We start from the raw sequence: 72,089 nt of genomic DNA on the forward strand, positions 1-72,089 counted from the left end.
AGGGTCAAGTGCTAGTATCACAAAGGCAGGGCAAAGAGTAGATGTGGAACTGAGAGGCAATACATCAATAACTGCCACACATAGTATGTACTTTTTTTGGTGCCTTATTTCATTCCTAATTATGTGCAGACTGGATTTGATAGCTGGAGCTCCAGCAACTGCCTGGAACTATGAAGTGACTTTGAACATGGAAGCCATGTTCTAACACGGTAAACAGAATGATAAGAACCCGAGTTCCTATTGACAGCAATAGAGCATCCCTACAAGACCAGGACTTCTTAAATCTGAACTTTTTTTTTTTTTTAACATGAGAGGGAAATACTACTTTCTTTTGTTTAAGCCATGTGATTTTCCCCCATCAAATAGCAACTAATACGCTTGTTTCAGATTGTTCCTAATGTGGGTGAGATAGTCATATCAACAAAACCAGTATCTAAATGAGAAAGGTAAATGAAGGGATGAGTATTGAGTCTTTTGTCTCTTCCAGGTCCTGTGCTAGATACTTGTGTTACTGTGGAGATTCAGATATTCCTATCATTTGATTTTGTGCCCATTCATCATATCAGCCAGCACAGATTGATTTTGAATCTAGATTTTTTTTTTTTACTTCTAGTTCTCTGCTTTATTCTTTAATAACCCAAATGTCACCTGATTACACTTAAGAACTAAGATTTCCTAAGTATTTAGTTTTGCCCCTCCCTCCCCTACCAGAAGCCTAAAATTTTCCCTCAAATTTCTGTCAATTTAACAGTTGTGTGTGAGGATGGGGAAAGGTTGTTGTGTAATAGGTTTACGTTCTTACAGTTACCTCTGCCTTTGAACCACTTCTTCAGGTCGCAGATCAATTTTGTATATTATGCATATGCTAATATTCATACTGTGTCAACTCAGCTATGAAACTCAACATTTATCAGCTTCCACAGAAACGCTCACTTATACAACTCAATATCTAAGTGTGATAGTCCTTATTGAAAATATAACACAATAGTAGTCAGAAAAATCTCTATTTTTAAGTTTATATTTCTTTATGTCTTTTGAAAGGTAATATATTCAGATGGTTCAATATTAATGTCAGAAATTGTATATAAATGACCAAATTTTCTACTGGATCTTTTATCGATTGGTAGAAGCTCTTAATATGTTAAATGAATCTTTTGTAATAAGACTGCAATATATTTTCTGAATTTGTTTTCTTTTGATCTTTTCATAGTGATTTTTCCATGAATACTTATTTAAAATTTTTATATAGTCGACTTTTTCAATTTTTTTCTTTTGTTTTATGGCTTTAGGGTATTGTTTTTAAGTAGAAAGGTCTCCTACACTTTATGATTATAAATAATTCTTCAACTATTATTTTATTTTCCTGAGAATTTATTCTTATATAAAGTGCTGGTTTAGATCTAAGTTATATTTCTCTGCATGGCTAACCCAGTTACCCCAATATCATTTAATTCTTAATATTTTTCTCATAGATTTAAAATACCACTTTTATTTTCTATTAAATTACCGTTGGCATTTGTTTATATAAGTGGATTCTTTTCTTTTTTTTTTTATTATTATACTTTAAGTTCTAGGGTACATGTGCACAACGTGCAGGCTTGTTACATATGTATACATGTGCCATGGTGGTGTGCTGCACCCACCAACTCGTCATTTACATTAGGTATATCTCCTAATGCTATTCCTCCCCCTGCTCCCCTCCCCACAATAGGCCCCGGTGTGTGATGTTCCCCTTCCCATGTCCAAGTGATCTCATTGTTCAATTCCCACCTATGAATGAGAACATGTGGTGTTTGGTTTTCTGTTCTTGCAATAGTTTGCTGAGAATGATGGTTTCCAGCTGCATCCATGTCCCTACAAAGGACATGAACACATCTTTTTTATGGCTGCATAGTATTCCATGGTGTATATGTGCCACATTTTCTTAATCCAGTCTGTCACTGATGGACATTTGGGTTGATTCCAAGCCTTTGCTATTGTGAATAGTGCCGTAATAAACATACGTGTGCATGTGTCTTTATAGCAGCATGATTTATAATCCTTTGGGTATATCCCCAGTAATGGGATGGCTGGGTCAAATGGTATTTCTAGTTCTAGATACTTGAGGAATCTCTACACTATTTTCCACAATGGTTGAACTAGTTTACAGTCCCACAAACAGTGTAAAAAGTGTTCCTATTTCTCAACATCCTCTCCAGCACCGGTTGTTTCCTGATTTTTTAATGATTGCCATTCTAACTGGTGTGAGATGGTATCTCATTGTGGTTTTAATTTACATTTCTCTGATGGCCAGTGATGATGAGCATTTTTTCCTGTGTCATTGGCTGTATGAATGTCTTCTTTTGAGAAGTATCTGTTCATGTCTTTTGCCCACTTTTTGATGGGGTTGTTTGTTCTGTTCTTGTAAATTTGTTTGAGTTTTTTGAAGGTTCTGACTATTATCCCTTTGTGAGATGAGTAGATTGCACAAAATTTCTCCCATTCTGTAGGTTGCCTGTTCACTCTGATGGTGGTTTCTTTTGCTGTGCAGAAGCTCTTTAGTTTAATTAGATCCCATTTGTCAATTTTGGCTTTTGTTGCCATTGCTTTTGGTGTTTTAGACATGAAGTCTTTGCCCATGCCTATGTCCTGAATGGTATTACCTAGGTTTTCTTCTAAGGTTTTTACGTTTTAGGTCTAACATTTAAGTTTCTAATCCATCTTGAATTAATTTTCATATAAGGAGTAAGGAAAGGATCTAGTTTCAGCTTTCTACTTATGGCTACCCAATTTTCCTAGCACCATTTATTAAATAGGAAATCCTTTCCCCATTTCTTCTTTTTGTCAGGTTTGTCAAAGATCAGATGGCTGTAGATGTGTGGTATTATTTCTGAGGTCTCTGTTCTGTTCCATTGGTCTATATCACTGTTTTGGTACCAGTACCATGCTGTTTTGGTTACTGTAGCCTTGTGGTATAGTTTAAAGTCAGGTAGCATGATGCCTCCAGCTTTGTGCTTTTGGCTTAGGATTGTCTTGGCAATGCGGGCTCTTTTGTGGTTCCATACGAACTTTAAAGCCATTTTTTCCAATTATGTGAAGAAAGTCATTGGTAGCTTCATGGGGATGGCATTGAATCTATAAATTACCTTGGGCAGTATGGCCATTTTCACAATATTGATTCTTCCTAGCCATGAGCATGGTATGTTCTTCCATTTGTTTGTGTCCTCTTTGATTTCACTGAGCAGTGGTTTGTAGTTCTCCTTGAAGAGGTCCTTTACATCCCCTGTAAGTTGGATTCCTAGGTATTTTATTCTCTTTGAAGCAATTGTGAATGGAAGTTAATTCATGATTTGGCTCTCTGTTACTGGTGTATAAGAATGCTTGTGATTTTTGCACATTGATTTTGTATCCTGAGACTTTGCTGAAGTTGCTTATCAGCTTAAGGAGATTTGGGGCTGAGACGATGGGGTTTTCTAAATATACAATCATGTCATCTGCAAACAGGGACAATTTGACTTCTTCTTTTCCTAACTGAATACCCTTGATTTCTTTCTCTTGCCTGATTGCCCTGGCCAGAACTTCCAACACTATGTTGAATAGGAGTGGTGAGAGAGGGCATCCCTGTCTTGTGCCAGTTTTCAAAGGGAATGCTTCCAGTTTTTGTCCATTCAGTATGATATTGGCTGTGGGTTTGTCATAAATAGCTCTTATTATTTTGAGATACGTTCCATCAATACCGAAATTATTGAGAGTTTTTAGCATGAAGGGCTGTTGAATTTTGTCAAAGGCCTTTTCTGCATCTATTGGGATAATCACGTGGTTTTTGTCTTTGGTTCTGTTTACATGCTGGATTACATTCATTGATTTGTGTATGTTGAACCAGCCTTGCATCCCAGGGATGAAGCCCACTTGGTCCTGATGGATAAGGTTTTGATATGCTGTTGGATTTGTTTTGCCAGTAGTTTATTGAGGATTTTTGCATTGATGTTCATCAGGGATATTGGTCTAAAATTCTCTTTTTTTGTTGTGTCTCTGCCAGGCTTTGGTATCAGGATGATGTTGGCCTCATAAAATGAGTTAATGAGGAGTCCGTCTTTTTCTATTGTTTGGAATAGTTTCAGAAGGAATGGTAGCAGCTCTTCCTTGTACCTCTAGTAGAATTCGGCTGTGAATCTGTCTGGTCCTGGACTCTTTTTGGTTGGCAGGCTATTAATTATTGCTTAAATTTCAGAGCCTGCTATTGGTCTATTCCGGGATTCAACTTCTTCCTGGTTTAGTCTTGGGAGAGTGTAAGTGTCCAGGAAATTATCCATTTCTTCTAGGTTTTCTAGTTTATTTGCGTAGAGGTGTTTATCGTATTCTCTGATGGTAGTTTGTATTTCTGTGGGATTGGTGGTGATAATCCCCTTTAGCATTTTTTATTGTGTCTATTTGACTCTTCTCTCTTTTCTTCTTTATTAGTCTTGCTACTGGTCTGTCAATTTTGTTGATCTCAAAAACCAGCTCCTGGATTCATTGATTTTTTGTGTCTCTATCTCCTTCAGTTCTGCTCTGCTCTTAGTTATTTCTTGCCTTCTGCTAGCTTTTGAATGTGTTTGCTCTTGCTTCTCTAGTTCTTTTAATTGTGATGTAAGGGTGTCAATTTTAGATCTTTCCTGCTTTCTCTTGTGGGCATTTAGTGCTATAAATTTCCCTCTACACACTGCTTTAAATGTGTCCCAGAGATTCTGGTATGCTGTATCTTTGTTCTCATTGATTTCAAAGAAATCTTTCTTTCTGCCTTCATTTTGTTATGTACCCAGTAGTCATTCAGGAGCAGGTTGTTCAGTTTCCATGTGGTTGAGAGGTTTTGATTGAGTTTCTTAGTCCTGAGTTCTAGTTTGATTGCACTGTGGTCTGAGAGACAGTTTTTTATAAATTTCTGTTCTTGTACATTTGCTGAGGAGTGCTTTACTTCCAACGATGTGGTCAATTTTGTAATAAGTGTGATGTGGTGCTGAGAAGAATGTATATTCTGTTGATTTGGGGTGGAGTGTTCTGTAGATGTCTATTAGGTCCACTTGGTGCAGAGATGAGTTCAATTCCTGGATATCCTTGTTAACTTTCTGTCTCGTTGATCTGTCTAATGTTGACAGTGGGGTGTTAAAGTCTCCCGTTATTATTGTATGGGAGTCTAAGTCTCTTTGTAAGTCTCTAAGGACTTGCTTTAGGAATCTGGGTGCTCCTGTATTGGGTGCATGTATATTTAGGATAGTTAGCTCTTCTTGTTGTATTGATCCCTTTACCACTTTGTAATGGCCTTTTTTGTCTCTTTTGATCTTTGATGGTTTAAAGTCTGTTTTATCAGAGACTAGGATTGCAACCCATGCTTTTTTTTTGTTTTACATTTGCTTGGTAGATATTCCTCCATTCCTTTATTTTGAGCCTATGTGTGTCTCTGCATGTGAGATGGGTCTCCTGAATACAGCAGACTGATGGCTCTTGACTCTTTATCCAGTTTGCCAGTCTGTGTCTTTTAATTGAACCATTTAGTCCATTTAAGGTTAATATTGTTATGTGTGAACTTGATCCTGTTATGATATTAGCTAGTTATTTTGCCATTAGTTGATGCAGTTTCTTCCTAGCATTGATGGTCTTTATATTTTCACATGTTTTTGCAGTGGCTGCTACCGGTTGTTCCTTTCCATGTTTAGTACTTCCTTCAGGATCTCTTGCAGGGCAGGTCTGGTGGTGACAAAATCTCTAAGCAGTTGCTTGTCTGTAAAGGATTTTATTTCTCCTTCACTTATGAAACTTAGTTTGGCTGGATATGAATTTCTGGGTTGAAAATTCTTTTCTTTAAGAATGTTGAATATTGGCCACCATTCTCTTCTGACTTGGAGAGTTTCTGCCGAGAGATCTGCTGTTAGTCTGATGGGCTTCCCTTTGTGTGTAACCCGACCTTTCTCTCTGGCTGCCCTTAACATTTTTTCCTTCAACTTTGGTGAATCTGACAATTATGTGTCTTGGTGTTGCTCTTCTCGAGGAGTATCGTTGTGGCGTTCTCTGTATTTCCCGAATTTGAATGTTGGCCAGCCTTACTAGGTTGGGGAAGTTCTCCTGGATGATAACCTGCAGAGTGTTTTCCAACTTGGTTCCATTTTCCAGGCACACCAATCAGATGTTTATTTGGTCTTTTCACATAATCCCATATTTCTTGGAGGCTTTGTTCATTTCTTTTTAATCTTTTTTCTCTACACTTCTCTTCTCACTTCATTTCATTCATTTGATCTTCAATCACTGATACCCTTTCTTCCAGTTGATCGAGTCGGTTACTGAAGCTTGTGCATTTGTCATGTATTTCTCATGTCATGGTTTTCGTCTCTATCAGTTCTTTTATGGCCTTCCGTGCATTGAGTATTCTAGTTATCCATTCATCCATTCTTTTTTCAAGGTTTTTAGTTTCTTTGCGGTGGTTACGTAGTTCCTCCTTTAGCTCTGAGAAGTTTGATCGACTGAAGCCTTCTTCTCTCAACTCATCAAAGTCATTCTCTGTCCAGCTTTGTTCCGTTGCTGGTGATGAGCTGCGTTCCTTTGGAGGGGGAGATGCACTCTGATTTTTTGAATTTCCAGCTTTTCTGCTCTGTTTTTTCCCCATCTTTGTCATTTTATCTGCCTTTGGTCTTTGATGATGGTGACGTACTGATGGGGTTTTGGTGTGGGTGTCCTTTCTGTTTGTTAGTTTTCCTTCTAACAGTCAGGACCCTCAGCTGCAGGTCTGTTGGAGTTTTCTTGAGGTCCATTCTAGACCCTCTTTGCCTGGGTATCAGCAGTGGAGCCTGCAGAAGATAGAATATTGCTGAACAGCAAGTGTTGCTGTCTGATTCTTGCTCTGGAAGCTTCATCTCAGAGGTGTACCCCACTGTGTGAGGTGTCGGTCTGCACCTAGTGGGGGATGTCTCCCAGTTAGGCTACTCAGGGGTCAGGGACCTACTTTAGCAGGCAGTCTGTCCAGTCTCAGATCTCAACCGCTGTGCTGGGAGAACCACTGCTCTCTTCAAAGCTGTCAGATGGGGACTTTTACTTCTGCAGAGGTTTCTGCTGCTGTTTGTTTAGCTATGCCCTATCCCCAGAGGTTGAGTCTACAGAGGCAGACTGGCCTCCTTGAGCTGCGGTGGGCTCCTATATAAGTGGATTCTATTTTGTTACAGCATTGCCTCTTCTTGAGCCTGTATCACAATACTATAATTATTTAGGTTGTATAGTATGTTTTAGTATCTTACAGGGTTGGTTCTTCTTCATTACTCTTATTTTTCAGAATGTTTTTGAGTTTTCTTGACTTGTTCATATTTTCATATGAATTGATCATTACTTTGTCCAGGTGCAAGAATAAAATCCTATTGGTATTAATATTGAAATCATATTAGAGCTACTGATTGACTTTGGAGAATTTACATTCTTTTGAGTGTTTGCGATATTGTGTCTTCCCAGTCCATACTTTCCATCTTTGCATTTGTTCACGACTTCTTTGGTCCTTGAGGAGTGCATTATCGTTTTGTGCTCATAGACCTTATACATTTCTTGTTGTTCTGTTAATTCTCTTGATTAATTCATGGTATTTTATATTCTCTTCAATTATTGATAAATACCCTAAAATGTCAGCAGTTCTGAGCTTGAAGAAACCCCTGTACTACACTATACTCCCTTCCAGCTACCAGCCTTCTCTATGCTCTTAAAATATACCAAACTTCCCCCATTTTAGGACTTTTGCATGCTGTTTCCTCTCCCAGGAATGCTCTTTTCTCGAGATTTTTACCTAGCTGTCTCCTTGTCTTTCAGGTGTCAGCCTAAATATAACCTCTTTAGACAGTGCTTCCTCAACCAACAGCAAAGGAAGTTTCTTTACAGAACTTATCACTTCTGATACTTTACTTTAAAAATGGATTTGATGGTAGTGACTTTTTATGTTATGTACTACTAACTACTGAATCTCTAGTGTCTAGAAAAATTCAGTCTTCCTGACATCACATTTTACTTCTTTTTTTTTCTCTTTTGAGACAGTCTCACTCTGTCACCCAGGCTGTAGTGCAGTGGCACTATCTTGGCTCACTGCAAGCTCCGCCTCCCGGGTTCACGCCATTCTCTGCCTCAGCCTTCTGAGTAGCTGCGACTACAGGCACCCACCACCACGCCTGGCTAATTTTTTGTATTTTTTTTCTTTTAAGCAGAGACAGGGTTTCACCATGTTAGCCAGGATGGTCTCGATCTCCTGACCTCGTGATCCATCCGCCTCCGCCTCCCAAAGTGCTGGGATTATAGGTGTGAGCCACTGCGCCTGGCCAACATCACATTTTACTTCTGTCCATCAGCTCCTCGGTTTAGGAAAATCTTATCTTCCTAACAAATAGAAAACTCTTGTAGCTCAAACAAGAGGAAAAGATGAGGCCTAATGGTTAAAGCCCTGATGGAGTCCCTCCACTCCTCGTACCTGAAGTCTGAATGTTTGTCATCTCAGATTATCTACAACTAACGAGGGAACGTGACTTTTTCTTTGTCCCAGAGTGGACAGGTTATTCTCCCTCCCAAGACAAACCACCTTGAGGAAAAGATAAACCTTATTGGCATAAATGACTGGGATTGTTCTGAGGTTGTTCATAGGTTCAAAGAAATTGCTGCAGGGACTAGAACAAGTCCTCACACCACCAAGATTTTCCTCTCTTCTTCAAGCAGCCTTCTGCCTACCTGTCCTGCATTACCAAAAACCCAAAAGCAATGGCAATAAAAGCAAAGTAAATAGCTTGGACCTAATTAAACTAACGAGCTTTTGCACAGCAAAAGAAACAGTCAGGAGAGTAGAGAGACAACCCACAGAGTGGGAGAAAATCTTCTCAATCTATGCATCTGACAAAGGACTAATACCCAGAATCTACAACAAACTCAAACAAATCGGTACGAAAAACACAATCCCATCAAAAAGTGGGCTAAGGACACGAACAGGTAATTCTCAAATGAAGATATACAAATGACCAACAAACATATGAAAAATGCTCAACATCACTAATGATTAGGGAAATGCAAATCAAAACCACAGTGCAATACGACCTTCTTCCTGTAAGAATGGCCATAATCAAATAACCGAAAACAGTAGATGTTGGTATGGATGTGGTGATCAGGGAACACTTCTGCACTACTGGTGGGAATCTAAACTAGTATAGCCACTATGGAAAACAGTGTGGAGATGCCTTAAAGAACTATAAGTAGAACTACCATTTGATCCAGCAATCCCACTACTGGGTATCTACCCAGAGGAAATGAGGTCATTATACAAAAAAGATACTGGCACACGCATGTTTACAGCAGCACAATTCACAATAGCAAAGTCATGGAACCAACCCAAATGCCTATCAATCAACAAGTGGACAAAGAAACTGATATGTGTGTGTGTGCGTGTGTGTGTGTGTGTGTGTGTGTGTATATATATATATATATATATATATGATGAAATACTATTCAGCCATAAAAAGGAATGAATTCACAGCATTTGCAATGACCTGGATGAGATTAGAGACTATTATTCTAAGTGAAGTAAACTCAGGAATGGAAAACCAAACATCTTATGTTCTCACTGATATGTGGGAGCTAAGCTACGAGGATGCAAAAGCATGAGAATGATACAATGAACTTTAGGGAGTTGGGGGGAAAGGATAACAGATAAAAAATATGGTGCAATGTATACTGCTTAGGTGAGGGGTGCACCAGGTTCTTACAAATTTCCACTAAAGAACTTACTCACGTAACCAAATACCACCTGTACTCCAATAACTTATGGAAAAATAAAATGTTTTTGCAAATGATAGGATTTTTTTCTTTAATGGCCAAATAATATTCCGTTGTGTACATATACCCCCATTTTCTTTATCCATTCATTTGTCAGATCTATCCAAATGAATGGATCAACTTAAGCTGATTTGATATATTGGCTATTATAAATAATGTGGCAATGAACATGAGGTAGAGATATCTCTTTGACATACTAATTTCATTTTCTTGGGCTATGTGCCTAGAAGTGGGATTACTGGATCATATGACAGTTCTATTTTTAATTTTTTGAAGAATCTCCATACTATTTTCCACAATGGCTGTACTAATTTACATTTCCATCAATAGTGTGTAAGGATTCCCTTTTCTCCACATTTGTTGTCTCTTGTTATCACCAACACTTGTCATATCCTTTTTTTTTCCTTGATAATAGCCATTCTAGCAGGTGTGAGGTAGTATCTCATTGATGTTTTAATCTGCATTTCTCCTATGATTAGTTATGTTGCCAAAATATTAATCTAAAGGGAGAGATAGACTACAATACAACAATAGTAGGGGACTTCAACATCCCTCTTTTGACAATGGACTGATTGTCCAGACAGAAAATCAATATGGAAACATTTGACTTGAGCTACACATTTGACTAAATGTACTCAACAGACATATATAGAACATTTAATCTAACAACTGTAGAATACACTTCTCAAATACACACACAACATGTTCCAGGTTAGATCATATAGGCCACAAGGCCACAAAACAAGTCTTAACAACTTTAAGGAGATTGAAATCATATCAAGTATGTTATCTTGGCCACTGTGGTATGATACTGGAAATCAATAACAGGTGGAATTTTGGAAAAATCACAAATATGTGAAAACTCCACATTTCTTTGATTTAATTTTGGGGAAGGAAATAAATTTCTCAGAAAAGACAAAGAGGCTTAATGAAGAATGATTGATTAAGAGAGTCAGAAAAAAATACGGCTTTCTTATTCTGATTTCCTCTGCAACCTGCTAGGCAGATCGTCTCTCTGACTCTTACAAAGGAAGCCGAGCCTTGAATTTTATTACACTTCCAAGGATAAGATCAACAGAAATGAGAACAGACTCTAAAATGTATTTCGCACTTTCTGGAAACAGATGCTGATTAGGTATATTTAGTTGGTGGACCTGTTTATTGTGTTTCTTGTTAAATGCAATGTTATTGTTAATACCCCTCGTGAGTTTCAATACATGATACTGATTATGACACTTTATCTTGACTAATTACGTAAGAAAGAAGACTTAATGTGTTGTGTTGCTAAGGCAATACATTCTCATGGAGGTACTAAGGACCAGAATAAATAGCAAGGCATTTTTTTTCTCCCACTATTACATTCACATTTGCTATGTGGTACCTTGTTTTGTCTCATCTTACTTGCCCTATTTATTTACTGGTCATGGCATGAAATGTTAATTGTGGCGTAGCTGGCTGTCTCCATATCAAAGAAACATAAAAACAAGAACACAGGCAGTCATCCAGCAACTGCTCCTTAGGTGATGTTCACTAAGGCAGAGTGAAGGTGCCAAGCAATTATCTGGTAAGTAAGATCAATGTAGACAGCAATACCAGCTAATTCATTCCTCGCTCTGCAATCTTCTTTTACATTTTTAGACCAGAATTATGAGAGAAAGCTGCAAAATCTTCACTTAATGCTACTCCTGTAGGTTTGTGTTGACCAGGGTCAAGCACTAGGGCTCAAAGACCTGTTTCTGTTTTTCTTACCACACCACAGTACCTCTCAACATCAGAACTAAAGGATGTTTCTCCTTCTAGTCAGAGATAGCACAGCATTTTCATGATAAACTATTTAGGGCTTATCCAAATTATAATTCAGTATGTTTTTCAGTAAGGTCCGAAGCATATTCGTATATGTAACAGGATGTCCAGTGGAACACCAAATGTTATCCCAGAATTGTAGCTAAGGCCCAAAACTGAGGATAAAAACTACTACATGATCCTTTAGTGAGACTGACCAGTGAGACAGCAAAAATCACAGCCACCTCACAGTGCGTCAATACGGCAAGACACAGAGAAGGAGAGACAGCGTGTGATGGCGAGCACATGCTCACAGAGAAGCCGTTACTGCTACTGTGTGGAGAAGGAATCACAGGGAAGGGACGTTGAAAGAAATAACTCATAACAAGTTGAGTTGACTGAATGAACGGTAGACTGGCATCTATTTTCTGGCTGTATTCTTGTTGAGCTACCCAAAGTCCTGCACACACTTACACTGTCAGCTGAGTGCAAGCTGGTAAGAGAGCTCCAGGGAGTGTGTCCTGGGCCCCAGGAGCAGGGCTGCCACATGGTCAAACAGTTGTGTGGGCTCAAGGCCACAATTCTGGGTGCTCTGCTTGCATTGTAGACATTCAGCAGTGCAACACTTTGTCATGGCTCTTTTTCTTCCCTGCTGCGATGAAGAAGGGACCGGTTATATGTTCCCTGGAGTTTTCGGGGTATAGCAGACCACAGAAGGTTGAAATAAAGAAGGGGGCAAGTGTATCAAAAGACATACATTCTTTCATCTTTCTTTCATCCAAGCTTGTGTGTGTGTGTGTATCTCACATCTAAAAAGTACCTCCACAGCAACATCCAGACTAGTGTGTGAGCAAACAACTGGACACTATAGCCTAGCCAAGATGACACATAAGATTAGCCATCACTTTGTTATTTTAAAATAAGGTAATTATTATTTTGAATTTATATTTACAGACTAACATATTAACCTCCTTGATGAACTTGTTACGCATCTTAAATGAGAAGTAGGAGAAAAGCAAGAATAAAAAAATTGCAAAGTGTTGGCTCTCCTAAACAAAACTGTAATTCTGGCTTATAGGTGCATGGGGGTTGTATGTCTGCATATATGTAAAACAAAAAGTAGAAGCAAGAAGTATGTTTTTTGTTTCTTTTGACTGTTTTCTTCAGAGAGCTGACAAAGCTGTGCAAATACATAAAGGATCTTGTGTGTTCTAGGTTCCGTGTCACTGATTCACATTTGGATGTAGAATGGAGCACTGTGAGTGGATGCTACAGGTCACCACACACCTAGCAAATAACGAGGATAATGATGATTATGATAATTGAGAAACTAGGGAAAGAGGAGAATCCCTGCTTGAACTCAGATCATGTAGGGTTTCAATTATGAATAGAAACCAAGAACCAGTAATGTAATCAGACTTTTTATTTTAATGCTGAAAGAATAAGACTGAATTTTGATATTAAATCTTGTATAGATTGGCATAATCCAGGTACATTTCAAAGAAGGCAAAGTGTGTGCGTGTGTGTGTGTGTGTGTGTATGTATTCGTGAACACAAGATTAAACCTTATATGTTAGTCTCGATGGCTTTCCCAAGCTAGGAGCCTTATCTTCCTTGTGAATTTGGGATTGGGACGGTTTTTATGGCCACTCTTGTTTTTCTGAGACGTTGCTCTGTCGCTAGGCTGGAGTGCAGTGGCACAATCTCGGCTCACTGCAACCTCCACCTCGCCACTCTTGTTTGTCTCATGTCAAAGATTTCCTGCTATGTGTTGCCTATCTCTGTCATGTTCACTATCACGAGGGTCCAAGTGCAGTCTTACAAAGAACTCCCTAATTCCGTAGATCCCAGAGGCTAAATTCACAGAACTAGGTTAAACAAAACTTTTAAAGTTACTTGTCACATGAAAGAATGTCCACTTCCTTCCTCCAAAGCAGAGGATGCCTAGCAGAAAGACTGCATGTAATATTATTACCTTTTCTTGATTTATTTATACCAAAGAATTCTATTACCTAATTCAAGAAATTATTCTGAAAGTCCTGTTACAGAGCCAGAATAAACCCTTAATTAAATAGCAACAATATTATTTGAAGCTATGCTAAAGCAATTAGAATTCAATTAAAATAATGTATCCACAAATATACTATGTATCTAAAAACAAACCTTTCATAAGCATATCACCAGCAATGTTATCTGATTCCTTGGTATTTTTATTTAATTAGGTAGGTAATAGAGAGAATGTCAGGTCAGGTTTTGTTTTTCTAGAGAAAAGCCCAGATGGGGATTAATTGCAAATATCTATCGACTACTGATTAACTGTCAGCTCCTATGCTTGTCCCCGAGGAGAACTTGGGAGTAGAAAAAGCATGAAAGATCAAAAAATGGGATGAGACAAATAATTGCAAATCTTGTTTGAAATACATATTTCAGCACCCAACACATTTGTAATAATGTGATAAATAAGGAGATATGAACCATAGAAACTGTAGGAGTTTAAAGGGGGAGGTCAACAAAAGATAACATAAGTAGGAAAGATTTAATGAGAGAGGTGGTATTTGAACTGGGAAATGAGGAATGGCGCAAAATGAGAAAACTTTTCAAGGCATGGAGAAGGAGGAGGGCTAGAATATCAACAAAAGGTTAAGGACCACATACCCAAAGGTGAAACAGGGGACAAAGATGATGGGTTTGTAGTCAGAAGATTGTCTTGTCTAAAGTTGAGGCTTCTTGTTGGATCGGAGTAGAAAATAAGTTTGATGATGAGTTAGTCTGTTCTTGCATTACTATCAAGAAATACCTGAGACTGGGTAATTTATAAAGAAAAGAGGTTTAATTGGCTCATGGTTCTTCAGGCTGTATGGGAAGCATAGTGGTTTCTGTTTCTGGGGAAGCCTCAGGGAGCTTTTACTCATGGTGGAAGGCAATGCCAGGGCAGGCGCATCTCACATGGTGGGAGCGGGAGCAAGAGGCAGAGGGGAGGTGCCACACACTTTAAACAAGCAGATCTCAGGAGAACTCACTATCGCAATGGCTACACTAACGGGGATGGTGTTAAACTATGAGAAACCACCCGATAATCCAATCACCTCCCACTGGACCCTGCCTCCAACACTGGGGATTGCAATTTCACATGCTATTTGGGTAGGGACATAGATCCAAACTGTATCAGATGGCATGAAAGACTAAATATGTCAGACAATTAAGGAGAGGATTTTATTCCTGCTATTTCAATAAGAAGGACATTCATTAATGGGGTATGATTCAAAGATGAGAGAAAAAAAAACAGCCTAAGGTTTTATACAACAAAGGCATCAGTGAGGAAGAATAGAAGTGGGTCTTATTTCAGCATATGCAAGAACAGGGAATCTTTGCTGTTAGAACATAAAAGGGTGAGGCGGTTCCGTGATTGTTCCTGTTTCCAGGGAGCAGAAGGCCCAGGTAAAGTTTAATACTGTTAATAGTATGCAGGTAGCTATATCACGTAGGTCCTTAAGGCAGACTGAGAATGTGAGAGCTGAAAGGGAGGCTAACAGAGGACCCACATAGGCTATACTGTGAATGAAACAGTTTAAATAGAAAGGAAATGCATCCTATCCTGCATTTGGTTATGATGTGCGGGACACGGTAGGCTGGGCAGGTGAGGGACAGCACAGGTAGATTACACAAAAGATTGCTAGAAAATGTACATGTGAGGGATAAGGGGCTACAGAGAGGGCTGGCAGGCGGAGTTAAAATTGATAGGGGAGGGGTCAGTTCATAAGAAATGTATTTGGCAAAGAAAAAAAGATGGTAATTAGTTTTTGAAAATAATCAAAAGTCTATAAAAGAAGGAATTGAGCAAAAATACAGTTTGGTAGGATATTTTCAATCTACTTTGAGATTCTGATGCTATATAATGTTTAGTAGGAAATGATTGATGGTAATGGTGCTCATGTTATCAAAAATATGTAATCTAGTGAAATGCTCACCAGACTTAGAATCAGAAGACATGGACTTGTGTTTTGCTCACGTATTGTGTAATCCTGGGAAAACCACTTCACCTCTCTGAGTGAACTTCTGTCACAAGACAAAAGGGCTATTTTTTTTTTTTTTTGTCAATAAGAAGAAATAATGTTTTAAAGTAACCCGCACAACGCAACTGCTATGCAAATGTAAATATCTTATTTTACTTTACTTATTCACTTTTCACTTACTGCTAGAAAGAATTTAGGGCAACTTAGAAATATATAAAGAACAGAATGCTAAAATAAATACAATAATCATGGTATCCTCTAGTTCTTGAACATTCACTATATGCAAGTTCTACATGCTTTATATGCATTGCTTCCATAATAATCTTCAGGAGCAGGTACTATTTTTATCACAATTTCCCAGATAAGAAAAATGAGACTTAGAGAAGAAATGAAAAGGTCACACAGCAATAGTAAAGCCAGAGTATAACCCCGCATGTGTCCTGCGCCAAAAATTTAGCTCTTAAGAATATATTATATTGCCTTTCAGAAGTCAAATAGAAAAATCAAAGTAAGGCAGTCATTCAAAGCAACTGGTGCCAGGTATGAAGTTTCAGAAAATTTCACTCTATAGAGTCCTATATACTAGCTATCAGCCAGATCTAAACTAGGCTCTGAATTTTACATAGAAAGAAAAGTATGATCAGCAACACAATACACAGTGTCAAGACAAAGTCAAACACAAGTGCTACAGAAAAATACTTCTTCTAATAACACTTGGAAGAAATATCTCCCAAGGGTTCTTTCTTAGCAATGTCTTCAACTTGGATACAATGAGGCCTATCAGAGAATGTAATATTATTATCATTGTATATGTACCAGGATGTTAAAATTAGCTTTAACCAAGAAATACGGTAGCTGAGAATGTCCAAAGCTAGATGGCACATGCACACATATTCCACCACTTTGAAATATCAGCTGGATCAGTTATGTAGCTTGGCAGAATGAAGAACAGGAGGATTTGTGGAGTTGTGTCTTTGGAAGATCTGTGGTAATGCTGAGTCCCATCTCCATCCCAGGGTGGATAGGTGGGTTGCTGGCAGGTGTTAAGGGACTGTCATCTTCTTTAACTTAAGCCTAGTGAGAAGTTAGTATTTTGTGTAAACAGATACTTGTGTATCCAGTTTTGTTCTTTCTCCTGGCTTTTTTTTTTTTTTTTTTTTTTTTTTTGAGACAGAGTCTCGCTCTGCCGCCCAGGTTGGAGTGCAGTGGCGTGATCTTGGCTCACTGCAAGCTCCGCCTCCTGGGTTCACGCCATTCTCCTGCCTCAGCCTCCCGAGTAGCTGGGATTACAGGCGCCCGCCACCTCGCCCGGCTAGTGTTTTTGTATTTTTTAGTAGAGACGGGGTTTCACGGTGTTAGCCAGGATGGTCTCGATCTCCTGACCTCGTGATCCGCCCGTCTCGGCCTCCCAAAGTGCTGGGATTACAGGCTTGAGCCACCGCGCCCGGCCATGGCTTTTTTTTTTTTTTTTTTTTTTTTTTTGCCAAAGAGTCTCACTCTGTCGCCCAGGCTGGAGTGCAGTGGTGCAATCTCGGCTCACTGAAAGCTCCTCCTGCCCCAGCCCCCTGAATAGCTGGGACTACAGGTGCCCACCACCACGCCTGGCTACTTTTTAATATTTTTTAGTAGAGACGTGGTTTCACAGTGTTAGCCAGAATGGTCTCAATCTCCTGACCTTGTGATCCACCTGCCTCGACCTCCCAAAGTGCTGGGATTACAGGCATGAGCCACCATGCCCAGCCTGTCCTGGGTTTTTCCCTCTGGCAATTGGATCTGGAGCCTAGGGAAGGGGAATTGTTTTTGTTTTTGTTCCACTTCACTGACATGACAGTTTGAAACAGAGAAATGATAGTGAAAGAGGATCAGAATAAAACCAGTCACTTCAAGAGATGGCATCCTGGGATCCAAGGGCTCCAAAAGTCACCACCAGGAATTAAAGAGGAGAAGGCTACTGACATCTAACCACAGTAATGTAAGCAGTTCTTGACTTGAAGGTCTATCAGCCCATCGCCAAGACTCCAAGAACAGAAAGCTGTCACTGGTGATCAGGAGAACTAGCTCCCCTTCCTGGACCGTCTCTCTTAGAATTGGGTGTCTGCTTCTTCCTTTCCAGGTTGCAGAACCATGTTCTTCATTCTTCCTTCACTTACTCAAACTGGACATCTTCATTATTTTGACTTTTCTAATGTTTGGTAATTGAATTGGTTGGCTGGTCTATATTAAAGTCTGCCTTACGGCAGAACCTTCACATAGGGCCAAATGAGAACTAAGAGCTCTTATAAAGAAGTGCTTTAACAGTCATTAATTTTGTCTCTTAATTTTAAGTCTTCTGCTCTATTTGCTGAGTTAGAATAGCCTGCCATTTGTGGAAGGTGCTGACTCTCTATTATCCAGGGCCCTGGCTAGGTGTCATGACAGAGCTTATTGTTAAATCCTTCACTTTGACTTAATGGAGCTTTTGTGCATACAACATGTGCCTGATATTTCAAAGAAACTCCCGTTCTTTTTCTCGCTTAACCTAAAGATTTATCTGAATACTGAATATTCTGTCCACCTACTGATTTCTCTCTAGTCTTAATTTTTGCTGCTTATGAAAAACAAAGGCCATCATTGTTTAAATGGACCTACTCATTTCCTACAAGTCTTTGTTTCCTACAATTCACAGGACATTAACATTATTATGAAGGTAGATTTTCATTCCTACCCAGGGTCATCCACACATCAGCACTGAGGATTAACCTTCTATACCATTGTTCTCCCTGTCTGAACATCGAGAATCTTACTTTTTTTTTCTTCCCAGAATGGATGGCTGAGCTAAGCCATTGAAAGAGTTCTGATGTGGCTGAAAAAACCTCTCTGTAGGGCACCTGTGGGCAGCCCTCTGTTGCATGGTCGATGGGTTCTGGGTAGGTAGATTTTCTTATAGCTCAACCTGGGGCAGAAATTTCCAATTTTCTAACTTCTTAGTTTCTGTTTGTTCATACAAAGGCTTTGTTAAACATACCACTTATACAATGCTTTTAACTTTCCAAAAATGGCTAATTACACGATCATACGTTAGCATAATTCTTGTGGGATAGAAAGGAAAAACCATTGAGATTGGAAGAGTTAGACCACAGAAGACTGTCTTGCCTACATTTACACAACGTATAAAGAGAGTGCAGATAAGAATTGATTCTCTAGCCATCTGGCCCACCTGAGTTGATAACCCTATCTATCTCCAGCTGCAACCACAAAAAATAAAACATTTTTATAAGAAATAGGTTTTTCATTTTTGGTTCAGCAATGTGGGAAACATCAAAATAGTTAGTGATTTATCTTTTCTTAGATTTTAGTTGATAACTGAAAATGAAAAGATTTCTGTAGTTTTCCCTAGTAGTAGAAAAATATGTACATTTTCTGTGATTTATAAGAGGATAGAGGAAAGTGTGCATTCAGTAAGTCTGACATTTCAAGCAATAACAGCCTATAAATTCAATTTGCCATTTTCAAGCACAGATTTTAAGCGAGGTTCTTCTATATTCCTCATCTGTGCATTTCTGATTACCATTTGATTTTGCATTTTGTATTTGTTGTTTGGATATATGACATCTAATTCCTCCCTGCTTGCTTCTCTTATTTTAATATGGTCCTCTATCAAGATCTTTTTGACCAAAATGCTGTCATTTGATAGTAGCTGGTCAGTTTTCCAATTTGAGGCTTTAATAACTTAAACCTGGGGGTTGTGACCAATCCCGTTGTGGTAGCTGTTTATGGTTAGAGGGTCTAACACTAATTTAATGCATCTAATTCATCTATTTGTTCAAAGTTTTATGACAGAAAAATTTCTTAATTTCTATGATTTCACTCTAAGAATTCTTTGGGGATCAATGTCAAATACCGCCGTTTCTTTGTTCCTTGACCTTATGATGAGTGAACTAGTTTCCCTTTATTGACTCTCTTCACTACAATTAATTATTACTTTTATATCTGTTTCTTCTAAGTCTCTCCTAATATGGATCTGATTTAGGTTGGTATATAGCTAGAAACATATGGTTTGCTCACCTTATCCTTTTTGTAAATTGTGTTTGGAGGTTATTGCATATAACTATTAGTTATCAAAATAAAAACAAATAATCTCATCCTGAAAATAGATATTTCATCACACATTTAAAGAGGTACACAAATTAAAACAAGGGTTAAAAATGTAGACTATTTAGGTATAGTCTGATAATTTTTTGATTAATTTCCCACTGTTCTTATTAATTACTGCTAAATTTAACTTTAATCTTCCTTATGCTAACTTAAAGAGAACATTTACATTTCTTAAGTGATTAAAAATAAATGTTCATTGGAGTTCCCATGTGCTTGCTACCACATAGTTAGCTCAAGCCTATCTTACTTCAAAAAAGTGACACCCTCATCTTTAACTACCTGCTTTAAAATGATCAAAAAGAAAACACTAAGCTCCTTTTCAACACTCTCAATTAATTTCTTAAGACACCTACTTCCCATTTTGCCTCCTCTGCATCACTGTCAGCTCACCAAGAAAAATCCCTGCTCACTCTTCCGAGCTCCTCAACCTCAGTGTGCTCTCTCCTTGTAAGTGGTGGCGAACACAAACAGAGCTATGAAGACACGGGCTCTGGTTCTCTCTGGAATGAGACTCTGCTATGATGACATTTTCCCAATGTTGCTTCTCTTTGTTCTTGGGACTAAAGGTACACATTTATTATTTAGCCTGAATTATGTGATTGATCAGTGTAGACAAGAATCACCAAGGAGACTGATAAAGACCAAGATTAGATGGCTGACTCCCAGAAATATTGAGCTGGGAGCTCCTGCGTAAGAACCAAAAGTACCATTGTAAACAACCAGTCATATAATTCGTGTGCAGGTGTTTGGATGAATCATTTAGAAACACTGCTTTGTTGTTCCCAGTTTTACAGCCTGATTCTTATTTGCTACTGCTGTGGTTTGAATGTATGTGTCCCTCTAAAATTAATATGTTAGGACTTAATCCTTAAGGTGAAGGTATTAAGAGGTGGAGGCTTTGGAAGGTGATTAGGTAGAGAGGGCTCAGCCCTCACAAATTGAACTAATGCCCTTACCAAAGGGCTTAAGGAGCCTTTAACTTCTTTAGTCTTTTCTGCCATGTGAGAATACCGTGCAAAGACGCCCTCACCAGACACCAAACCTACTGGAATCATAATCTTGAACTTCCCCAAGCAACTATGAAAATTACATGTTTATTGTTGTTTATTTTTAAAACTTTTAGGCTCAGGGGTACATGTGCACGTTTGTTATATAGGTAAATTGTGTTTCATGGGGATTTGATGTACAGATGATTTCATCACCCAGGTGATAAGCATAGTACCTGATACATAGTTTTTTAGTCCTCACCCTCCTCCCTCCCTCCACCCTCAAGTAGGCCCCACTCTCTGTTGTTCCCTTCTTTGTGTCAATACGTTTTCAATGTTTAGCTCCCACTTATAAGTGAGAACATATGGTATTTGGTTTTCGGTTCCCATGTTAGTTTTTTTAGGATAATGGTCTCCAGCGTCATTCATGTTGCTGCAAGGGACATGATCTCATTGTTTTTTATAGTTGTGTAGTATTCCATGATATAAATGCCCCACATTTTCTTCATCCAGTCTACTGCTGATGGGCATTCAGGGTGATTCCATGTCTTTGCTATTGTGAAGAGTGCCGTGATGAACATATCAGTACATGTGTCTTTTGGGCAGAATGATTTCTATTTCTGTGGGTGTATACCCAATAATGAGACGCTGGGTCAAGCAATAGTTCTGAGTTCTTTAAGAAATCACCAAACTTCCTTCCACAATGGCTGAACTAATTTACATTCCCACTAGCAGTGTATAAGCATTTCCTTTTCTCTCCTCCAGCCTCACCAGCATCTGGTTTTTTTGTTTGTTTGTTTGTTGGTTTTTGTTTTGACTTTTTGATAAAAGCAATTCTGACTGGTGTGAGATGGTATCTCATTGTGGTTTTGATTTGCATTTCTCTAATGATTAGTGATGTGGAGCATTTTTTATATGCTTCTTGGCCACATGTGTGTCTTTTTTGAAAATGTCTATTGTTTATAAATGTTTTAAAAGATAATTCTGGCTGCTGTGTGGATTGAATAGAAGGTAGCAAGAAGGGGAAGTTAGACGATGTAAGATGAAGTCCGCTTGGACTTGGATGACAATGATGGAGTTGAAAGGTAGATGAATCCAGAATGTGTTGTGAAGGTAAAGCATAGGACTGGCCAGTAGAGTGGATATGTACTGTGACAGGACAGAGAAGAATATCATTTGCAGTGAATTATGGTGCCCTTTAGTGAGATGATATGAGTAGAGAAGTGCAGGCAGGAAGAGAAATATTTAAGAGTTCTTAAATGTGTTGTTTGAGCTTCCTATGAGGCATCCATATGCCAAGAAGGTAATTGGGTATATGAGTGTAGCATTTAGGGGAGAGCCCAATAGTAAGATTATAAATTTGGGAGTCTTCAACATATAAATTATATTTAAAATTATTGAACTGTATAAAAATCACCAAAGGAAAGAATGTAGATTAGAAGGAAATAAAAATTTTAAACACAAGTATTTAATTCATTGAAATTAAAAGAAACATTGTAAATCAGTGTTTCTTTAGAATGAACCTGAGAAAATAATTCTGATGGTATGAGTACTATAAATTCTCAAAATATTATACTAAGAAACATAAAATGGCGAATATTAACCTCCTGGGACCACAGGTGAGTACTCAACAAAGAGTACAATGAAAGACTAGATAAATGAGGAAGTTCTCTTTTACATTTAGTGAGATTCTGCCCTGCCTTTTATTTACTAAAGGTGAACAAGAAGCTTATAAAAATATCCAATTTCCCAGAAATCTGACCTTACAATATTACTCACAATAATGAATAATTGGGAAAATTATCCTAAAAACTACTGTACTTAGGAGAATAGATACATAAAATATGGTATATTTACACTACAGAAATGATGAAACTGTTGAAGAGACTGAGATATGCCTATATCTTGCCAACATGCACAGATCTGAAAAGTATCACTTCAAAGGAAAAAAATAAGATTTCAGAGAGACATTTTCATTGAGATGTCCATGGACTAATGTAATGTCATGAAGTTATTCTATTAAATGTATTACTATAAAATATGACATATTTTACTTACAAGAAAATGGACATGCAAGCCACAGAATAGGGAGGCAGAATGGCTAACAAACATCTGAAAAGACATTCAGCTTCATTTGTAATCAAGAAGGTACACATTAAAATGACATTTTGATACCTTATACCCATTAATTTGAAATGAATTTTAATTAAAAATGCTTATGCTGCTATTCACTAACAACCATGGGAAAAACACAACTAGCATATAGTGTTGGTGGGAGTAAATCTGGTATAACATTAGTGACAATGAATTAGCAGCATCCATTAAAGTTGAAAATGTGTGAACCCTACCATCCACCAATTCCACTTTTGGACACATCCCCTGAAGGAAATTTTACCCATATGCACAGGAGAAATACAAAAGGGTATTCAACGCAGCATTACTCACAATAATGAATAATAGGGAAAATTATCCTAAAAACTACTGTACTTAGGAGAATAGATACATAAAATATACTATATTCACACTACAGAAATGATGAAACTGTTGAAGAGATTGAGATATGCCTATATCTTACCAACATGCACAGATCTGAAAAATTTCACTTCGAATGAAAAAAATAAGATTTCAGAGAGACAGATATACAGTTTAACATTTATGTAATTTTTTGATACACTAAAAATCACTGTATTTCTTGTAGATATCCATATAAATGTAAAACTGTATAACATTGAATTTGGAAAGATTCACACCAGAGTTACCATAGTAGATACTTTTCTGTGAAGAAAGGGCACTTAAATTCATTTTATTCATTTACAGCATTAAAGAACATATATTAATTTACTAAAAATTGTACATGTAGGGATGTTAATTACATGTGTCTCTGATATACTGTGCTTGATACTTTTCTATATGTTTTGTTTCTTAAATACGCCACACAAACAAAACCATCCAAAGGAAAATGAGCATTTCTACTAGTAAGAACACAACAGGCAATTAAAATTGGGTTATTTTGGGGCCCCATGCTTAAGGAATAGAGTTCTAAAGTAAAATTAACTTTGTCAATTTCCCATTCCTATTTGTTTTACAATTCAAGGTCCCTCGAACCCAGCATGTATCTATTGAAAAGGGTTACCTGATTATAAAAAGGATTCCCTTTTATCTTAAAGTATTTAATATTTACTTTTCTTGTGGTTGAGAACATTGACCTATATAGTTTTGGCATTTATCAGATATATTAATACCAGAAAAAGGGAGAGAACCCAACCCAAGCTAGTAACTCTGGTACAAAGGAGTCATGAGATCCCAGATATTTCAAGATATTCTTTTGGTGCTTACAGAGGCTTTATGCAAAAAGTTTCCAAAAGTCCCCGGGAGGAAGATATAGTGATTAGATTAAATGCTTCCAAAGGCTGAATAAATTATGAGAGGCTTACATATGTTAAAAAATTTTCCATGTTATGTATCAATAGAAAAATATGAGGATCAATAAATTTAAACAGTCACTAAATAATTTACTTCTGTACGGGATTGTTTCATGTCCAAAAGTGAACAGCAAATCCAAATGACGTCTAACCTTCCATCCAGGTTTCCAGTTTGGGAAAGACCTTGCTTCAGCCTGCCCACCTCAATTGCCCTGATCTGAAGGCGCAAATAGATCATGTTGGTACCAACACCATCCATCAAAAAGCCAGTTGGCCTCTAGGGGAAATTACCCTGGTTTTATCCAGAAGTGTGTGTGTGTGTGTCACAGAGAAAAAGTATTGAAGAGGAAGAAATTGTCACATTTCTGATTACTGCCAACTATAAAGCCTAATTCAACTGTGGCTTGCCTGGCAGTCACGATTCTTGGATAATCACACGTGGCCATTTGTAAGATTAAAGGAAAAAGACATTTCCAACCATGAGACATGGCTTTCCATGCAGTTTGCTTGTTTGCACAAGCTGAAAGAACTGGTAGTTCCTCGGTTCTAACTAACTCATAACATTGATCAGGGAAAAGGATGTACAGCTTCCTTTTATCTAAATCTTTCTGTCTTCCAAGCACACCGGTGTGCTCCTCAAACACTACAAAACCAGGGCTTTCCAGATTGCCCATCTGAGTATAAAGTGGTTCTCAAACACGAGGGCTCTGAATTTCTTTTGTTTCCAAAACCACTGAAAAAGGGAAGGGTAAAATGTTGTCAGATCAAGTCCTCAAATTCATCATTGCAGAGTCACTATCACAATCATGTCTAGCTTTTTACCTTCCTTAGTTTGTAATGGTGAGAAAATTACCCAAGCAAATTTTCCCTATTCCCAACTCTTATCAGACTAATGAAAAGTCAGAACTGTGACTCACCCTTTGCCACTGCTGATAACCTGGCAGCCTTGTTTGTGTGTATATCAGTGAATACATGCATATGTACGTGTGTGTGTGTGAGATTTATGTTAGCATGTGTGTATGTGTGCACATGTTTGTGTATGCCAGTATGTACAGTTTTGCACATGTGTCTACGGGTAGATATGTTTGTGTGTTTGTGTGTATGTTTAAAGGGAAAGAGTTGCTAATGTGGAAGTGTAAAGTTGCAAGTATCTTCTTTTCTACTTTTCTGACATTGTGAGCTGAAGGCTCACAATTGATAGATGATAGTTGTGGCTGTCTTCCCATCACCACAAAGGCCTGCTGACAGAACATCTTTTACCACACTATCCTTGCTGAGGTGCTCTTGACTAGGGGAAATTGGTTTGTGTGCTGGCAAATGTAAAGAAGCCATAACTCAGGAAGCTAAATGCCAGAGAAATTGGAATCAGTGTTTGTGTAATGCTTTACAGTTCACCAAAGTCTTTCCATGTACATTAATCCATTTGCTCAGCAACAACTCTGTTCCTCCTTGTGGGAATAATTATAATACTCCTTTTATGTAAGACGAAACCAAGGTCCATAGAGAAGTTACCCATAGTGAGTTAGAGGCAGAGTGGAAGAACAAACTTTAGGTCAAGTAACATTCCAGCCCAGTGTGACATTCAAATAACATGCAAACCCCCCATGATGCCAGAGGGGCCACAGGATTGAAGTGATTCATTATCAACAGCCAACATCTTCCAAGTAGATCTTATATTGTGTGCATTTTTAGATATGGTGAAGACCTTATCACATAGTTCATTTAGAGATTTAGTTTTAAAATAAACACACAATAAAAATGTGTTGGGTGTTGGAAACTCAACACTCTCTCGAATTGTAGAAGGTGGGGTCTGGGCCTTCAAAAAAGGCAGGGTTTAAGAAGTACTTGGCCATGCAAGTTGAGCCATGTAGCAGAGCACAGAACAAATTTGGCTTTGGGACTTCAGGGATAGGAATGGATATATACTATAGTGGCGAACAACCTCAACATCCCAGTGGCTCCCCAAAACAAAGGATCATTTCTCATTCATGCTACATCTCCACCATGTTGGTTGTGGCACTGTTTCAGGTAATCCTTCATGTAACCCAAGCTCTGGGCAGCTATGGTCTGAAACATTATGGGTCTCACGCAGGAGGACTGAAGATGAGATTAGTCTGCTCTTACAGCTTCTTCCTAGAAATGACATATGGCACTTTTCTCACAGGTCCCTTGCCCAGGGGAAGGTATGCAGTGATTCCTACCATCAGAGGCATGAAATAAACCTTCCCCAGGAAAGAGCAGAGAATATTTATGAAAATAATACAAAGTTTTGCTATAGAATTATGTTTTTACAACACTTTCCTTCTCTTATCACTTACATTTACTTATATAGCAGTGTTTTTAAAGACCTTAAGAAGAGATGGAAAATCAACAGATGAAGAGCGTCCATTCATTTGCCCATGAGTAAGCCTTTCTTTTGGCAGAGCCATCTGCCAAGCAGTAGCCTTCCTGGGGTGGTGTCCTCCAAAGGAGTAAACACCCCCCAAATCGTTTTTTCCACTGAGGCTGAAAGGAGGCCTCAGCACATGTTTTATTTGAGGACTCAGACTAGAGACTACTGTTCCTGCCTGTGTGCCAACCAAGACTTTTCAGAGAGACAGAAACTAGCATTCATGGGATGCCTGTGGCCACCATGCTTCACTTGTTTTATGTTTATTTCATTTACTTCTCATACCAGCCAACAGGGGTAGCTCTTATTATCCTGTTTATATAGACAAGTCAAACATTTTATGCAACTTATTCAAGGCCACAAGGCAGTGAGTGCTAGAGCTATCATTTGAACTTAAGGTTACCAAAAGCAAAAGCCATGCTTTCTATATTACCCCACATTTTAACTTAAAATAACAATAGAAAATCTTTTCCCTACAAATATCGGTGTCAGAAAGGAGACCTTGCCTCTTCTTTGAATGACATTTCTGCCTACAGACCAAAAAGTATTCTTATCTCTAATCTAAAATAAGGCTCTTTTCTATTGCTCTCAGCTTAGCAAAAAAGAAGCACATTTTCTTATTACCTTCGATACAGTCCTCTGAGGATGCATTTAAAATTCTCTAAAAAGATAAGAAAACATATTTAGGGCCACAGTACTTAAAGCTAAAGGAAATGTAAATGATAGATTATGACACACATATAGACCTTACTATAAATGTGGCAACTTGTGGACCTTACTATAAATGTGGCAAAGAGGTGTCTAAAAGCTTCCCCCTGGCTCCCTGCCCCCCTCAGTCAAGGAAAATAAATTATTTTCTTCTAACCCTCCAAGCAGAATACTTCATTACACAGGCTTCCTAGCATTAACCATTGCCAGGGGGCCAAATACAGTAAATGGATCAATGGCCTGATGCTATTAAGCAGCTCCTACAAAGAAAAGAAATAGCCCACAGAGTCTCCTTGGCAATCAGACATCAATACCAGACACCCTCCAAGAAGGCCTCCTGAGCAGAGTGCCTGCACACAGTCCTGATCAATGAAGCACTAAACAAGAATGAGTGTATCCACTCAGCAAACAACGAACAGGCCTGAGTCATCCATACCAACGTCAAAGGAATCAAAGTAGAGAATGCTTTGTAAATGGAAGTTTTAATCAGCTTCAGTTAATCTTGCCACACCCTCATCCATGATTGACTGCTAGGCTGTGCTTCACAGTCAGCGAAGCTAGTACTGCAAACTAGGCAGTATGCAGTACCTACTTTGACAGCACTGAATAGTCATAGTAGTAATAAAAATGGTAATAACAATAGTAATAATTAATAATCATCATTTCTAAGCGCTGTATATGTATTAACTTGTTTAATTCTCACAACAACCCTATGGCATAGATACTATTATTATCTCTAAAGAAATAAATAGAGGCACAGAGATGTTAAGTAACTTGCCCAAGATCACATAGCTGGTCATAGTAGAGCCAGAAGTTGGGTCTAAAGTATGCCTTTACAAACACCCTACTTATATTGTCTCTGAAAAGGAGGTTGAGTTGCCCTTCCTGGGAGAAGGGAGGAAGCTTAGGCCAGTGGTTCTCTATCACTTGGCTACAGAATTTGGGTAGAAGTAGAAGTGGGGGGGCAAGTTCATGCAGAGATCTGCCGACAGTATATATGTCAGTCACCTTTTTTAGACAGATTAAAAAACCTCACACATCTATAACTTGTATTTTACACTATATGTAGATGCTGTTATTATTTCTAAAACAGAAATTTTTATTTCATTCAACTCATATTTTTGTCTGCAAACCTCTTGAAAGCAAAGACTATTCAGCATCTCGCCTATCACATAATAAGCACTTAATACATGCATGTGAAATATAAATTTTGGAGGATGAATGTCATTTTAAAAATGAAAGGTATAACTAAAAATAAAATTCCAATGTTCAGAAGAATTAATATTTAGTTTAAAAAGAGGTTCTAATAAGTCAAAAAAATTGTAAGACACCGACTTAGACATCTAACTTTTGTTGGGCTAAATCTTTCTCAATCATATGCAGCTAAATCAGATGACATTTGGTGTATCTACTGATGACGTGGTCCCAGTATTGCATGTGAAGTATAAGTGGAACAGCTCTTCATATGTTTGCAAGGCATAAATAGCCTTTTCTCTTTGTATAAAAGCCATAGAGCTCATGGTAAAATGTTAGATAACCAATGAACATAAGAAACTATTAATTGCTGACCTTGACTTTCCTGCTCCGTATAGTGCTGACATCAGTTTCTGCTAGAGCTGCCTTACTTGAAAAATGGAGATGCTATCCAGGTTTGAGTAGAAGTTTAAGTCATTTTTTTATGAGACAAGTTACACAATGAGCTGTGAATGGGGTACATGCACCTTTAGAATGAAATACGACTTTCAAGATCTATTTAACCAAGTAAGCTCAATCTCCAATATGTCAACTTGGAACAGACCCTAATGCAGACTCCTCAGCCTAAAACTTACAGAGTTTCTTCCCCCTGCCTTGTCTATTTTCTTCCTAAGTACAGTTATCACAGATGGGAATGACATCAGTATGAACTTGGCGTCCTCCTATTAAGTCAGCAAAGTGTTTAGGGAAAAACCACATACAACAGTATCAGTAAATAGATCAAAGAGGAAATATTTCAAGAATCTCCGTGTCAGGCAGTAAGTTATTACTTGAGTCAGAATTAGTTAAAACACTACAGTGCCTGCTTCTAATATACATTTGGTCACCTTCGGCTCAGGGTGCAAGTGCTCTGACACTCAGCTCAGAGGCAAGGAGACATGCCTGTGGATTCACACTGAACTGGGAACTGTCATTGGGAAAATGACAGTCAGCCTTCAGCAAGGAACTTGAACACAGTCCTTGTGTTAGAGTTCCTACAGTTTTCAGGCAAAACAGAGGAAATACAAGTCGACGGCTTTATTCCCTAGGTTGTTTTTTTGTTTTGTTTTGTTTTTCTAAATTTAAAAGTGGACCACCAGCTGGGCACGGTGGCTCACGCCTGCAATCCCAGCACTTTGGGAGGCCAAAGCAGGCAGATCACGAGGTCAGGAGTTTGAGACCAACCTGACCAACATGGTGAAATCCTGTCTCTACTAAAAATACAAAAATTAGCCAGGTGTAGTAGTGTGCACCTGTAATCCCAGCTACTCAGGAGGCTGAGGGAGGAGAATCGCTTGAACTCGGGAGGCAGAGGTTGCAGTGAGCCAAGATCGTTCCAGCCTGGGTGACAGAGCAAGACACCATCTCAAAAAAAAAAAAAAAAAAAAAAAAAGGACCAACACACTCCAAGAAATGTTAAGATGTGTAATATGTACTTACCACTAATAATATTTAGCAGTTTCAGGGGTAAGAGTTTTCCCTGAAGAAAATACTTATAAACACAATTTAAATTATAGGTATCCTTGAGTCTGCAGAGCAGATTTTTTCTTTCATTTTTAATGCTATGCTTATTTCAAAAAAGCCTAGATGAAATCACGATGAAAATTCACAGTCACTCGCTCTGTTTCGAAATTGGGGTTATTCCTTATCCTTTTACAAGAGAAGAGTATTTAATTTCAAAATTTCATTTTAAATTAAGAGAAAGTCATTATGGTAAAAAGTTACCTACAACACATATATAAGAAACAAGTCTACTTAATTAGTATTAAATAACTTACGTTGTAATTATGAAAGTAAGGCAATTGTCAAAAGGACCTTAACTCATCCACTGCCTCTAAGGATAGCAGTAACGTGCTCTCAAGGCAGAGAAACTCCTGCCAAAAGGTCATATTGATGCTTCCAAAGAAATAAGTAATAATACTGTCCTCTAAAACGTTTTTCTGGCTGTTTCTAAGATACTTCCCATTCACAGATTCCAAATTGCTTCTCCCAGTATCTCGAAATGCCAGCTACACTGTGGGAACACTATAGGGTACTTGGAGGACATTAATGTGTAAAATGAGGGCACAAATTGATAAAGAGTTTATAATTCAGATATTTTTAAGTAGCTATTTCCTAAAATAAAGGAAATAGCTATTTCCTAAAATAAAGGAAATAGCTATTTCCTAAAATAAAGGAAATAGCTATTTCCTAAAATAAAGGAAATAGCTACTTTACCTTGAAAGATTTAAGATATATCAAGACCTGTTTGGACAAGTATGGTCACTTGGTCCCTTCCTTGGTAAATGCAGTAACTGTGGAGCAAAGGAAAGAGAGGGAAGGAAGGAGGGAAAGGGAGAGGAGAGAGCGAGCTTGAGATTGAGATTAACCTCAACCTCCTTCAGGGCAACTAGAACTAACACATAAAACTTTAGATCCATGAACAGAGCCACTTTATACCACTGAGTCTGGGAAACACGAGGATTCATGCATGAGGATTAAAGCAGACATGTAGTAAGGAGCAGGGCTGAGAATGACAGTTTAGAGAATTTACTTGTTTTTCACAGTACTCTAGGCAGCGATTCTCCTCCTGAAGCCTAGCTGGGATGCCGTATGTACTTCCAAAAGTTTCCTTTTCCACTTAAGTTAGTTTGACTTTATTTTACTCTCAACAAGAGACATTAAGCAATGCAATCATCACCATCAGAATTGGAAGTGAAAGACACCAGGAAAGTATCTTGCTTCTAAATACCCAATGGCCAGAATAGATTCTCATCTCTCTCCTATTGTCCACTACTGCTTGGTCACCCTTGGTATTGTAAAGAAAAACAACTTTCTTCTTATTTTCAGCATTATTAGCGTCTCCCCACTATCTTAAGTAATCTCTGTCAATACAATTCTTTTTTTTTTTAACTTTTATTTTAGGTTCAGGAGTACAGGTTAAGGTTTATTATGTAGGCAAATTGTGTGTCACTGGGGTCTGGTGTACACATTATTTTGCCACCCAGGTAATAAGCATAGTAGTTGATAGGTAGTTTTTTGATCCTCACCCTCCTCCAGCCTCAAGTAGGTCCTGGGGTCTGTTGTTCCCTTCTTTGTGTCTATGTGTACTCAATGGTTAGCTCCCACTTTCTAATTTATCATTAGAAAATGATTGAGGAGGCCGGGCGCGGTGGCTCAAGCTTGTAATCCCAGCACTTTGGGAGGCCGAGACGGGCGGATCACAAGGTCAGGAGATCGAGACCATCCTGGCTAACATGGTGAAACCCCGTCTCTACTAAAAATACAAAAAAAAAAACAACTAGCCGGGCGAGGTGGCGGGCGCCTGTAGTCCCAGCTACTCCGGAGGCTGAGGCAGGAGAATGGTGTGAACCCGGGAGGCGGAGCTTGCAGTGAGCTGAGACCCGGCCACTGCACTCCAGCCTGGGCGACAGAGCGAGACTCCGTCTCAAAAAAAAAAAAAAAAAAAAAAAAAAAAGAAAATGATTGAGGAAGAAGTCTAATCCCTGAATAGACCAATAACAAGTTCTGAAATTGAGGCAGTAATTAATAGCCTACCAATCAAAGAAAGCCCAGGACAAGACAGATTCACAGCTGAATTCTAGGAGAGGTACAAAGAGGAGCTGGTACCATTCCTTCTGAAACTACTCCAAACAATTGAAAAGGAGGGAATCCTCCCTAACTCATTTTATGAAGCCAGCATCATCCTGATACCAAAACCTGGCAGAGACACACCAAAAAGAGAAAACTTTAGGCCAGTATATCTGATGAACAATGATGCAAAAAAAAAAAAAAAAAATTTCAGATAGCCAGGAGAATTCCAAGCAAAAAGAACAAAGCTGTAGGGATCATGTTACCTAACTTCAAACTGGACTACAAGGCTATAGTAACCAAAACAGCATGTACAAAAACAGACTCATAGACCTATGAAACGGCAAGCCCAGAAATAATGCCGCACACCTACAACCATCTGATCTTCAACGAAGTTGACTAAAACAAGCAATGGGGAAAGGGCTTTCTCTTCAGTAAATGGTGCTAGGATAATTGGCTAGCCATATGCGGAGGATTGAAACTGGACCCCTTCTTTACATCATGTACAAAAATCAACTCAAGATGGACTAGACTTAAATGTAAAGCATAAAACTTTGAAAACACTGAAAGATAACCTAGAAAATACCATTCTAGACCTAGGACCTGGCAAAGATTTCATGACAAAGACTCCAAAACAATTGCAACAAAAATAATGGACAAATGGTATCTAGTTAAATTAAATAGTTTTTGTAAACTATTTAGTAAAATAAACTATGAACAGAGTAAACAGACAACCTACAGAATGGGAGAAAACATTTACAAACTATGCATCTGACAAAGGTCTGATATCCAGAATCCATAAAAACTTAACACGCAAAAAACAACCCCACTAAAAAGTGGGCAAAGGACAGGAACAGACAGTTTACAAAAGAAGACATACATATGGGCAAAAAGCATATGAAACAATACTCAACATCACATCAGAAATCATTAGAGAAATGCAAATCAAACCACAATGGGATACTGTCTCACATCAGTCAGATTGGCTAGTATTAAAACATAAAAAAATAATAACACACAATGTGCAAAAATCACAAGCATTAGTTTACACCAATAGACAAGTAGAGAGCCAAAGCATGAATGAACTCCCATTCACAATTGCTACAAAGAGAATAAAATACTTAGAAGTACAGCTAACAAGGGATGTGAAAGACCTCTTCAAGGAGAACTACAAACCACTACTTAAGGACATAAGAGAGGATGCAAACAAATGGAAAAACATTTCATATTCATGGATAGGAAGAATCAATATTGTGAAAATTGCCATATTGCCCAAAGTAATTTATAGATTCAATGCTATTCACATCAAACTACCATTGACATTCTTCACAGAATTAGAAAAACATACTTTAAATTGCATATGGAATCAAAGAAGACCCCGTATAGCCAAGAGAATCCTGAGCAAAAAGAAAGCCAGAGGCATGACGCTACCTGACTTCAAACTATACTGCAAGGCTACAGTGACCAAAACACATGGTACTGGTGTGAAAATAGGCATATAGATCAATGGAACAGAACAGAAAACTCAGAAGTAACACCACACGTCTACAACCGTCTGATCTTTGAAAAACCTGACAAAAAACAAGCAATGGGGAAAGTATCTCCCATGCAAGTAAAAGGTGCTGGGAAAACTGGCTAGCCATATGCAGAAAACTGAAGCTGGACCCCTTACTTACACCTTATACAAAAATTAATTCGAGATGGATTAAAGGCGTAAAACCCAAAACCATTAAAAACCCTAGAAGAAAACCTAGGCAGTACTATTCAGGACATAGGCATGTGCAAAGACTTCTTCACGAAAATGCCAAAAATAATTGCAACAAAAGTCAAAATTGACAAATGGGATCTAATTAAAGAGCTTCTGCACAGCAAAAGAAACTATTAGGCAACCTACAGAATGGGAGAAAATTTTTGCAATCTATCCATCTGACAAATGTCTAGAATTTACAAGGAACTTAAAAAAGTTTACAAGAAAAAAGCAAACAACCCCATCAAAAAGTGGGCAAAGGATATGAACAGAGACTTCGCAAACTAAGACATTTACATGGCCAACAAACATAAGAAAAAAAGCTCAACATCAATGATCATTAGAGAAATGCAAATCAAAACCACAATGAGATGCCATCTCATGCCAGTCAGAATGGCAATTATTAAAAAGTCAAGAAATAATAGATGCTGGCGAGGCTGTGGAGAAATAGGAACTTTTTACACTTTTGGTGGGGGTGTAATTTAGTTCAACCATTGTGGAAGACAGTATGGCGATTCCTCAAGGATCTAGAACCAGAAATACCATCTGACCCATCAGTTCCATTATTGGGACCCAAAGGAATATAAATCATTCTACTATAAAGACACATGTACACATATGTTTACTGCAGCACTATTCACAATAGTAAAGTCATGGAACCAACCCAAATGCCCATCAATGATAGACTGGATAAAGAAAAGTGGTACATAGCATAGAATAGTATGCAGGCATAAAAATGAATGAGATCATGTTCTTCGCAGGGACATGGATGAAGCTGGAAACCATCATCCTCAGCAAACTAACACAGGAACAGAAAACCAAATACCACATGTTCTCACTCATAAGTGGGAGTTTAACAATGAGAACACACAGACATGGAGAGGGGAACAACACACACCAGGGCCAGTTTGGGGTAGGGGGCGAGGGGAGGGAACTTAGAGGACCAGTCAATAGGTGCAGCAAACCACCATGGCACACATATACCTATGTAACAAACCTGCACATTCTGCACATGTATCATAAAATAATATAAAATAAAATGTAAAAACAATTTTAAAGTTTTTTAAATTTTTAAATAGTTTTTTTAAATTCTGTGAAGAATGTTTTTGGTAGTTTGATGAGAATAGCATTAAATCTGTAAATTGCTTTGAGTAGTATGACCATTTTCACAATATTTATTTTTCCTATCTAGGAACGTGGAATGATTTTCCATTTTTCTGTGTCATCTCTGATTTCTTTGAGCAGTGTTTTGTAATTCTCATTGTAGAGCTCTTTCACCTCCCTGGTTAGCTGTATTCCCAGGTGTTCTATTCTTCTGTGGCTATTGTGAATGAGATTGCATTCCTGATTTGGCTCTCAGCTTGGATATTGTTGGTGTATAGGAATGCTACTGATTTTTGGACAATGATTTTGTATCCTGAAACTTTGCTGAGGTTGTGCATCAGATCAAGGAGATTTTGGGCCTAAAGTATGGGGTTTTCTAGGTATAGAAGAAAAGATTTCAAACTATTCCTGTTTAGTACAATTCTTTAACATGAAACACTTTGAAATTTTACTCAAAGACCTTCAGCTTTATATACTATTAAGTGAAACACGTAAAACCTATGATTGACTTAGTATAGGTAGTTATTAGAAGAGTGGAATTCAACATTTGGGTCTGAACATAAGAAAGAACAAATAATATACAAAATTTATTGAGGGTAATCCTTAAACCACGAAAACAAAGATACAACTGGGGTACCAATTCCTTCATTTTCTAACTTACCTTTCTTATTCATCGTATTTCCCTCATTTATCATACCCACTACCAAAACCTGGCCTTCCTCTCTCTGGGTGAATCATTCTCTTCCACCGATCATCTGGTCTGAAAGGAAGCACGTGGAAGAGTGAATGAAGAAGGGGTCACCTGAAGGGTCACCCAAATATAATCTCTGATGGATGGGGTGACAACTGTTACAGTCACATTGCTCTTACTTCCAACACTTTGTCATGCTGATGTTAGATATGTAAGAACAGCAGATTAATGGCTTGAAGTGGTTGTGGCTCAGAAACCTCCTTAGTATGATTGAGATGGAAGTTTTTGAAATCAAGATAGAAATATAGTAAGGGAAGAATAGGGCAAATCAATTTAAAGGTCATGAATATGAAAGCTGCAAATGATGTATCATATACTACTTCAATCACCACTGAATGTCGAGCCACAGGAAGCCAGGAGAAAAGGAAATAAGCCATTGCTTTGTGCCCCATCAAGTATAATGACAACTGGGTTAAAAATATGCTTCTCCTTCACTCTTTCCTATTGCCAGATTCCTAGATTAAGGCCTTTGGGAAAGTTAGGGGCACGTCTCCAGTCCACAAATTGTTCTTTGCTGCTATTACCACAACCACACTATTATTCTCAAAACATTATTTCATATTTTTCTGTATTCAACAATTCAAACCCAGCAAAATGGCTTTTTAAACTAAGGACAATAATACATTTACCACGTATCTTACTTGGCTCTATCAATGATTCCTAATTCTGGTATAGTATAAATTAATGTTCAAATATATGATTTACATTGAAGGGCTATCCAGTAGTTGGCATTTGGGTATTATAGATCATTTCCAAAGGTACTCCTGTAAGTATGACAGCATTTCTCAATGTTATTAGGCTTAATGAAATTCATGTTAAATATTCATGAGTCATCGAGCTGTCTCCTGGCCTCTTGATTAAATTTTTCCTTAGCTGGTCTAAACACCGAGATGTCTGTTAAGTATGTTTATCTTCTCTTTATTTAAGCCAGTGTTTCTCACAGTAAAATATTACATTTGGAATGTTTCTTTGACCCTCCAGTCTTTTCTTTAAGTTACAAACAAGCTTCTAAGGTTGGCTGGAAAAAATTAATTGGAAGGTGAAAGAGGCATTCTTAAATTAAACAATATGAGAGTTCTACATTGTTTATTCATCTGAAAAAGGGGAATTCCATTAAAATAAGACCAGCTGGAAATCAAATTTAACCTCAGAACTTTTGTTCTTTAGACTTCAAGAATCTTGAATCAGTCATCACCAGTTGATTAAAATCAACTAACTAATGGTTGGTCTTTGTTCACTAAATGTTCTGGGCTAGACAACAAGACACCAAAATGAATAAACCTTTGTTGTTGTTTTTTACATAAGAAGCTCATAATCTAGTGGGAAAAATAGGAACATAGGTAATTATCACATGTTAAATTATGATAAATATTAAACAAAGGCATATTAAACAAAGGCATATGCACCAAGCCATGGGACTCAAAGGGAACAGAAAGCAATTCTGATTGGAAAACTCAGGGATAAAAAGAATTGGTAGAAAATGTAAACTGTAACTTCCTGAACGATAAGTAGGAATACTGCACAAGTGGAGAATGGGAGTGGAGAGGATACCCTAGCAAAGGCATGGCAGGAGCAAAGCCTCTGAGATCTGAAAGTGTAAGAATGTTTGGGAGAGGGCACAGTTTGGGGTAAAGAGAAGAAGGTGTTGTTGAGGACAAAGTTTGAAAAATAGTTTGGACATAGATTGTAAAAGACCTTACCAACCAATCCAAGTTGAATAGCCATTTGGGCTTTTCCAGCAGAGGAGCTCCATGATCAGAACTGTGCTTTCAAAAATAGCTGAGGACAGTGTGGAGAGCTCACTGGAAGGGGAGGAGGCTACCTGAAACTTTGTTAAAAACAGGAAAGCAGGCCGGGCGCGGTGGCTCAAGCCTGTAATCCCAGCACTTTGGGAGGCCGAGACGGGCGGATCACGAGGTCAGCAGATCGAGACCATCCTGGCTAACACGGTGAAACCCCGTCTCTACTAAAAAAAAAAAAAATACAAAAAACTAGCCGGGCGAGGTGGCGAGCGCCTGTAGTCCCAGCTACTCGGGAGGCTGAGGCAGGAGAATGGCGTAAACCCAGGAGGCGGAGCTTGCAGTGAGCAGAGGTCCGGCCACCGCACTCCAGCCTGGGTGACAGAGCGAGACTCCGTCTCAAAAAAAAAAAAAAAAAAAAAAAAAACAGGAAAGCTTTGTGAAATTATTTTTTATTACAAATCATGTTTTCAAAGGTGGCCTCAAATTAGGAAGTATATATATACAAATATAAAAACATCCCATCTGAGGACATATATTTCAGTGTTCTTGATAAGCCAAAGGAGACTGCATTGTGTCTGGTGGATGACTAATCCTGGAAATCCAGTGCTTTGGCACTCCCACTGGGTCGTCACAGGCCTGATTTTCATGAGCCTGGTGCAAGAAGAGGTAGTTTGACATTATGTTGAAGATGTAACCTTTATCAGAATTACTTGTTAATCCTCTGTGGGCACCTGACCTCTGAGAGAGACCCTGTTACTTGGGAAGAGTCTAGCATAATACACATATGATTGCTTCATTTTCCCAGTATGTTTAATTCAGTCCCTTGAGGTGTGGAAGGAAGCCCTGGGTGAAATACCCAGGGCTATTTCTTGAGTGACAAGTATATGTAGCAAGTATTTCTTGAGTGACAAGTATATGTAGCAAATAAAATTTCCATTTTAATTTCCAAACCTCAATATTAAAACATTATACTCATTAGTCTGAAAAGCAATACATGATAGCAGCAATCAGACCTCAACTTCTGGTAAGACAGTAGAGGCTCGTGGTAAAAAGCATGAGCTCTGAAGTCGGCCAGATCCTGGTGCACACTCCAGGCTTGTTATTTACTGGTCTCAGTTTCCTAAACTATAGAATTTCAATACTAGTACCTACTCACTAAATTGTTATGAGAGTTACATAAGACAATGCTTGTACAATCCTTGCCACATCAAAGCATTTAATAGATGTCGATTGTTCTTCCCTACATCATTGCTTGCCACATGGTACTCATATATTATTTCAGATCACTTCTATTTCTTGAGTGACAAGTATATGTAGCAAGTATTTTTTCACAACATTTTTGTACTTTCCTTCATTTGTTCACCATTATTGGATTTACTATGTGCTTGACACTAGACATTTCCATTTTGATTACCTGCATGTCTATCATATGCTTTGCACAGAAAGTCTAAGATGGCATTGTATTTCTCTACCTGTAATCACTGATATTTTTCATCCATACATGCAAAGTTATCAGTGCTTTTCTCAGACTGTTCTTCCTAATAGCTACCCCGTTATCTATCTATCTATCTATCTATCTATCTATCTATCTATCTATCTATCTATCTATCTATCTATCTGTCTACCTACCTAATGTATTAAGATGTTTCTCGGCCGGGTGCAGTGGATCACACCTGCAATTCCAGCACTTTGGGAGGCCGAGTTGGGTAGATCATCTGAGGTCAGGAATTTGAGACCAGCCTGGCCAACGTGGTGAAACCCCATCTCTACAAAAATACAAAAATTAGCTGAGCGTGGTGTACGTGCCTATAATCCCAGCTACTCGGGAGGCTGAGGCTGGAGAATCACTTGAGCCCAGGAGGTGGAGGGTGCAGTGAGCTGAGATCGTGCCATTGCACTCCAGCCTGTGCTACAACAACTCCGTCTCAAACAAACAAAAAAGATGTTTCTCTTCCCTTTCCAGGAACCCAAAGTCAGGCCATGGGATGTCTGATGTCTTTTGCAGGGGAGTGTGAAAAAGCCATCCTTGGCAGTGGAGAGCCTATTTTTTTTTTTTTTTTAGTTTGCCTTTTGTTCCACCTGAATTAAAATGATACATTTTGAGTTGAGTCTCAGTTTTATAAATGGCCAAAACTATTTACACTGACACTGCAGGTCTACTGACATATGTGGGCTAAATCCTGTCAGTTTCTTGGAAGAACACATGCCTTATCATTTAACTGTAGTGTTCACATCATCAAGTTCAGACCTGGACAAATAGAAGCTGCTGAATAAATATTTTTAGTAGACTGATTAAATGCCATATCTAAAATGACCTTATCTGCAAATAATAGAAGTTGTGTAATTTAGATCTATACAATTATTTTTAATTAAAAATAAAAAGTATATTCTAACTGGGCCAACAGGGAAAAAAAATAACTTAGTAGTTTTACTACTCTTCTACAATAGATTGGCCAGAAGTTTTTCACTGAAACAAGAAATATGAATAAACCTTCAAAGGAAAATGTAATGTGGGAGGCTGATGACTGACACATGGGCTGCATTTGTCATTTTTAATTCTGAAAAAAAACATCATTTCTCTTTTCCACCTACAACTTTTGCATTAAATAAAATGTTTCTTTGAATTGGTATGTGTTAATGAGGATGTTTTACATCAGCTCTAAGTGCATGTATGTGTGCTGCTATGTTTCATATCCAAACTCTCAGGTTGTATTCTATTAGTACATCCTGGCAAATCCCACCATGAAGAGGAAAACTAGTGACACACATGGTTAAGGGAGCTGAGAAAGTGGAAACTGCTGTTCCCTTTTAAGACTTTGTTATATCAGTGACACAGAGATGCTGAGATACAGTTCAGCTTTCCTATCTTTTATTCCCAGGGATCATCCCCCATTCTTGGTGCAAAGAAAAGAGAAGACCATAATTGACGTATAATAATAGAATGATTAATATCAACATTAATATCAACATATAACATAATGATTAATATCAACATGTCTTACTACATGTCATTTAATCGTCACTTTAACTTTAAAACGCAGTCATTCTTATTCCTGTTTTTCAGATGAAGAAACTGAAGCAAAGAAAGGTCAAGTGATCTGTCCATTGGCAGTAGGTTGTAGAGCTAGATTTCACACCCCTAAAATTTAGCTACAGTCTTCACAATTTAATCACTATTAAATTGTATTAAATTATAATTGCCTCTTTGTCTATTATAATAATGTTATATTATTTACAATATTATTAATTGAAGAAATATAATTTCTGCAACACACCATGATAGAACAATTAGATTTTCATTCCCTTTAAAAAGTCTGTTATGCAACTCTATCTCAAGTGATTGACTACAATATTCTGAAAGAATTAAATAAGCTGTTGGATGGAACACAAAACCACAAAGCCTGGGAGGACCCTGGTATACCCCTCAATATCCTATTCACTTGCCTGTGATATAATATTAGGTTACAAGAAAAAATAATAATATTAGGTTGCAATATGCAACCGGGTGAAATTCAAACAAGGTGTGACACGAAAGAAGCATTTACTACTGTTTTTCTTGTGCAAGCTGTGTGATGGATGTACAAGTTCTTCAGCTCTTGCTTTGGCCTCGTATATATGTAATATTAATTCAGTCTTTACATACTAATTAGCTGAACATTTCCTGCCGTAGCTGCATTCTCTCAAAAAGCATAGCATGTCTCATTGAAAGGACTTTGTCTGCTTCACTATATCTTTAATCATTTTAGCTTTACAAGTATCTGCTACTCTGTTCAGTTCCCTTCATCCTTGTTTTCATGCCAATTCCTTCCCAAACTAATTATCTACCCATTCTTACCTTTGTTTCTAGGCAGTGCCTATATTGGACTTCTGACATTTATTCTTACAGTTGTCATACTAAAAACAGGTAAATTATAGAAACATGTAATAGATATAATACTATCTCTAGTATTTTGATATATTGATATATACACTGTAAATGTATATTTTTACATAATTGAGCTCAAACTAAATATGGAGATTTCTATCTTTGCACTTACTCATTCGACTATATTAGCGTATCATAATTTACCAAATTATTAAAAACTCAATAAAATTTTTAATTACTGAGTAATATTTTATTATTTGAATTCTCCGTAATTTAATCATTCCTCTTTTGTTGAAGATTTGGGGGATTTCCAATTTTTTCTTATAAATACTACTGTAATTACCAAGTGGAGTATAAATAATTATCCACAATTCTGATTATTTTTCAAGTACTTATGATGAAAAAAAATCAGTCCAAAGGTATGAACACTGAAGAAGTTCTTGATGTATATTAATAATTTTTAGGAGTCATATTTTACCAGTTAACATAAACCCAACCATGGATAAGAGTGTCTCTCGGCTGTAGCTTAACCACAATTTTACCTAATTATGCAAGTAAACACTTTCATGAACATCAGTTTAGATTGTGAAAGAATGAAAAACATCTTTGCTTCTATGATAAGAAAATTAAGGTAAAATTATCATCATACTTTTTATTGAGTTATCAAAGAGCTGTGGACTCAAGGAAATGTTGGTGAACCGACATCCAGAGAAGGAAGAACCCTTCAAAGTTGAGCAGATGGCTATATCAACTTCCATGCATGAAGTCAACCAACCGGTTTGGGTTTTAACAGATAGGAAAGAAAACCTACAATAGATACCACTGCAAGGGAACGTAAAATATATTGAAATGTTAAATTTAAGGTGATATGGAAACATAGAGATCTAAATGATCCCTAAATACAAAAAACACATCACTCAACTTAATAATTCTCTTTTATCTACAAAATTTTACTGAGAAAGCAGCAGAAAAGAAGGTGCTAGTGACTCTACCAGTACCTGAATTCTGGAACCCTGGTGGGATTCAATCCAAAGGTTAATCAAATCTATCAAAAACTGAGTCATAACTCTTTTCCAGCTCAAATACTGCTGAGAATATAGAGGTCAGTAACATGATAGCAGCAGTGTGAGGGGTTGAAAACTATGTTATCCAAAGTTAAATTGAATCTATTAAAGCTGTGAACTAGTACCAGTTAAACTTGATCTTTTTTGAAAGCTGAATAAGTAGCCCCTATTCTAGCAGTCAGAAGATAGTATTGAAACCTCTAGCAAAAACAAAATAAAAGTAAAAGAAAATCATACTTTAGTCTCTACTGTTGCTTAAAACACAGTATTCTGAATAAGATTTTAAAACTGCTAAGATAGCACTTTCAAAGGCCAAGGTGGGCAAATAACCTGAGGTCAGGAGTTCAAGACCAGCCTGGCCAACATGGTGAAACCCCATCTCTACTAAAAAAAATACAAACATTAGCCAGGTGTGGTGGCACACGCCTGTAATCCCAGCTTCTAAGGAGGCTGAGGCAGAAGAATTGCTTGAGCCAGGGAGGTAGAAGTTGCAGTAAGCTGAGATCACACCACTGCACTGCAGGCTGGGTGACAGACCAAGACCCTGTCTCAAAAAAATTAATTAATTAAATAATAAAACCGGTAAGATATGTTAAAAAAGAAAATACAACCTATTATTGAGAGAAGAAACAAACAAGAAGCAGACACTGAAAGGATCAAGATATTGGAATTAGCAGATAAGGATTTCAAACAACTATTATGTTTGCTAATTTAAAGGAAAATGGACCTAGTGAATAAAGAAATGGGGATTTTCAAGGTAGAAATGAAAACATTACTGAGAGAAATTCAAGAACATCTAAATAAATGAAGATCTAAACCATGTTTATTGATTTAAAGGTTAAATATTTTTAAGATGTCAGTTCTTCCCAAATAATAAAAAGGCAAACAACCCAATTTGCAAAATGTGATTGGATTTTCTGTTCTGGAAAAGATGTAGTGGATGAACTCCTCTGTGTTCCTTCCACTAAGTACCACTGAAAACCTATGATATTGCATATAAGAAAAACATGGGCTAATATCCAGAACCTATAAAGAACTCAATCAAATTTACAAGAAAAAAATAAACAGCCCCATCAAAAAGTGGGCAAAGGATATGAACAGACACTTCTCAAAAGAAGACATTCATACAGCCAACAGACACATGAAAAAATGCTCATCATCACTGGCCATCAGAGAAATGCAAATCAAAACCACAATGAGATACCATCTCACACCAGTTAGAACAGCAATCATTAAAAAATCAGGAAACAGGTGCTGGAGAGGATGTGGAGAAATGGGAACACTTTTACACTGTTGGTGGGACTGTAAACTAGTTCAACCATTGTGGAAGACAGTGTGGCGATTCCTCAAGGATCTAGAACTAGAAATACCATTTGACCCAGCCATCCCATTACTGGGGATATACCCACAGGATTATAAGTCATGCTGCTATAAAGACACATGTACACATATGTTTATTGCGGCACTATTTACAATAGCAAAGACTTGGAATCAACCCAAATGTCCATCAGTGATAGACTAGATTAAGAAAATGTGGCACATATACACCATGGAATACTGTGCAGCCATAAAAAAGGATGAGTTTGTGTCCTTTGTAGGGACATAGATGTAGCTGGAAACCATCATTCTTAGCAAACTATCACAAGAACAGAAAACCAAACACCGCAAGTTCTCACTCATAGTTGGGAATTAAACAATGAGATCACTTGGACACACGAAGGGGAACATCACACACCGGGTCCTATTGTGAGGAGTGGGGAGTGGGGAGGGATAGCATTAGGAGATATACCTAATGTAAATGACGAGTTAATGGGGGCAGCACACCAACATGGCACATGTATACATATGTAACAAACCTGCACATTGTGCACATGTACCCTAGAACTTAAAGTAGAAAAAAAAAAGTCAGGAAACAACAGATTATGGAGACAAGGTGGAGAAATAGGAATGCTTTTACAGTGTTGGTGGGAGTGTAAATTAGTTCAACCATTGTGGAAGGCAGTGTGGCAATTCCTCAAGGATCTAGAACCAGAAATACCATTTGACCCAGCAATCCCATTACTGGGTATATACCCTAAAGGATTAAAAACCATTCTACTATAAGGACACATGCACGTGTATGTTTATTGCAGCACTATTCACAATGGCAAAGACTTGGAACCAATCCAAATGCCCATCAATAACAGGGAGGATTAAGAAGATGTGGCACATGTACACCATGGAATACTATGCAGCCATAAAAAAGGATGAGTTCGTGTCCTTTGCAGGGACATGGATGAAGCTGGAAATCATTCTCAGTAAACCAACACAGGAACAGAAAACCAAACACTGCATGTTCTCATAAGTAGGAGTTGAACAATGAGAACACGTGGACACACAGAGGGGAACATCACACACCGGGGCCTGTCGGGGGTGTAGGGGTAGGGGAGGGATACCATTAGGAGAAATACCTAATGTAGATGATGGGTTGATGGGTGCAGCAAACCACCATGGCATGTGTATAGCTATGTAACAAACCTGCAGGTTCTGCACAAGTATCCCAGAACTTAAAGTATAATTTAAAAAAAATGAACTAGAAAAAAAAAAGAAAACACAGGAATGCTCTGAAAGATGGCAAGAAGAAGGCATACTGGCCAGGGATTTCAGGTCCTGAGAGATAACATGACAATGAGTTTCCCGAGTTTTCTTTCTGTTTCATGTATGTCCCACTGGGTGCTTAAATACTGGAAATACCACATGTGTTCAGACAAGAAGGACCTAAGAAAAGCCTACTCTTTCTAGTCAAAGAAGCAAGACAGATGCAGCATAGCAAGACACAAAACTTTTAGACAGCAACCGTCCTACTTCAAGCAAACACTAACTGAAAAACTTTGACCTTAACTCATCTTGGTCATCAAAATTTGAGTGGAGGAACTTAAACTTCCACCCTCACCTGGCTGTGTGTGGTAAAGCACTGCGATGGGATCAGAGAAGTTTGAGTGTGGAGCCAGGACTTTCATCATCTACACGGGATAATAACAAGCACTGCCCCTACCCTGTAATGTCAGTGGGGGCAATTTGAGGAGGCATAGTGAGATGTCATCCCTCACCCAAGGTATAAACAGAGACTGAGTGAGAAGTCTAGATTATCCCCTCAAATTGGCATAGGATTTTTTAAGGACCAAAAGAAAAAAGAACTGTCAACCCAGAAATTTGTATCCAGTGAAAATGTCTTTCAGGACATAAGGAAAAATAAAGGCATTCTCATCTGAAATAGAATTAAGAGAATTTGTTACTAGCAAACCTATGCTAATGTAATTGTTAAAGGAAATTCTTAAGACAGAAATTTAGAAAGGAAAGTATTTTGGAACATCATGAAGGGAGGAAGAGCAATGAAAGGAGGAAAAGATGGGAAATACAATAGACTTTTATTATCATCTTAAGTTTCTAAATTATGTTTGATGGTTGTGATGAAAATGACAATAATGGCTCTGCTATCTGGCTCCCCTGGAACCATGACCCACCAACCTAAGAATCAGTCAGACTCTTGCATGCACCATGTCTGGTTCCTCCAGTGTAACCACTTTCTCCTATGAAAAAAGTGGTTCAACAGCTCTGGCTGGAACCTCGGCTCAGCAGCGTAAACATTTACCAGGCAGCTACAGACTTGAAACAATTCTGTCTGCAGAATGTTCAACAAGACAGACCTCTGCTGACTGGAGTATCTTCAAGTATGAATCCCTTCAGCCCCAGAAGGTCTGTTTCTTTTCATAGTAAAATGAATCTTTCAAAGGTTTCCCAAACTATTTCTCATGAACCAGTGAATATTCAAGAGAGCTAAACTTGAAGCCTGTACAAAAGCTTATTCCTGTAACACATGTGCCATAATACACAAAGTCTACTTTTGTCAGTCCTTAATGTCTACCTCTCTGAATTTCCATGAATTTCTATTTCACAAGGTAATTGTTTTACATACACTGGCGGCAACATACAATAAAATACTCAGTACAAAAAATGACAATATTGTCTGACAAGATTTTCAATGTATAGAGAGAAAATATATAATATGTTTATATGATTAATGAGAAAGATTAAAAAGACTTAAAGGAGAGGTATGATTTCTAAATTTTATTCATAATGGTAAAAAGTCAACACCAATATACTGTAATAAGTTATGTCTCTATAATATAATATCTATAGCAACCGCTAAAAAATACACACAAAAAGATCTAAAAAATCATAAAACTATAGAAAAGTAAAAATTAAATTCCAAAAAATTCAAGTAGCCTATGGGAAGGCAGGAAAAACAAAAAACAGAAAAGGAAAAACAGAGGAAACAAGCAGAATAACAAGAAGTATGTCAGATATATCAATAATTACATAACATTAATACTTCAAACATGCCAACTAAAAGACAAAGATTAGCCAAGTGAGGATAAAAGACCCACTACATGTTTTTGTTTTAGTCTCCAGATTTATTGAGTTTGCTGCATTTCTTTAGCACCATTCATATTTCACAGTACTTTCATATATTCATAGCACTATGAATTTCATATATTCATAGTACTCCCAAGGTTCCTGCTTTCCTCTCTTTACTTTTTGAAAAATTTTTTATTTTAATTTTTGTGGGTACATTTCTGTGGGTATTGTATGCCTGGATTGAAACATTTTTTATGTACTTTATAAACACCTACCATGTACCCACAAAAATTCAAAATATACACCTACTATTTTACATCAGGTAAAATAGGGTATCCATTCCCTTGAGTATTTATCCATATTTCATATATTCATAGTACTCCCAAGGGTCCTACTTTCCTCTCTTTTTGAAAAAAGTTTTTATTTTAATTTTTGTGAGTATATTTTTGTTGGAATTGCATACCTGTATCAAAACATCTTATCTACTCTATACATATACACATGTACCATGTGCCCACAAAAATTAAAAATATATACCTACTATTTTATATGACGTAAAATAGGGTATCCATCCCCTCGAGTATTTATCCTTTGTATTACAAACAATTACACTCTTTTAGTTACTTTAAAATATGCAATTAAATTATTATTGACTGCAGTCACTCTGTTTTGCTATCGAATACTAGGTTTTAGTCATTCTAACTATATTTTGTACTCATTAACTATCCCCACCTCAACCCCTCAGACCCAACTACCCTTCCCAGTCTCTGGTAACCATTCTTCAGCTTTCTAGCTCCATGATTTTAATTGTTTTTAATTTTAGATCCCACTAATACATAAGAATATGAAATGTTGTTGTTGTCGTTTTTAACCTGGCTTATTTCACTTAGCATAATGACCTTCCCTTCCATCCATCTTGTTGCAAATGACAGGATCTCATTTTTTTTATAGCTCAATAGTACTCCACAGTATATATTTATGACATTTTCTTTATTCATTTATCTGTTGATGTGCACGTAATTTGCTTCCAAATCTTGGCTATTGTGATTAGTGCTGCAATAAACATGAGTGTAGATGTTTATTTGATATGCTGATATCCTTTCTTTGGAGTATATACCCAGCAGTGGGATTGCTGGATCCTATGGTAGCTCTATTTTTAGTTTTTTTGAGGAACCTCCAGACTGTTCTCCATAGTGGTTGTACTAATTTACATTCCCACCAACAGTGTACCGTGTTCCTTTTTCTCCACATCCTCGCCAGTATTTGTCATTGTGTGACTTTTAGATATAAGCTATTTTAACTGAGGTGACATGATATGTCATGTAGTTTTTGTCATTCTCTGATGATCAATGCTATTAAGCACTTTTCATATGCCTGTTTGCCATTTGTATGGCTTCTTTTGAGAAATGTCTATTCAAATTTTTGCCCATTTTTAAATCAGATTATTAGATTTTTTTCCCCAGGGAGCTGTCTGAACTCCTTATATATTTTGGTTATTAATTCATTGCCAGATGGATAGTTTGCAATGGGTCTTTTTCTCCCATTCTGTGGGTTTTATCTTCACTTTGTTGTCTGTTTCCATTGCTGTGCAGAAGCTTTTTCACTTGATGTGATCCCATTTGTCCATGTTTGCTTTGGTTGTCTATGCTTGTGGGGTATTGTTCAAGAAATTTTTGCCCAGACCAATGTCCTGGAGAGTTTTTCTAAGGTTTTCTTGTCATGGTTTTATAGTTTTAGGTCTTAGATTTAAATATTTAACCCGAGAAGGGAGAAAAATGACAGCTAGGAGGCAGGACTGAATTGCAGCTTCCACTCAGACTCACAGAGCAGTGTGTGGAGACATGAACTTTTGCTCTGAGAACTACCACAGGAATATACCAGGAAGGCCGAGAGAATCCACAGACCCTTTGAGGGAAGCAGATTGCTCCTGCAGATCCCAGGAAACAGCCCAAAAACTGTGAAGTGCCCAAAGTGTGAAAGTGGGAAAGAGGGATAGTCCATCCCCAGACACACACCCTCAGTGGGGAACCTGAAGGTCCAGATTATGGGAGAAGGATGTGACCTCACCTGGAGCTTAGACAACTTGGGAGAGTTAAGCGAAATACAGGGGTAGAAGAAGCAGCGGGAAGAGCCCTGTGGGCTTTCTCACTCCCCAGGAAGGCCACTTCTGACTTTGTCTCACAGAGGCCCTTGGGGAGGGCTGCCAGAGGAACTGAGAAAAGACCACAGAAAGAAGGAAACTTCCAGCTGAACTCTGTAACAATTTTGACCGAATGCAAAGATTCCTGGACAGAACTCTGAAGAAGGGGTGAATCTGGAGTGCAGACACAGCACAGAAGCCACAGCAAGTGCCGCAGCATGAAACCTGAAAGCCAGGAGGCTGGTAGCCTGGGGCAAGTTCTCAGTCCTGCTCACCCACTGCCTTTAAACAAACTCGGTGCTGTTGAGGGGGCAGGGTGGGAGTGAGCCCATCCTTTTGGGTTGCACAGGACCTGGGTGAAGCCTGTCACTGCCAGCTTTCCCCAGTTCCCTGGTGAGCTGCATGACACAGCAGAAGCAGTCATAATCCCCCTAAGAACATAACTCCATTGGCCTGAGAACCACATCCCCATCTCCCACAGCAGTCACAGGAAGGCCTGTCCAAGAAGACTCTGAGCTCAGACATGCATAACCCTGCCCCCACCTGATAGTTTTTCTCTACCCACCCTTGTGGCCAAAGATGAGGGACATATTCTCTTGGGAGCTCTGGGGCCCCACCCACCACATGGTCCCTTCTATATTACCAGAGCTGATGCTGTCTTGAAAGCACCACCTCCTGGCAAAAGGCCAACCAACACAAAACTAGTGCAATAAACTATAACTAAGGACCCTCACAGAGTCCATTTCACTCCCCTGCCACCAGCTCCACCAGAGCAGGTGCTGCTATCTACAGCTGAGAGACTGAAGATGTCTCACATCACAGGACTCTGTGCAGACACCCCCCTAGTACCAGCCCAGAGCCCAGTAACTCCATTTGGTGGCTAGATCAAGATGAGAAATAACATTCACTATAGTTTGGCACTAAGGAAGCCACATCCCTAGGAAAAGGGGGAGAACACTACCTCAAGGGAGCACCTCATGGGACAAAGGAAACCTGAATGATGGCAGCCCTTGAGCCCTGGATATTCCTGGTGACATAGTCTATACAAAAAGGAAAATAAAAACAAAAACAAAAACAAAAACAAAACAAAACAAAAAAAACAGAAAAAACAAGTCTGGTAATATGACAAAACAAGGTTCTTTAACCCCCGCAAAGATCACACCAGCTCACCAGCAATGGATCCAAACCAAGACGAAATCTCTGAATTGCCAGAAGCAGAATTCAGAAGATCAATTATTAAGCCAATCAAGAAGTCACCAGAGGAAGGTGAAGCCCAACTTAATGAAGTAAAAAAAAAAGTGATACAAAGTATGAAGGGAAAAATATTCAGTGAAATAGCTAAATAAAAAAACAATCACAACTGGAAATGAAGGATACACTTAGAGAAATGCAAAATACACTGAAAAAATCTCATCAATGGAATCAAACAAGCGGAAGAAAGAACTTCAGAGCTCAAAGACAAGGTTTTTAAATCAACCCAATTAAACAAAGACAAAAATGAATTTTAAAAAATGAACAAAACCTCCAAGAAGTTTGAGATTACATTCAATAACCAAACCTAAGGATAATTGGTGTTCCCGAGGAGGAAGAGAAATCTAAAAGTTTGGAAAACATATTTGAGGGAATAATCAAGGACAGCTTCCCTAGCCTTGCTAGAGATCTAGACAACCAAATACAAGAAGCTCAAAGAACACCTGGGAAATTCATCGCAAAAAGATCATTGCCTAGGCACATAGTTATCAGGTCATCTAAAGTCAGGACAAAGGAAAGAAGCTTAAGACCTGTGAGGCAAAAGCATCAGGTAACCTATAAAGGATAACCTATCAGATTAACAGCAGATTTCTCAGCAGAAACCCTATAAGCTAAAAGGAATTGGTCCCTATCCTCAGCCTCCTTCAACAACCAATTATCAGGCAAGAATGTAAGCTTCGTAAGTGAAGAAAAGATACAGATTTTTTTTCAGACAAACAAATGCTAAGAGAATTTGCCACTATCAAGCCAGGATCACAATACCTGCTAAAAGGAGCTATAAATCTTGAAACACATTCTCAAAATACAGCAAAATAGAATCTCCTTAAAGCATAAATCTCACGGGACCTATAAAACAACAACAATAAACAAATTTTTTTTTTAAAAAGTATTCAGGCAATAAACAGCACAATGAATAGAATAGTACCTCACATCTCAATACTAACATTGAATGTAAATGGCCAAATACTCCACTTAATTGGCAGAATGGATAAGAATTCACCAATAAAGTACCTCCTGTCTTCAAGAGACTCACTTGACACATAGGACTCACATAAACTTAAGGTAAAGAGGTGGAAAAAGATATTTCATGGAAATGGATACCAAAAGCTAGCAGGAGTAGCTATTCTTATATCAGAAAAAATAAACTTTAAAGTAACAGCAGTTAAAAAAGACAAAGAGGGACTTACGTAATGATAAAAGGACTTGTCCAACAGGAAAAATATCACAATCTTAAATACACATGCACCTAACAGTGGAGCTTCCAAATTTATAAAACAATTACTACTAGACCTAAGAAATGAGATAGACAGCAACACAATAATAGCGGAGGAATTCAATACTCCAGTGACAGCACTAGAGAGGTCATCAACGCAGAAAGTCAACAAAGAAACAATGGACATAAACTATACCCTAGAGAAAATGGACTTAACAGATACTTACAGAACATTCTGTCCAACACCTGCAGAACAGACATTCTATTCATCAGTACATGAAACATTCTCCAAGATAGACCATATGACAGACTGAAAAAGAAGTATTAATAAATTTTAAAAATTTGAAATTATATCAAGTACTCTCTCAGGCCACAGTGGAATAGAATTGGAAATCAACTCTAAAAGGAACACTTAAAACCATGCAAATATATGGAAATTAAATAACCTGGTCCTGAATGATCATTGAGTCAACAATAAAATCAAGATAGAAATTTTAAAAGTCTTTGAACTGAATGATAATGGTGACACACAACATATCGAAACCTCTGGGATACAGCAAAGGCAATGCTAAAAGGAAAGTTCATAGCAATAAATACCTACATCAAAAAGTCTTAGAGTTCAAATAGACAATCTAAGGTTACACCTCAAGGAACTAGAGAAACAAGAACAAATCAAACCCAAACCAAGCAGAGGAAAAGAAATAAAGATCAGAGCAGAACTAAGTGAAATCGAAACAAAAAAGATACAAAAGATAAATGAAACAAAAAGCTGGTTATTTGAAAAGATAAATAAAACTGATAGTCTATTATCAAGATTAACCAAGAAAAGAAGAATTTCCGAAGAACCTCAATTAAAAATGAAACAGGAGATATTACAACTGATACCAGATAAATACAAAAGATCATTCAAGGCTACTATGAACACTTTTACATGCACAAACTAGAAAACGTAGAGGAGATGGGTAAATTCCTGGAAATATGCAGCCCTCCTAGATTAAACCAGGAATAAATAGAAACTCCAAACAGACCAATAACAAGCAATGAGACTGAAATGGTAATAAATAAATTCCCAACAACAAAAAAAAATCTAGGACTAGATGGATTCACAGCTGAATTCTATCAGACATTCAAAGAATTGATACCAATCCTATTGATACTATTCTGAAAAAGAGGGAATCCCTCCTAAATCATTCTATGAAGCTAGTATCACTTTAATACCAAAACCAGGAAAAGACATAACAAAAAAACAAAACTACAGACCAATGTCCCTGATGAATATAGATGCAAGATTCCTTAACAAAATACTAGCTAACTGAATCCAACAGCATATGAAAAAGATAATCCACCATGTTCCAGTGAGTTACATACTAGGAATGCAGGAATGGTTTAACATCTGCAAGTCAATAAATGTGATAGACCACATAAGCAAAATTAAGGCAATAATCACATGATCATCTCAATAGACACAAAATAAAATTTGACAAAATCCAGCATCCCTTTATCATTAAAATCTTTAGCAGAATTGGCATACAACAGACATACCTTAATGTAATAAAAGGCATCTATGAAAAATCCACAGCCAACATAATACTGAATGGGGAAAAGTTGAAAGCATTCCCCATGAGAACTGGAACAAAACAAGGATACCCACTTTCACCACTTCTATTCAGCACAGGACTGGAAGTCCTAGCCAGCGAAGTCAGACAAGAGAAATAAAGGGCATACAAATTGATAAAGAGGAAGTCAAATTGTCACTGTTCACTGATGATATGATCATATACCTAGAAAACCCTAAAGAGTCATCCAAAAGCTCCTAGAACTGATAAATGAATTCTGCTAAGTTTCAGTATACAAAATTAACATACACAAATCAGTAGCTCTGCTGTACACCAACAGTGACCAGGGCCGAGAATCAAATCAAGAACTCAACCCCTTTTACAATAGCTGTGAAAAAAAAAAAAGAAAAAAGAAATACTTAAGAACACACTTAACTAAGGAAGTGAAAGACGTCTACCAGGAAGACTATGAAACACTGCTGAAAGAAATTATAGATGCCACAAACAAATGGAAACACATCCCATGCTCATGGATGGGTAGAATCAATATTGTGAAAATGACCATACTGCCAAAAGCAATCTACAAATTCAATGCAATTTGCATCAAAATAGCACCATCATTCTTCATAGAACTAAAACAATCCTAAAATTCATATGGAACAAAAAAAGAACCCACAGAGCCAAAGCACTACTAAGTAAAAAGAATAAATCTGGAGGCATCACAATACCTGACTCCAAACTATACTATAAGGGCATAGTCACCAAAACAGCATGGTACTGGTATGAAAAGAGGCACATAGACCAATGGAACAGAATAGAAAACCCAGAAATAAAGCCAAATACTTACAACCAACTGATCTTCAACAAAGCCAACAAAAACATAAAATGGAGATAGGACACCCTATGTAACAAATAGTGCTGGGATAATTGGCTAGCCACATGTAGAGGAATGAAACTGGATCTTCATCTCTCACCTTATACAGAAATCAACTCAAGATGGATCAAGGACTTAAGACCTGAAACTATAAAAATTCTAGAAGTTAACATCGGAAAAAACCTTCTAGACATGGCTTAGGCAAAGACATCATGACCAAGAACCAGAAAGCAAATGCAACAAAAACAAAAATAAATAGATGGGACTTAACTAAACTACATTAGTTTAGTTTGTCTTGCACAGCAAAAGAAACAGCAGAGTAAACAGACAACCCACAGAATGGGAGACAATATTTTCAATCTGTACATCTGACAAAGGACTAATATCCAAAATCTGTAAGGAACTCAAGCAAATCAGCAAGAAAAAAAAAAAAAAAAACCCATCAAAAAGTAGGCAAAGGACATGAATAGACAATTCTCAAAAGAAGATATGCAAATGACTAACGAACATAATAAAATGCTCAACATCACTAATTATCAGGAAAAGCAAATCAAAACCACAATTTGATACCACCTTACGCCTGCAAGAATGGCCATAACCAAAACATTAAAAAAAAATAGATGTTGGCAGGGATGTGCTGAAAAGGGAACACTTTTACACTGCTGGTGGGAATGTAAACCAGTACAACCACTATGGAAAACAGTGTGGAGATTCCTTAAAGAACTAACAGCAGAACGACCATTTGATCCAACAATCCCACTCCTGAGTATCTGCCCAGAGGAAAAAAAGTAATTATACAAAAAAGATACATGCATACACGTTTATTGAAGCACAGTTCACAATTACAAAAATATGGAACCAACCCAAATGCCCATCAGTGGATTAAAAAATTGTTTTATGTATATATGTGTGTATGTATATATATATATATGATATATATAATACACATACATATATCATGGCATACCACTCAGCCACAAAAAGGAACAAAATAATGGCATTCACAGCAACTTGGATGAAATTGGCAACCATTATTCTAAGTGAAGTAACTCAGGAATGGAAAACTAAACATCATATGTTCTTACAAGTGGGAGCTAAGCTATGAGGATGCAAAGGCATGAGAATGATATTATTGACTTTGGGGACTCCAGAGAAAGGGTGGGAGGGGGTGAGGGATAGAAGACTACAAATTGGGTACTGTATATACTGCTCAAGTGACGTATGCACCAAAATGTCAGAAATCACCACTAAAGAGCTTATTCATGTAACCAAACACCACCTGTTCCCCCAAAACCTATGGAAATAAAAAGTATATATAATATACATGCTTAAGATAGCTTTGGCAATTCTGGGTCTTTTGTGGTTCTATATAAATTGTAGGATTGTTTTTCTATTTATATTTCTGTGAAGAGTGTCATTGATATTTTGATAGAAACTGCACTGAATCTTAGATTGCTTTGGGAACTATGGATATTTTAACAATATCAATTCTTCTAATTTATGAACATGGAATATCCAAGATTTTCCAAAAACTACAAACACTGGCGAGAGACATACAAGACAAGCTATACAAATGGAGAGGTATTTCTGGATTAGAAGAGTCATTTTTTTTTTGAGACAGAGTCTCACTCTGTCACCCAGGCTGGAGCACACTGGTGCGATCTTGGCTCACTGCCACCTCTGTCTCCTGGGTTGGAGCAATTCTCCTGCCTCAGCCTCCTGAGTAACTGGGATTACAGGTGTGCGCCACCATCCCCAGCTAATTTTTATATTTTTAGTAGAGACAGGGTTTCATCATGTTGGCCAGGCTGATCTCAAACTCCTGACCTCATGTAATCCACCCACCTCAGCCTCCCAGAGTACTAGAATTACTGGCCTTAGCCACCGTGCCCTGCCTCATGTTGTTAATATATCAATTCTCCCCAAATTGATCTACAGCATCAATACAATTCCCATTAAAATTCCAGCAGGTATATTTTTAATCAACAAACGGATTCTAAATTTTATTTAGAAAATGCCAAATACTAAAATAGCCAAAACAACTTTGAAACAGAACACTATCTGATCCAAAATTTACTATAAAGTTATAGTAATAAACACAGTATAGGGCTGCTATAAAAGACAAATATATCAATGGAACAGAATAAAGAATCCTGAAATAAACCTATGTATGTGTGTGTGTGTGTGTGTGTGTATTGATTTTTAATAAATGTCTCAAAGAAATTCAATGGCAAAGGATAATGTTTTCAAAAAGTTGTGCTGACATAAGTAGATATTCATATGCAAAAATATGAACCTCAAGCAATATATGAAAATTAACTCGAGTCACAGACTAAATATAAGTTAAAGTGATATAAAATCCAGAGATACATTTAGGAGAAAAAGCTTAGTAACCTCAAGCTTAGCAGTAATTTTTTACAACATGACAGTAAAAAGCATAAAGTATAGAATAGAAGATTAATACATTGAAGTTTATTCATTTTTTAATAAAACTTTTCTTCTTCAAAAGACAATGTTAAGAAGTAAAGGTAAGTCATAGATGGGGAAAAATATTTGCAAAACTTATATAAAATATATATATAATTTATATATTACATAATATATAAATTATATATATACATTTAATATATAATTATATATTATATATGTAATTATATATTTATATATATAATATTTATATATTTATATTTATATATTATATATATAAAATATATAAATATATTTATATTATATATAATTATATATTTATATTATATATAAATATATATTTATTATATATTGTTTATATTTATATATTATATATTTATATATATATACTTTTATATATATATATATAATTCTAGCACTCTGGGAGGTTGAGGTGGGTGAATCACCTGAGGTCAGGAGTTTGAGACCAGTCTGGCCAACATGATGAAATTATATATATATATTTATATATATTTATACATATATACATTTATTTTATATATATATATTTTTAAAAGGTGCTTAAACTTGTGATTCTGGAACCAGAACTATCACAACTGTTTGCTAAACAATCACCACAGCGACTGAAATTAAAGACTAACAATACCAAATATTACCAATACACAAACTAGAATTCTCATAGGCTATGAGTACATAAGTGTTTGAGAGTCTGCACTAAAGCGAAAGTGTGATGCCATATGACCCAGCGATTTCATTCCTAGATGGGTATACACAGGTTTCTAAAAAAGTATATATGTTCAATAAATGTTTATAGCAGCACTTTCTTTATTACACTAATCTGAAACAACCTAATTGCAATGGTAATAGCATAGTGGTCCAGTCATATAATAGAATATTATATAGCAATGGGAATTTATTGGCATATGGATGGATAATTTCACTAACATACATTTGGCAAAAGAAGACAGACACAGTAGTATATACTGTATAATTCCATTTACATAAAGTTTAAAGAAGGTTGCAATAAACAATAAACAATTTTGATAGAAGTCAGGATGGTGTGTAATTTTGCTGGGAGCGGATCATGACTGAGGGCACAGAGGTTGTCTGGAGTGCCGCCAATATTCCGTTTCCTGTGATAGTGGGTGGCAGTTTCATGCGTGTGTCCACTTTTTGAATGTTCATCAAGCTGCACACTTACCATTTGTGCATCTTTCTATGTACAGAACCTGTCTGGCAAATAAAATGACCTTTCTCTGGAGGATGGCAGGGGAGCCAGAGGAAAGTGGAGATGAAACAGGCATCAACCAGACCTGTTGTTTCCATTCTAGTAATGAGAGATGTTGTACTAATAATTTAGGTCTACTGTACCTGATTCTTTGAAATGTTCTCAGAGTTTATTTTCCATGTAGTTCCAGTGTGTGCTGGCAAATGCATCTTTTGTTTTTGCTAAAAGACACCAAGAAGTTGTGCCTGAATCTGATCCTCTATGCTATTAGCAGTTCCCAGGTACCAGGCCCCACCTGCGTGAGTACTACATGGACAAGCTACTTTGATGGCTCTCAAGTCCCATCTGCCCTGGAGAGGTCTCTACAGTGTCCTTGAAAGATCCAATTTTACTTTCCTCCTCCTTCCTCTTCCCCCTCCTACCCAAGGTTTCTTTAGGAAGAAGAAACCCTTTTATTCTTCCCTGCTATCTGCTTTATTCTCCTAGAAGGAATTTCTTCTTTTTTTCTAAAACATTATCATCAGAAATCAGAAGTGGTCACAATTCTTCTGGAAAAAAAAATGCTTTATTGAGGTATGACAGACATTCACAATGCTGTGTATATTTAAAGTGTATGACTGGATGAGTTTGGAGATATGTATACACCTGTGAAACCATCACCACTTTCTACATCATAAACATTCATCTACTCCACAAGTTTATTCCCATCCTCTTTATTACTATTTTTTGCATGCAATAAGAACACAAGAGCTCCGGTCTTAATGAGTTTTAAGTATACAATACAGTATTATCTGTAGGTACTATGCTGTACAGTAGATCTCTAGGACTAAATCATCTTGTGTAACTGAAACTTTGCACCCTTTGACTAATTCCTCCGTTTTCCCCCATCTCCCTCAACCCCAGCAATGACCATTCTACTCTCTGCTTCTTTGGCTATTTTCGTTTCCTCATATAAGTGGTATCAGGAAGTATTTGCCCTTCTTAAACATTGATAAGTTATTAAAGTTGCTAAGAGAGCATGCAAATGTACATTTCTCCTGAGGAGAATTTTTTATTGGAGTGGAAGTGCTATTTGTCTCAAAAAAATGTCATTGTCTTGTTTGATTTTTCAGAAAAGGGGATGAGGAGGTAGAGAATAATGGTGTTTCTTTTGTTCAAATATATGATGTAAAGTGTTCTCTACCTGCTGTTTATATGAATGTAGACTGGTTCAACAGTAATGCTGCTGTCAACCCTAGAAGAGGATCTCGACTTCTGAGGAAAGCATATTGGTAATTAAATATTGATACATCCTACAACCTTTCATAGATATTGCTTGGATAGACCCAGAATGTAAAAGGTGCTTACTTTTCTTTCCTTTTCCCTCCCCTTTTTCCTTCCTACTTCCTCATTTTCTTTTTCTTTCTTATTTATTTTTCTCCTTCTCTGCTGCCCAAGCAGATCACTGTCTAATGCAGACTCACACATATTTCTGATTAAACCAAAAACTTGAGGACAAAAATGAATTTGAGCAATGGCCATGTTTCCAGGCAGTTTATTTCATTTCAAGTGGAGACCAGGGGTCCTGGAATAAAAATGTGAAGAATTTGCTGTTCTAGTAGTTGGATTGAAGAAGGGGAAATTCAATTCAATTATCTTGGAAATCCATTAGCTAATGAAGAGTTTTATCAGTGTTCCCAGAAAAGTTTGGCTCAAATGCTTTGGTGGGCAACTGCTCAGCTTAGAAGAGACCGAAGAGGGCATGTACTAGGGGAGATGTGACCTGCAGAAACTTACATTGTAAGCCAGAATCTGTCATTTGGTGGGGAACATCAGAGAGCTGGGCTGAAGATAATGTAGCCATAAATTCTATTAGAGCACAAGCACAAGGCTTCAGGATTTGTAATGCTTTTCTTTGAAAGGTGAATGGGTGATTGAATTCATTGAGAACCTGTCCCAGTTAACATGCTTTGTGAATAGGGATTGATTCAATAATTGATAGGTTATTGAATCTATAAATGCTTCTCAAATTTATAGCATAAGGCTCAAGTATTTGCATCATAAACTCAGAAGGGCAAATTCACAAGTGCCATATTATTGAGGATTCACATTACATATTCCTTTCTGAAAGATGCCTTCCTTAACCCTTTAGGGAATGAATCCTATTTCTAGTTGCAGTGCTACCGTATTATGCTGCTATTTTCTGTTTATTGTCTGCAGACCTCCTACACCACAATGCAAGTTTATCTTATTTATTTTGGGAGCAGGAACTCAGCTTGTCGAGTCCAGAATGTACAATTTATTAAATATTAAATTGAATAATACAGCAACTAATTGTCAAACATCCTCATGATGGTGTCCAAGAAGGTGCATTTTAAAATCTCCTAGCACTAAGAATAGAGGCAGATGTATAGGAATAACCTCTTAAAAATTTGTGAATAAACAAATAAATGGTTCAATGACTGAACGAGTACAGGTAGGTACATAATCAATCGAAAACCCAAGTGTGGGCTGAGAGTAAGAAATAATGCGTCAGAGCTTTGATGGCTTATTAAATGACAGTGACATGTTTCAGGGGCATTTCCACTTTGTGTGCCTGAGATATGCACATTGAATACCTGAGGTTCTAAACCAAAGTATAAAAACAATTCAAAGTTCCTGGTACCTTTTAAATATCAGCAGTTCCTGGAAGCTCCTCCACTCACCTCTGTCTCCTCTAACCGAATGTATATCAAGTGACCCTTTTACACACACCTTCTTAGGTTGTATACTGCTATACGATTTCTCTTCTCTTGAGCTCTATGAACAATCAGCTAATTACTACTTTACTTTTACCTTCATCATCTCAGTCACCAAAAATAACTGTTGAGCCCCTGTCTATGACAGATAAGCACATTGAGATGGGCAGTTAGGAGGGTCTGCATTGCAGTGGGAAGGATAATGACCCCGATAGATGCCCACATTCTCATCTCAGAACCTGTGAGTATGTTATACAGCAAAGACAACTTTCTAGGGATGTTAAATGTTATGAGATGGGGAGATTAACCCTGGGTTATCCATGTTGACCAATTGAAATTACAAGGGTCCCCATATGAGAGAGGTATCTAGGTCAGAGTAAGAACAGATGATCTGACAGCAGAATTAGAGGTTGAAGGAATGGAGAGTCACGAGCCAAAGAGTGGGGGCAGCCTCGGAAGCTGGAAAAGGCATGAGAACAAACTCTACCTTGGAGCCTCCAGAAAGAACTCAGTCCTATTGACACCTTGATGTTAGTGCAGTGAAACCCATTTCAGATTTCTGATCTCCCAAACAGCAAGATATTAAAGTTATATTGTTTTAAGCCACTAGGTTTGTGAGAAGTTGTCACAGCAGCAAGAAAACTAATTCAACAGAAGAACCTTAAGGAGCTTACAAGACAGTTTATCTTTGACTTTTCACATATGACCTTTCACATATAGGAAGTTGTCTAGTCTTGAACACACCTGCATGCTCTCTTTACATTCTCTATAGCTTTTATTACAACCTTTACATCCCCATTCAGGCTTTCACCTTCAATTTCCAGTTAATGTTTTTATTATTATGATTATTATTATTTCACAACTTAGCTAATGTAATAGCCTCCTGACGGTTTTCTCTCTTTCTGATTCTTTCATCCTTCATGGACCAACTTGGTTAATGTTCTTACAAAGCCACTTGATCACGGAGTTAGACTCTCAGAGTTTATGGGTTAAAGAGCAAATCTATCATAATTATCATTCAGTGCATCAACAGAGAATCAGCCCTGCTCAGAAACATTCAGTTCTTCCACATTCCTGCCACACACACAGCCTTCTCTGTAGGCTGTAGTGTTAGTAAGTCTTTTGTTATATTAAGTCTACCTTTCTATTTATATCTCTCTCCATTTATTCCCCAAAACTAGTGAACTAAATGCTCAAACACACCTTCTATACCTTCTTCACCTGTTCTCATGCCACTTCTTTTCCTAAACATGTGCTTCTCACAGTGTTATCTATCAGAATTTTATTTCCTCCTCAAAGTGGTGGAACCATTCACTGGGAGAGGACTAGGTTTGAGGTTTTGTAGAATGTAAGATACCAATCCCTGTAATTGTTTATTTCATGTGGTATCTTTCAGGGTCAATCTTGTGTTGTTGTTTTAGTATATGCAGCATCCCTATCATCTAGTACTCACTCCACAGCACCTAGCTACATATTTGCACATGGCAGACACCCATAACATCTTGATTTAAAATGAGTTCACAAAAATATTGACAATCCATTAGCCCACTTGCAAAGGCAAGTTACATTAGTGTTACGATGATTCACAAATAGTATAAGTACAAGAAACAAATTGTATACCTGTATCTTCCAGTTTTATGCAAGATTAAAAGATCAAATTCTAGGAAATGATTTCAAATAATTAAAGTGGATAATCTGTTTATAACATCTTCAGGGTTTATAATCACTGACAGTTTTTATTTAAAGAGGTTATCTTAGCTGTCACACTTGTAAATCCCTGGAGCTGAAGTTGTATGGTGAAGAGAGTATCTGGCTCCATACTTCTGCTTTAGGCCATGTATATTTCCATGTTTTCTGAAATGTATTTATTTCCTAACTAGCTCTTTCCCACTGTTACTGTGAGGGCACATCACGGCTTTTAAGTGACAGCTCGTCTGTCTCCCTGGGTGTATGCCTCATGGACTATAATGAGTGAGGCAGCTAGGGCAAGTAAAGAAAGCTCTGGTCTAAGAGCAAAAAATCCTGGCTAATTCTCCTGACTTTGCCACTATTGATTTATGTAACTGCATCAAGTCACTTACCTTCTTTGACCTTCAGTCTTCTCATGTGTGACTGAGGAGTACTCCCAACTTCAAAGGAAGCCCTAGAAGTGGGATTCATATGACTATAGATGACTTAATTCCATGCTTCTTTATATAACTTCTTCCTGGGGCCCCCAGCACTGGGTCTCCCTAATGGTATGTCTTCCGTATACCCAGAGTACCTCCTTCTGTGAGAGAGGAGAGGGAAAAGTCTTCATGCTGGCAGTACTCTGGATAATGGGAACTTGGGGTGTCTCTTTGTTGCCTCCTGGATAAGGAAGAATTATGATGGGAGGCTCTCAGAGCCAGCACCTTCTGCCGGCAGTGACGGTGGCACATCCCACTCCTCTCTGCTTGCTTGGTCTTATCCATATAATTTTTAAAAATTTCATCGGAGATAGCACAGGGTGGGAATAAAAGCCTAACCTTGGAATAAGACTGCCTGCTGTCCTGACTGTCAAGTGTTTGTTAGCTGTAATGGTTGGCAAACTACTTAATCTTTATGTGCCTTAGTTGTTTCATCCGGTGAATTTAAGATGATATGAATAGTACCTAATTTCAAAGGTATTACAAAGATTGAGTGAATAAATGTAAAATGTTTAAAACAGTCCATGGCAGAGAGAAAGTAAACCATGTCATTTAGCTATTATCATGAAACTATCAGTAGCAGGAGTAGCAGTAAGAGGAAGAGAAAGAGAAGGATGAGAAGGAGTAAAGGTTCAACAGCTTTTCTTCCCAGCAGAACACAGCCCCCAGTGCTCTGCAGGGCACTCAAAACCCACGCCACCTTGTCCTGGATATGCTCCAGTCTCCTTCCTCCATGTCCTCCAGCCAAGTAGCCTGACTGCTCTTCTAGAACCCAACATACACTTCCTATTTTCTTTGCTGTTTTCTCAGTCAGAATGTTCTACCTTTCCTTTTCTACATATCAAAATTATATCCATATTCCAACTTAAAGCTAAATGGCATCTTTGTAAAGCCTTTCCAAGTCATCCAGTCATATTTAAGTTCTCTTTCCCATGTTTGTCCACCCTTTAGTCTTCTCATGTGGTACTGCTTTCCATTCTCTTTCATATTGGAGTCAGTGGTTTCCATTTTAGGATCCCCAGATCCATGGTCATTTCCTTGAGGGCACAACCCTCCAGGGCTTACATTTGCCCTCTCTATCTTCTGGGCTAAACTACCCATCAGCACAAGGCACTCAGTGGCCAGGGAAGCTGGTGCCACACATCCTTCTCCATGTACATCTTCCTTCCTTAGACAGTTCCTGCTTGTATGCTATACACCTGTAGGCCAAGAGAAATCAATGGAGAGCAATAACTATAGCCATCTTCATCACTTTGAATAAAGCTACTAACTAAAAAGAAGGAGAGAAATTTGCTGATACTACATTGTGGTTCTTTGACTGGGAGAAAAATGTAACCCCTCTACCTGTTATTACCCTCCAAAGGGTTCATAATGTACCAGCCTTAACATTAAGCAACACTCATATTAGAAGTCAAACATGAAGATAAGCCTAATTGCACAGTGATTCCAAGTTTGAGCAATGGAAGAGAGATGGGTAGAGAGCCGAGGGTGAGAAATTGCAGGAAATGGAACAGAAATTGAAGTCTGAGAATGAATCCAGGAGTCAACAGATAAAGTCTATCCTTAAAACCTAAGCTATTTAACATACTCTTCATGACAGACTCTAAATACAGATTTTATTTCTGTCAATTGAAAGAATTTTCTATTTTATATCAAAAACTGGAAGAAAGAAATTCAGCCGAACTTTAATATTCATACTTCTCTCTGGGGAAGACATACTGTCATATTGAAAGGTTTTAAGTATTTTGCATTTTTTTGCATCTGATTTCATCTCCCTTCATTATTTAATATTCAGAGTGTTTCATTCTTCAATTATAAATTACTTCTGTTTAGTTTCTTGGCCACATCTCAATGGTCTTTGTAACCAATTTAATTTTTTAAATACTTGAAATAAAATAGGATTTCTCAGTACTGAATAAAGGAAGGTTTTCCCTTCACCCATACAAATCATTGTTTTATCTTTTCTTTATTTTTAAAAGAATTGTTGTTAAGCAAGTAACTGAGAAACAGTTCTAGATATTGTGTTTGAAACTAATGTACTAGAGTTCTTTAAATGAAATTAAAAGACTAGAAGAATTTTCAAAGGACATTGTCTCCCATATGAGTTACTTATATGCTAAAACCATGTTTTCTTTTAGTTAATGTCAATTATATGATTTCCATGCTCAAAAGGAAGAAATTCAGAATTGAGGGCCATGTCAAGGTTATGCCATGAAGGAAGATCTAATTCGTAAAGTGACGGAGAGAACTGAACCTTCTCACCTCTTGCTCTTTCAGTGTTACAACCTGGAGAAAAAACAACCTGATTTTGCTCTTTAGTGTAATGGACAAGGTGGGAATAAAACTTGGCTTTTCTTTCAGCACCTCTGTGCTTTTCAGAGAGAACTCCTCGTGAATAGGGCAGTAGGGACTTCTGAATCCAGGGAACGAAAACCCTTTACTTAGCCTTTTTATTTTCAGGGAGGGTGAAGGTGGGGATGTCAATTCTACTCAGTATAATTCTGTTTGAGACAGAGTTCTAGTTAAGTTTTTACTCTAAAAACCTGGTAGTCATGGTATAGCAATTATCTTCCTCAAACTCTCAAGCCAATGTTTTTCAATATGTGATCCCTGAGCATTCTGGGCAAACAGGGCCATCTTCTGTAAGCCCATTTTTCTTTGATTATGAAAAGCTTTTTAGAAGACTATCAGAAGTGAGGTACCTGCAAAGATCAACGGAAATGTGTACTTACAATGTTCTTGGTTACTCTGCTTGCTGGAAGCCTTAGTTTCCATGTTTCAGGCTCGGTTTGGTGGAAAGAATTTAAATTTGTACCTACAGATTTCATTACATCTACACTATAAGATAGTTGGTATTATTTCAATGCAGAAAGGCAAGATGGTATAGAAGGTTCATTAAGGAGGAGTAGGCTTTTGCCTTTTTTTTTTTTTTTTAACAGTCCTGTATGATATGAGTACACACACACACACACACACACTCCATTCAAAAAACAAAGCATCTGTTCTCAAAGAAACTGCCATCTAAATAGGTAACTGATCACATGAGGAAGGCACAAGAATGTATACTGCAACACACAAACTAATTTCCTATTTAAGAGTAATAATAGCAACAACCCCTTATATACCATTTACCACGCAGTAGGAACTGTTTGAAGCACTTTACATGCATGTATGGATTCATTCCCCATAACAATCTTACATAGTAACTGCTATTGGAATGTGAGTTAGGCTGAGTAGAAGGAACATGTACTCTTTCTCCCAACCATAGTGCCAAGACCAAGTGAGCTCTTTGAAATTTAAGATCACAATTCTTCTCTGCAAGAGATTGCTTTATTCCAGCAAAAGTGATGAATAGTGGCTTACAGTTTACAATGCCAGAATGTCAGTTGGTAAACTATGCTATATAGATTTTAATTAATACATTGTCATATATTTAGTTAATATCGTTTTAATCCCCTACACCATATTTGCATGAAGTAGACATGCATATGATGAAGGAATGAATGAAAACTTAGTTCTGTTGGAAGAAAAGAGATTAGGAAGAGAGGACTGTCCAGGAGTCAACTCAACACCGTAAGCATTTAGTGTAGATAAGGAAGAGAGGATTGTCCAGGAGTCAATTGAATGCAGACCAAGCTGCATGTGGGGTGTCAAAGCACAGAAGGATGAGTCAGGCAGCACTTACTGAACAATATCTTGGAGGCAGAAGTGGGAACTGAGCCCTGACATGCAGAACTCTGGAGAACACATCTGTCAGGATATGAGGAAAGAATAAGACAGAAGAAGGAAAGGCCTGAGAAATTTCAGAACAATTAACTGCATATGGTGGCATGCAGCTACCCTTGGATGTCATCTTTGATGAAATCTTAAAAATTAAGACTTAATTATGGCAATGAGTTAAACCTAAGTAGACATGGGTTCTGAGATTTCGGTTAGAACTGTTGTCTTGCTATAGCTTTCGTGTCTCTTTCTATGCCCTTTGTGTTTCTAAAGAACTATGAAGTGAAGGCAAAGATCTACTCTTTTCTATTTCTATGAAAACTGTACTTCTTTTATGGGGATGATGGTACATAACCATGTCTAACTACACACTACTGACGTGAGTTTCAATATGTGGCTCTCTCCACGAACAAGCTTCAGTTTTGTATGGTCATTCTCAAGACTCTACTGACGTTCACTCCATAGGACCACAGGATACCGGAGTCTCTTACAACGTTAATCGAAAGTAATCTCTCTCTGTTTGTCTCTCTCTGTCTCAGTCTCTTTATTTCTCTCACTGCCACTCACACTCACACACACGCCTGTGCTCACACAAGTTATATAATCCTGTTCCAGGTCCAAATACTATTTCTAACTGCTTCATAGATTTTTATTATTTCAACTAAGCTATTTATGGGCATCCTAAGCACTTTATAATATGTTAAATAACAAAAAAATATGCTGATATCATAGAATCTAATTGAGGAGAAAAATACTTATGTAAGTTTTAAATGCTTAATGAATATAGCATTTTATGCTAATGTAATGTTTCTGCTTTTAATGAACCTTCTTATATGTTATCTACTTTGATCTTCACGCAAAGGTTGATGGGAAGTTAAGGTTGATGGGAACATTATCAGTATCACCTTTTAGGAATGAAGGGCTGATGTAGGGAGTTAATAACCAGTCCACGATTACATAGTTAGCATGTGTTATGGTTAGGAACTGAAGCCTTCATAATATCTGAAATCTGATCCACTGTTTCACAACTGCCCCATTTGTCCTTTGAATAGGACCAGGGAGAGACAAATGCTCACATTATAATAAAGAGATTCTGGGTCACAGGACTTGGAACCACACCATTCTGTTGGGAGAGGAAAGCAGAGTGGGGAGTCTGAAAGTGAATGGGGCCTGAGGCCAAACCAGAGAATGGCTGAGTGGGAACGGAGCCATAGCAGATTGAACAACGCTGAGTGGACATGGGAAAGGTACCAGCTGGAAATGCAGAAGGCAAAATGGGTAGCTACTCCTGCCAAATAGGTACGTGATTGAAGCAGGCTGAATCAGTAATTGAAAGATAGAACTTTCTTCCAGGAAAATATTTTACATCTCTATCCTACCAATAATAAGACCCAAGAGGGGCCACATATTAATCAGATGACTAAGTACATGTATAGCTATCTAAAGCTTGGGCAAGCCAGCTTTAAGAAAGAGGAGATAATTCTCCCTAAACTGATTCAACACAGAGCCCGTCAAAATGCCAACAGAAATGAAGAAGTAAATCCTACATTTTATATAGGATGCAAAGGATCCAGAATAGATTAAACAATTTTTTAAAAGAAGAATAAAGTTAGAGGACTTTCGCCTCCCAATTTCAAAACTTACTCTAAGCTACAGTATTTAAAACAGTACAGTGCTGGCACAAGGGTAGACATACAGATCGACAGAAAAGAATAGAAATTCAGAAATAAGCCCTTATATTTATGGCCAACTGGTTTTTTGCAAAAGTGCCAAAGGGATTCATTGAGGGAATAAATCATCTCTTCTGCAAATACTGCTGGGATAATTAGGTATTCACAAATGAAAAGATTAAAGTAGACCCTTACCTTACACCATGCACAAAAAAAGTACCCCAAAGGGGATCGTAGACCTAAGTATGGTAGAGAAATATTCAAATTTTTTTAGAAAATCTTTATGACTTTGAGTTAAGCAACATGTTCCTGATATGACACCACAAACATAAGCCATAAAAGAAATAAAATGATAAACTGGACTTCATCTCATACTTTTAGATTGTATTTATTTGGCAGTTCAGTAGGATCCAACAAAGGAGAAGTGTATGTTCAATGGATTGAAACCCCTTTGTGTCAATAAGCTTGTCCTCCGCTCTGCTCTGGGGGAAAAAAACAAAAACAAACAAACAAAAATCAGTAATAGTAATTGTAGTAGTTTCCTATAGCTGTTGTAAAAAATTACTGTGAAACACTAGATTGAAACATCACAAATTTATACCTTACAGTTCTAGAGATCAGAAGTCCAAAATCCATTTCACTGGGCTGATGCCAAGGTGTCAGCAGGGCTGGTTCCTTCAAGAGGCACTAGAGAAGAATCTCTTTTATTTCCTGTTTCAGCTTCTGGAGACCACCTACATTGCTTGTTCAAGGCCCTTTCCTCCTTCAAAGAAGGGGGCATCACAGCACCTTGCAATTCTCTGTCCCTGACGTCTGCTGGCATTATCACATTGCTTTCTTTCCTTCTGCTTCCCTTTCTGACCCTTCTGCCTCCCTCTAATAAGGAACCCATCTGAGTAATCCAGGATAATCATGCCATCTCAAGATACTTATTTTAATAACATCTGCACTGTTCCTTTTGAGATGTAAGGTAATATATTTCTCAGGTTCCAGGGATTAGAACGTGGACATATATACATATATTTTTTTGGGGGGGGTCATAATTTAGCCTATTTCAGTCATTAACAGTATCACTAAAAATATTCTGAAATTACCCAGTGTATCAATTCTTTTAGATGATAAACTACATGACATTTTGATATATATAATTTAATCTTAATAAATTGTCTCTTTTGAAAGAAGTGTGTGTGTGTGTGTGACTGTGTTGCTGTGTGAAGGAGACTGACAGATTTGAGAGCTGATTCTGCACTTTTAGTTTGATACTGAGAAACTAAAAATACCACTAAAGGGAAAATTACAGATATAGGGATCATGGTGTGAACAGACTATCACATTTCTAGTCCTTTTGAGGAAGGGCTATACTTTTGGGTAATTGTAGGACACCAGCTGGCAGAATATTTAGAACGACATTATTTCTTTATTTTTTTTTTTAATTTTCTTAAACATCTGGTCTCTTCTAGATTTTTGTCAGAGAATTTTAATTTTCTCTTGAGTTCTTGAAATAATTACTCCTGTCATACATTCACAGCTTCAACTTGATTTCCTTGCTAAAATTTAAGATTATTTTAAATCCTTGTGTTAGAGTTTGTGACTCTCTGATATAATAATTTAAGGATGTATTGATTACACTTCCCCTAGGTTAACAATTTAATAGTGTCCTACTGAATGGAATAGGATCTGCTTAGGAAAAGTGATGCCAGTGATTTTAGAAGTTTGATGTTTTTAACATGTCTCCTGCAATTCCATCCTGTACCTAGGGGTAATTATTATTCTCCAAGGAGAAATAAATTCATCTATTCACTTTTATTTATATCCTGCTTTGTTAAAAAGCTTCATGAAATTTGTTTTGTTTTCTTTTGAAAATACGTGCCTGGGGCAATTATATTTGTTAAAAAAAATCTCAATGGCACTTTTAAAGTTTCTCCTTGAAACCTTCCAGCTCAGAAGTGAAAAAAGCTTCCAGCACTCTTTAGAGCCGCATTTTGGACTCTGGTGTCTATAAACCATCTCAAATAGTGGATTGGAGTTGGCACATCAATGATAGCTAATATGTTGAGTGCTCTCCTGGATACCAGCCTGGTACAGTGTGGACTCCCTTCACTAACCCTGAAATCTGTGTATGTATGTCCAGTGGGGTTCTAGCACATTCAGTGCCAAGGGATAGTGAGTGCTGTGCTCCCAGTGGGTTAGGCCTGCTCAACTGGTGCTGGGAAGTTGATACCCACTCTGTGACTGGGGGATCCCACATGGCTAGAGTCTAAACTTCAGCTCAAGGTGAAGTACTTTGCAGGCATTATCTTGGTTAATCTCATAACTTCCTTATGAATAGGCATCATAGTTATTCACATTTTATAGGCAAGGACTCTGAGACAGATCTGAAAATAATTTCTCTAGTCTCTGGAATGTATTCAAGAAATTCTCATTCACTATTTTGGCTCTACTTTTCGATATTGTATAAAAACATGGGTTTGGGGTCTGTCTGAATTTCAATCCTGAGTTGAGCACTTAATAGCCCAGTAGCCTTGAGCAAGTTACTTAACTGCTCTGTGTCTCAGTTTCCCCATTTGTAAAATAAAGATAGAAACAGTACTTTTCGCGAAGGATCGTCACAAGATTGTCTGAGGTAGGACATGTAGATTACTTGAAACAATGCCTGACACGTTGTAAATATTAACTACATCTCAGTTATTTTTATGTTTTTTACCTCACTCTTTGTATTATATTTTGTATGTGTGTGGTGTTTTTTTTTTTTTTTTTTTTTTTTTTTCAGTTAGAAAGTAAGTTCCCTGAAGAAAGGATTCTACCTTATTCATCCTGAATGCCTTGGAGTACCTAGCACAGAGCAGTCCCTCAATATTCATTTTGTTTGTTATTTAGTTTTCCATTCACATTATGAAATACAGTTTCTGTCCACATTAAATTTATTATCATCAGAAAAGGTCCAAATTTGTATTCATACAGCAGGCCAACAAAGTAAAGTAATGTGGTACCTGCTAGACTGAATAGGAACGCTGTGCTGTGTATTGATGGATGGTCTGAACAGATTTCAGGGGAAGAGAGGACTATTTATCTGCTGACATGCTTTTATTGGCTCCTGCCATTGCTGGTGACACTTCTCTTGCATAATAAACTCTCACTAATTACAGGCAAATAACTTTTTTTTCTTAGCTGCTATTTCATTAATTTATATGGAACTCCTTTTTTCAAAATCTGTCCTAAGCAAAAGAAAATAAAATTTTGGGAAGACAGCAAAGTAATTAAAGCCTGTTGAAATAGTTTGATGCTACAGGTAGAATACTTGGAAAATATTCAGAGATACAGATTGCCACATCGGAGTGGTATCCATCCAAGGAAGCTATGCAAATTTACTAATTAGTTTATCAAGTCACTGGCAGTTGTTTTCTAAGGTCAACAGAAAATTAGAAAAGTGTTTTGAGCATTTGAAAGGAACCAAATCTAGTTCCAATACATACTCCCCCAAAAAAGTTATCCAGGTAATTGGTTCGGTACATGAGGGCTTTTGGAACATTTTGTTTGCTTTGTACACTGGAATGAGAACAAAATGAGGTAATTCATTAGATGCTGCTTTCAAAAATGTTATTGCAGACTTCATGGTTAGTGCATGTAAAACACTATTAGTACTAGAAGAAATCAGCCCATAAACCCTAACAGTGATAAAACTGATATTAGGGACATGTCATTTAATTCATCAGGATTAACTAAATAATTTATAATAATTTCTTATCACCTGTGATTCTATATTGTGCCCGTAATAACAGCACTAGTTACCATTTGGAGAGTATTTATGCACTGGATCCTTTATATTTCATACATCATTTATTACATCATTTATTACTCACACTATTCTTGAGAATTATAATTTCCATTTTACGGGTGAAGAGCTACAGATTAAGAGAAATTAAGGGGTTTGCTCAAGATCACACAGCGCAAAAAGGCCTGCGTCTCTTACACCACGTCTAATTGCTCCAGGTCCCTGCTGTTAACTTTAAACCACGCCATCTCTTGCTCTTCACTTTAAGCTCCACAGAGACCCGCTACGTCCGTGGACTGCCTATGCTGATCCTTGGCCCTCTATATTCCTTGTGCTCTCTTCTTTTAGTACTACACAATATAATTGTTTATAAAAATCAAAGTGATCTGAAGTATTAGACTTTTTAAAATCCCTAATAAGGCATCATAATATGTGTTCTTCAAAACTCAACAATACTGGTGTTGGGAAACTCAAAGGTAAAATGGAGACCAAAAGTGCTTTACTGTCACAGAAACTAATCGTCAGTGGTGGACGGAAAAGCACTATGTGACACATTAACTGTGACACTTACATGCCACCTCCATATTCTCTGAAAATAAACATTCCATTCCTTATTAGCTCATTCTCTTACATTGCTATAAAGAAATACC

Source organism: Macaca thibetana, chromosome 17 (genome assembly GCF_024542745.1).
Source record: "Macaca thibetana thibetana isolate TM-01 chromosome 17, ASM2454274v1, whole genome shotgun sequence".
In the NCBI taxonomy this organism is placed as follows: Eukaryota; Metazoa; Chordata; class Mammalia; order Primates; family Cercopithecidae; genus Macaca; species Macaca thibetana.